Genomic DNA, 72089 nt, shown 5'->3' with positions numbered 1-72089 from the left:
AAGACCCTGCCTTTACTTTCTGCTTCTTGCTTAGGTGTCTTGTGGTGATAACAGAAGTCAGAATATGGCCGAGTCAATGCAAATCCTTCTCCAGAAATAGAAAGGAATTCTAAATCCCTCACTTCTGGATGGTGAATTTTTATATAGATTTCCCATGGATAAAACACTGGGCATTAATTAATCAAAACAGGATCTGACTTTTATTTCTATTAAAAAACAACTATTTGTTGATTTGAACTAACAGCCTCCCTTCATTAAAACCACTGGTATCTATGAATATATTTTGCATTTTTTTTTGTTAAAGGACAGGTCAGTTCTCTGAGAGCCTTCACAGCTGTGGATCATAGCATCTGAAGGAGTTGCAAGGCAGCTTTTGCTGACATAGGTGTTGTGGACTGGGAATAAGATAAATTGGAGGCAGAGGGAAGAGGAGAGAGGTCAGACAATGCAATGGACTTTCAGTGTCCTTGTATCATCCTCTCACAAGAGGAGACCCATTCTGGGTTGGATCTCCAGCAGCCACTGTCAGGTGGCTCCCGTGTATTCCAACATTTTTTTATAAAATATTTTGCAGTTTTCAGAAGGTTTTCACATTTATTATGTCATTTAAGAGATAATATTGCATAATATCTAGATCACCAAACTTGGAGTAAGAAGATCTGGGTTCAAGAGCTGTCTCAGACACTGTAGCAGGATGATCCAGAGCAAGTCCCTCAATCTCATTGAGAAATCTCATATTTCTCATCTCTGTAATGAAGGCATCTGACTTGATGACCTCTGAAGTCCCTTCCAGTTCCCCCTCTATGATCCTATGATCTCCTTCTTCATAAAGAACAGCACATAATAAGCGTAGCAATTCTTTCCTGTGTCAAAAGATCAATCTCTGATTTCACCCATCAGTGCAAATTGCAATTCCCTCTGGGGTTTGGGAAATGGTCTTTGGGAGTTGCTCTGTCCCATCCCACCTGATCCCCTGGGGCTAACTTTCTCCTACTGAGTTGGTCTCTCTTGAATAGCTGGTCTGGCCCTCAGATGACAGACATAGAGTCCGTGACTGTTCCCTTAGAAGCCTTTCCAATTTGGAAGAAACTGCCAGAGCTCGTATTTCACTGGAATCATTTAGAAGCTCTCAGGCTCAGCTCCACACCATGGTGGAACATGGAAGGAAGAACTTTGGTGGAGGAAGCAAAATAGAAATTCAACATAATGTTCAAGTTATTATTTTGGAACTGGCAGAACCCACATAAAAACACACGACCATAATCCAATCTATATGGGATCTCTGATTTCCTCTGGCAAAGCAATCCGCGTGTTTCCTTGATATGGGGGCCCATAAAATCCATGCAGCACACGGACAGACAATGTGAGCAGGAACATTGACTGCAGCTGTTATTTTCAAGTCGATGCTATTTGTGTCTCCGACTCACATACAATGGGCAATCTCACCCTCTGACTACAGCTCAAAGGAAACCCCTTGTTTCCCAACGGACTTTAGCATGGAATACCATTTAATTCAGAGTATCCCAAGGCCCCTGGACCTTTCCTTCTATCCATCATTATTCTTTTAGTTGCCCTGTTTTAGAGCTGTTTAAAGCAGTTGTTTGACCCACTAGTTGTCAAGCAACCTTTGCAAAGATCTAGTTCCATGCAACAAACTAATTTGATGCTGATTGAAATGCAGCATCAAGATCTCCCAGGATGGTGAATCTTTCTTTTTATGTATGTAAGGTAGGGGCTGATAGGTGATTCTGATGAACTGTGCGAACAGCTGGGTAGGTTATACTGTGACTCATGCATTTGCAAGATTTCCAAAGGATAGACTGGATTTTTTTTTGTTGTTGTTCCTTTTAATTTTTTTTTAAATTTTTTGCTCATTTAGGGCCACATCAGATAAAAATGCAGCCCAATTGAATGGATTCAAGTACAATTTTGTAAAAACCAATACGTCCTATCTCTGGACTTATGGAGGGTTCACTTGGTATTCAGCTATGCAATCTTGAACAATGCTTTTCATATTTACTATATAAAAGCATAGGAATAAAGTAGACAACTTGGTATTTGTTCCCAGTACATAGTAACCTTTAAAAAGAATCAGCTAGGTCCCTAACTTGTGACAGTTATTTTGTTTTTATTTCTGTCTTCCAAAAATACAAGTTCCTTTACCCAACATCGGCCAAGTCTATATGTTCAGGGCATTCTTGAACACAATAAGAAGATGTAATTGGTTAACTTCACCATGACCTATCTAATGTGGCAGAGATCCAGAAATATGGATTCTATTCACAAGGCCATTGTCATTAGTCACAGTGAATCAGATTCTGGCCATATATTTTAGTCATATCCAATTTGGTCATGGTGGTATAGACTTGGCATTTGTGTCATCCAAGTACTTGCTGAGTTCAATTCTTTTACTGGGGAAAAGGGACATAAATTCAGTAGTTTCTGAGGGTGAAGATTTAATAAATATTCACATATCATCATTCTTTTCCAACTTATGACATGTTTGCCCTGTGCAACCTGATATAAGTAACCTTATGTGCATTTTACACAACATGAGAATTGGCTTCAATAAGCAACTACCACTCCATCCTGTAGATTCAGGACAGACACTGCAGGATGTATGGTTAGTGTTTATATAGCACTCGGAAGTTTGCAAAATGTTGTCTTGGCAACAACCTTAGGGAGGGAGATTTTTTAGGTATGATGATGGTGATGATGATGCTGATAAAAATAATGACCACCATCACCACCATCATCATCAAAATCATCATCATCATCATCATCGTTCTGTTAGAGACTAGTATACTCTTGAAGATTCTTTTGAAGAGCTTTCAGAAGATGAACCCTCTCTATACATTTATTCAATTGAAAAGAGTAATCATTTTATACAACTGAGCAATAGTTCTTAAGACATTGAATATAATAGAATAATCATAAGATTAGGTTGTACAGTGGATAGACTTGGCTTGGAGTTAGGAAGACCTGAATTCAATTTCTGCCTTAAACATTTATTAGCTAGGTGACTCTGGGAAAATCATGTATTCCCTCTCATATTCCATTTCCTCTTGTTTAAATTAAGGAAGGGAACTGGACTCACTGGAGTCTAAGGACCCTCCTAGTTCTGAATCGACAATTTGGACCATTTCTATCTGAACTACTATTGAGTAGGATGAATAGAATGAGACAAAATTAAAAACAAGTGTTTGTAAAGTGGCTCAGTGGATAGAGTGCCAGTCAGGAAAACTTTTTCCTGAGTTCAAATCTGGCTTTATGCACCTATTAGCTGTGCAACCCAGAATAAGTCACTTAACCCTGTTTGTCTCAGTTTCCTCATCTGTCATATTAACTAAAAAAGGAAATAAAAAAACACTCCAATATTTTTGCCAAGAAAATCCCAAAAGGGGGACATGAAAATTTGGACATTACTAAAAATAATTGAATAACAAATGTTCACTACTCTAGGCACTGGGAATACAAAAAAAAGTAAAAAAATCATCTAAAAATATTGGGGAGACAATGTTGAAATAATTTTTATTTATTTTTTATTTTTATTTTTTTTTAATTTAATAGCCTTTTATTTACAGGTTATATGTATGGGTAACTTTACAGCATTAACAATTGCCAAACCTCTTGTTCCAATTTTTCACCTCTTACCCCCTCCCCCCTCCCCCAGATGGCAGGATGACCAGTAGATGTTAAATAAATTAAAATATAAATTAGATACACAATAAGTATACATGACCAAACCGTTATTTTGCTGTACAAAAAGAATCAGACTCTGAAATATTGTACAATTAACCTGTAAAGGAAATCCAAAATGCAGGTGGGCATAAATATAGGGACTGGGAATTCAATGTAATGGTTTTTAGTCATCACCCAGAGTTCTTTCTCTGGGTGTAGCTGGTACAATTCATTACTGCTCCATTGGAAATGATTTGGTTGATCTCATTGCTGAGGATGGCCAGGTCCATCAGAACTGGTCATCATATAGTATTGTTGTTGAAGTATATAATGATCTCCTGGTCCTGCTCATTTCACTCAGCATCAGTTCGTGTAAGTCTCTCCAAGCCTCTCTGTATTCATCCTGCTGGTCATTTCTTACAGAACAGTAATATTCCATAATATTCATATACCACAATTTATTCAGCCATTCTCCAACTGATGGACATCCATTCAGTTTCCAGTTTCTAGCCACTACAAAGAGGGCTGCCAATGTTGAAATAATTATGTACAAACTAGATATATAAATGATAAAATTGGAAATAATCAATAGAGGGAAGGCATTAGCATAAGGAAACTTCAAGACAAAACAAAGATTCCAAGTTATTCATATGGGACTTCAGGTTTTATGAGTCATTTCTTTTTCCAGCTTCAATTTAGCTCATCAGTTTCATTTCTAGATAGTCATACTTTTCCTTCCCCCCACCTTGTACAATTCAACAGCTTTAGCCAAATCAATTTGCTTCTCATCCCTCACACATGCCTTGTTTAATGTTGTCTTGATATCTTTGGATATTCTGATCTTCATGAGGAAGATCCCCCAATATTTTCTCTTACCACTTGAAAAAAGCCTCTTCCAGAAAGTCTTTAATGATTAACTTCATCTGCCTATTCACTTCTTTAACTCTTCTCCTTCTTCTGTTCCCCTCTCCAAACAAAAACAAAAACAAAACCTTCCCTGCTTATTTAATCAATTTGTATTACTTTCCACTTTTTGCTCTGTAAAAGTGTTCTTCATTTCTAGCATGGCCCTGCTCTTTTTGCATTTCTCCACGGCAACAAGTGTAATGTTCTACACACAGTGGGAGCTCAGAAAGGTGTCTCAATAGCTTGACTGACCAGAGGAGCATGGACATTTCCATTCAGGCAAGCTCTTGTATATTTACTGAAGGAGTTTAATGGACCTGAGAACCAGTAGGAGGTTGGGTTTCTGAGACAGGTGTCTGGAAAAGAAAATAGTTGCAAGTAAAATCAAACCTCCATATCCTCCAGCTCTTGGAAGGGCTTGAGATAAGGCACAATGGAAAAATGTCCTATTGGAAATAATTGAAGCAGGTGTCTGAAAAAGCCTTAAGAGCTTAAAATGCTTCTTACTTTCTTCACTCTGCCCTAACTCTTTTCAAATCTACCAAAGGCACTTAACCCTCCCCAAGCACTAAGTGCTAGGCTACTTTGATGCTACAAACAGTGACCATTTGGGAGCATAAGATGATAAAGTGTGGGTTGAATTTATTTTTAAATCCAGGAGCTTGGAAGTATTATATGCTAGGAGTTTGCCTCGAGAAATAGTGAAATTTGGCCTGAATCAGTCTCTCTTTCTTCTCATCCTGCTAAATTCAGACTTGTAACTAGGAATTCTGACACCAAATCTGAATAGAACTGGGGTGTGCATGTAAACTCTGGGATAAAATAGCCAGGGAGAGAAAAGCCAGGATTCCACCCTTTTTGTAGGGACAGGAGGAAAGACAGAGGTTCTCAGCTTATTTTCTATGAGCCAGAAGTCTGTGTGAAATGTGTGGTATGGGTTTTTGGTATTTTGGCCTTAGACAGGAATAATCATCCAATGAAAAGGTATGGCTTAACCTTCAGAGAATCTGTCCTTCACCACTATAGCATGGTCAACCCCTGGAAGGAGGGGAGAAGGGGAGAAGGAAGGAGACATGATAGTGGCCTGGAAGGTGGGCCAGAGGACAGGGATAGCAGTAATGGGAACCTGGGTCTCATGGTCTGATGGCCCAGAGCCAATCTACCCACCCCAGTTTTCTCTTTCTTTCTTCCTCATCATATGTCTTACCTCTAATGAACATATTGGCTTTGTGTTGCATGCAGGCTCTAAGGAGTAATCTATTGTCAATCAAGCAATCAGCAGTACAGGCCACATCTCTCGTGTGTAAATAGGTTTTGTTTTGGAGGTTAATTTGTAAATCTGTTGTTTAGGAATCAGAACACATTTCATCATAGAAACGATATTATAAAATGTGGATAGGGTTATTGTCCCAAATTGGCTCATGGAAACCTATTGAACTCCTTTTGTACCTAGAATATATTTCTATTTCATTGAAACCTAAAGATGTTTTGTAATACTGCATTTATGGGAAAATCTATCCTTAGTTCATTTTTGGGACACTAGCTCCACATTTCCCTTTGCCTTGGCAATGATAGCTCTCTTAAAAGCAGCAGAGGGAATTAAGGAGGTTGATCAGTAACTTTCTGGGTAACATTAGCTTGCTATACCTTTATAGCATAAAATGTCAACTTCATTAACTAATTAGCAAACAAGATGCATATCATAAAATGCTAAGTGTGTGGAATGTCCTGTCAGAGTAGTAGAAATTTGAAGAAAAGGAAGAATAATCAGGTGGATTATTTAGGAAAAATTGGGAAAATCCTTCCTATCCATTTACCGTTCTTTCAAAGAAAGTGATGTTCCCTCTATTTGAAAGTAAACTCTTTGCTTTCTTGCATTTATATCTCCAGTGTTTAGTATAATTCCTGGAATATAGTAAACTCTTAAATGTTCTCCTCTTCTCTTCTCTTCTCTTCTCTCTCTTTCTCTCTCTCTCTTATCTCCCATCTTTCTTTGTCTCTCTTTTTCTCCTAACCTCTTTCTTTTCTATCTTTCCTATCTCTGTTTTTTCTCCAATCCCTTCTTCTTCTTCTTCTTCTTGTTCTTGTTCTTGTTCTTCTTTTCTTCTCTCTCTCTTTCTCTCTCTCCTCTCTATTCTCCTTTAGCAGAGAAGGAGAAACCATTACCTCTTAAGGTAGTCCATTTTACTTTTTTACTTAAAAAAAAAAAACCAAGGTTCTACAACTTCTACCTCTTTCCCCATGTTATTTTTTTCTAGAACCAAGTAGAATACATCTACCAGATAATATCCCTTCAAACGCGTGGGAGTGGCTAGCATGTCTCGCCTATCTTCCTTTTCAAAACATTGCATTTTCCTTCACAGACACTAGCAGAGTATGATCACCAAGATCTATCTGTACATCCTCATTAGCCTGTCTTTCCTGAAATGTACTGCTTTCTTCAATCTTTCCTTCCTTTCAAAGTCCCTCCTTTCTCAGACTTCTGATCTCTATCCTTAAAAAACAAACAAAACTCAAAAATATTTTGCAATTGGCTTCCCTCCCTGTAAGGACTTTAAAGAGATCTTTACTGAAGTTATAGTACTTATGTGTGATGTAGCCATATAAGTATTATCTTTAAGACTACTGCTTCTTTCAGGAATGGTTAATAGTAACCATTGGATTCTATCTAGGATCACCACCAAATCATATTTTTTCCCCATGATTCTCCTAGGGTTAAGGTGTATAGAGAACAGTTTAGCTAGTTCCTTAATTATCTGGTATTTACACTTCAAACAATCTAATTATTTACTTAACCTTACTCTCCTTTGAATCTATGAGATAGTAAAATAAGATGGTATGATTGCCTTAGTGACCATTCATAGGATAAATTATGTTTAAAGTTGCATATCTCATTTTTCTCACAAGAGCCATGTCAGGTCAACACTTTCAAATCTCTACTTCTCTCTTCTCACTGATTAAAAATCGAATGCAATCTTATTCTGACCTCTTCATTCCTCTGAAACTGCTCTCTCTAAAGTTGCTGATTGTCTTTTAATGGTCAAATCCAATGACCTTTTCTCAATCCTGATCCCTCTTGATTTCTGCAAATTTTGGCATTGTTGATCACCTTCTTCTGGCTACTTTATCCTCTCTAGATCTTTGTGACATGGTTCTCTCCTCATTCTTTTATATGGATCCTACCATTCCTTTGTCTTCTTTGCTAGATCTTCATCTAGTTTACATCCATCAATCTTGTGAGTGCTCATTTCTCTTCTCTTCTCCCTCTCTACTATCTCATCAACTCCCTTGTGTTGAATTACATGCAATTTATGCAAATGATTCCCAGATCTACATAACTATTCTTAATTTCTCTTGAGCTGTAGTATATCTTGAAATGGATATTCCATTGCCATCTCTAACTAAATGTGTACAAAACAGAACTCAATATCTTTTCCCCAACACGTTCCTCTCTTTCCAACTTCCTCATTACTGTTAAGGGCACCACCATTCTCCCAGGCATCCAGGGTCACAATGATAGTATCATCCTCAACTTCTAACTTACTCACTCTGCATATTCATATCCAACCTGTTATCATCTTGTTGTTTCTACATTTTTCACATGTCATATGTACACATATATATATATATATTTATATACATATACACATATACATACCCACATTTTATATGTATATACATCTAATGCAATATTTGCATTATTATCTAATATTATGCAATAATGCAATATATATGTATATATACACACATTTTATATAAAAATGCACATATAATGCACACACACTATATATACACACATACATACATACATATAATGTGTGTATATACACATTCCCTTCTCTCTTCTCCAAGACTATCACCCAGGTTAAGCCTCTAATTTCTGAAATATTGCAAAAACCTGATGATTCATCTCTACCTCAGTTCTTCCCCATTACAATTCATCCTTTACTCACCTATTAAAGTGAATTTCCTCAAGTACAAATCTAACCAAGTCACCCATTACTCAATAAATATCAGTGGCTCCCTGTTAACTTCAGGATACAATATAAAAGTTTCTGTTTGACATTCAAAGTCCTTCACAACTTTGTCCCTTCTTTCTACCTTTCTATTCTTATATTTTATCCCCCTTCAAGTATTTTGTGATCCAACACAAGTGTTCTTGTTCTATGCACAAAACATCTGCATCTCTTCACTAACTTTCTCCTGTTCCTGGGATGCTCTTCCTTCTTTTTGCTGTCTGCTAGCTTCTCTAACTTTTTTCAAGATTCAGATCAAATTTCACTTTTTATTAGGAGGCCTTTCCTAGTCCTCTCCAACCCCATCTCTCAGCTACTAATACCTTTCTTCTAGGATTAGCTTCCATCTACTCTTGTATGTATTTTGTATATAAATAGTTGTTTTTATGTTGTTGTTTCCATGAAAATATAAATTCTTTGGTGGCAAGAATTGTATTTTTGCTTTATCTTGTATCCTAAGAACTTAGCACAATGTCCAGCACATAATAAATGCTTAATAAATGTTTATTGATTATTGACTGAGTTTCCCATAAAATGCTCTGTAATCACAACAAAAAATGGTATTTATATAAAACACTCTAACGTTTAACCACAGGGAAGCTAAGTGGCACAGTGAACAGAGCACCGGAACTGGATTCATTAACATCTGAGTTCAAATCCCAAGTCAGATGCTTCCTATATGTTTCACCATGGGCAAGCCACTTCATCACTGTCTGTTTCAGTTTTCTTCTTTGGAATAATACCACTCATCTCCCAGAGTTGTTGTAAAAAACACAACAAGGCAATATTTACAAAGTGCTTAGCAGTGCTTGACACATGGTAGGTACTTAATAAATTTTAGTTATTCCCATAATTATTAGGATTGAAAGATATTAGAAGAGTAATTAACAGATTTGCAAACTAGATCATGTGTGAATATCTATGTGGGTTGCAAAATAGAAAAAAATTAAGAGTTTTAGAAGTAGAAGCTATTTAGTAGCTGTTCTTATTATCTTATAGTCATATAAGTGATTTTGTTGCTGGGGTGGGGTAAAAGAAAAAAGTGTCAATAATACTTTCCTGACTTTCCGGTCTTGAAGATCCAGTATAGGGATTTGCATTGGCTCTGATTGATATTATGGAAATAGAAAGAAGGAGAGCATAACTTTCTAATTCTTGAATCAAATAAGTATTTGAATTCATAAAGTGGCAGCTCATATGGAATCAAAATATTTCAACAAGCATTTTAAATTACTAAGACTCTTTTTCTAACCAGCTGGTTGGGTTCAGGTGGCTGAAGGTCTGCATCAGCAAAGAGCTAAAAACAGCTCTTGTGATTATAAACTAAAAAAGGTGATAGAAGCTTTCTCCTACATCACAAATGAAGACTAATCACAGGTGAGAGGATTAGGAACTCAAAAAAGTGGCAGCATAAAGGACACAGAAACAACTTGGAGGGGGAAAATTTGTGTTGAAGTTGAAGATCAGCATATATCTCAGTGTAGATGTCCATCAGAGATGGTTCCTAGAAGTCAAGAGCTCAGCAGAGATACTCATCAAGCATTAACTAAGAGTAGCACAATCACATCAGATGACTAACTCTCTCTATAGCATTAGAAGTGAGAATTGCTTTAGTTATACAGGTTTCTTGGACTCTTGTATTTTTACATGTATGTCTCTTCATGTATTTTCCTGATTATAGAGGTTCTCTGCAGTTATACTCTCCATATTTTCTTCCCATGTGATACTTCTCTTCCATGAATGGTATATATAGTAACCCCTGAGAGAACCAATTTCTACATGCATGATCTTTGGAGGGATTTTTTTTTGGCCATTTTATTTACTATTCTCTTTAATTAAATGTATTTTACTTAGAAACAATGTGTCCTCAAGTTTGTCTAAAAAAAAGGAAATAAATATGGACAAGGAGGATTTTTGACTGTGTATGGTGACCTACAAAGTACTTTGAATTTGAATTTAGGTTAGTTTTGAGGAGTTAGATGAAAAGCTATATAACACAACTAAAATCTAAATTATAAAAATTATTGAATGATATTATCAAAATCTATAAATTATCAAATATTTATGAGTGATTACTTCTGTTCTTAAAATGAAAATCTACTAAAGCACACAATTATTAACTTCTTGATAAGATTATATATTTTTTGAAAGTAATGCTTCTATCTATCTAATCAAATATCTTTGTATTCCTGGCACCTAGTATGGTGCCTGGCACACAATATCTGTTTAATAAATATTTGTTGAATAAAATTACATGCCCATTTCCTCAGTAGTTTATTAAACATATTACATTACACATAGTAGGTACACTACTATGCAAAACAAAGATACTACATCAGAACACTAAAGGTCAAAATTCCATTTTACAAGAACTTTAATGTGGCTTTTTATAGCTATAAACCATAACTAGTCATCAATCTACCTATACAACGAAAGTATGAGCTTGGAAAATTTTTCCACCATCTAAAGTCATAGGTCATACCAATTTGATGAAATGCCTGGTACTAAAAATGGTAGTTCCACTGTTTTCTTGTCATCTCAACAACAAAGATTGATGACATGCCTAATTGGATTGATTGTGCAGAAAATGGTCAGTTAAAAGACCAAAAAAAATCAGCCAATAAGTTGGCCATTTTTCAGTGGAATGCTTTAGATATTTAGAAAGTAATTCATTAAAAATGAAATAGAACCTGGATTTATTTATAACAGTAATAACAGTTCTTTGTGCAATAATGGCTTATATGTATACAACAGTTTATAGTTACAAAGCATTTTCTATATATAATTCATAGATTTAGAGTTACAAAGAACTTTAGAAGTCATCTCATTAAATCATCTTATTTTGCAGGTGAAGACACAAGCTCAGTTATATCACAACTAGGTGTTATCATATTAATAATAATGATTAACATTTATATATCACCTCCCATATATCTTTTATATGTTCCAGGCACTATGCTTTATAAATATTATTTCATTTGATCTTTACCACAATCCTGGAAAGTAGGTCCCCATTTTAGAGAGGAGGAAATTGAGGCAAATAGGGGTGAAGTGTCTTGTCTTGTGTCATTCAAGGTACTAGACTTGAATCCAAGAAGATTTGAATTTGAAATCTGAGATTTCACTAGCTAAATGATTCTTGGCAAGTTTCCTAAATTGTCCAGCCTCAGTTTTCTCATATGTAAAACAAAATTATAATAATAATACCTACTTTTAGTGTTATTGTGAGTGTAAAAAAACTATATAAAACAAAGATATATATTATATGTAAAGTGTTTTGCAAACCTTATGGCATTATATAAATATTTGCTTCTCCTGCTCTTACGGCTCCTCCTCCTCCTCCTCCTCTCCCTGCTCTTCTTCTTCCTCCTCCTCCTCTTCTTCCTCCTTCTCTTTCTCTTCCTTCTCCTTCTCTTCCTCCTCTTCCTCCTCCACCACTCCAACTCCCATTAGGATTGTTATTGTGGTTGGTTTTTTGTTGTTGTTGTCAGTAAGTAACTTAACTAACCTTTTATATATATATTGAGCAGCAAAGCTGGATTCAGCATAGCTCTTGTGAGGTCAAATCTAGGATCTTTTCTAGCATCTTTGATACTCACAATAGTCTTGAATGATGAGTAGGGGAGGGCATTCTCCTTACTATATTGATGAGACAACTGAAGCTTCATGGACAGTTAATGACTCTAAATTCATACAGTTAATAAGGAGACAAGCTCAGTCTCCAAAACAGCATCTCTGGCTTTAAATCCAGGGCCCTTTCAATTACACTGTCTCTTGGCAAAGATACTATGAATTTACCATTCAAAAATTTAATGCAATAGACATTTTTCAAGTTACTATATTCATGGTACAGTTCTATGCCCTAGAAATAGAAAAATACAAACAAAATAACTATTTGTTCCCTACTCCCTTCTTTCTCTAATATTTTATGTGGTCATATTGAACTCATTAAAAAATCTTAGCCATCTATATATGACCTCTGTTTGACAGGTGAGTGACCAGCATCAGGTGGATTCTGTGTTCATGAAAAGCAATGTATATAACTTATATAAAATTAAGTGATCTATCTGAGTGAACCCCATATTAGCTGCATATGCAAATCCCCTTAGTAAGCTGCCTACATTGTTAAGAAATTACAAAATTGTTTTTTAAACAGATAATAGTATTTTATTTTTCTAAAAACATGCATAGTTTTAATCATTCATCTTTGCAAAATGTTGTGTTCCAAATTCTTTTCCCTCTTCTCCTCCCTTCCTCTACCCAATACAACAAGCAATCTGATAAAGGTTAAACATGTGCAATTCTTATAAATATATGTCCATATTCATCATGCTACACAAAAATAAATAATTAAATAAAACACATCAAGAGGGGAAAAAACAGGAAAAAGGCAAGGAAAAAAAAAAACAATACAACAACCCCTAAGCAAATACACAACAAAAAAGGCGAAAAAAGCTTTGAACCATATTTAGTTTCCATAGATCTCTTTCTGGATGTAAGTGGCACTTTCCCTCAAAAGTCTATTGAAATAGCCTTGAATCACCTCATTGTTGAAAAGAGCCAAGTCAAACACGGATTATCATTACACAATCTTGTTGTTTTTGGTTCTGTTCACTCAGCATCAGTTCATGCATCTTTCCAGGATTTTCTAAAATTAGCTTGCTCATTATTTCTTATAGAGCAATAATATTCTGTTATATTTATATATCATATCTTATTTAGCCATTTCTTCACTGATGGGTATCCACTCAATTTCTAGTTCCTTGCCACTATAAAAAGAGCTGCTGCAAACATTTTTGCACATGTGGGTCCTTTTCCCTTTTTATGACACAGATCCAGTAGAGACATTGCTAGGTCAAAGAGTATGCACAGTTTTATAGCCCTCTGAGCATATTCCAAATTGCCCTCAAAAATGGTTGGCTCTTTTACAATTCTACCAACAATGCATTAATGCCACAATTTTCCCATGTTCCCTACAACACTCATCATTATCCTTTTCTGTGATCTTAGCTAATCGAGAGGCATAAAATGATACCTCAGAATTGTCTTAATTTGCCTCTCTAATCAATAGTGATTTAGAGCATTTTTTCATATGACTAGAAATGGTCTTAATTTCTTCATCTTAAAATTATCTGTTCATATCTTTTGATCATTTATCAACTGGGAAATGGCTTGTATTCTTATAAATATTAGTCAATTCCCTATACATTTTAGAAAGTAGGCCTTTATTAGAAATGCTGGCTGTAAAAAAAAAAAAATTCTTCCAGTTTTCTGCTTCCCTTCTAATAGTGGCTACATTAGTTTAGTTTGTGCAAAACCATTTTAATTTAATGTAATAAAAATTATCTATTTTGCACTCCATAATATTCTTTAATTATCCTTTGGCCACAAATCCTTCCCTTCTCCACAGATCTAAGAGGTAGACTATCCCTTGTACTCTTGATTTGCTTATACTGTCACCTTTCATGTCTAAATAAATGATCTGGTTATATAATATATATATAATTTATACATATTGGGTATATATAAATTAATTATCTGGGTATAGGTTGTTAAATGTTGGTCATTGCCTAGTTTCTGCCATTTTATTTTTTGTTAAATAGTGAATTTCATCCCAGAAGCTGGAGTCTTTGGGTTTAACAAACACTATATTACTATAGTCATTGACTGTTGATACAAAATTGTTTAAAGAATCTTTTCTTACTAGAAGATGAGCTGGTCCTCTAGTGAGGAGGAGCTGGATTATAATATTGTTTCAGAAGTCCTATGGCTGTGTGATCCTAGGTGTGTCAGTTAACTTTTGAGTTTTCCCCAACAATTCTCTAACTCTTCCCCCTCCCTTGTTCTCTTTCTCTCTCTCTCTCCCCCCCCATCTATTTTTTCTATTCTCAAGATCATGTGCCATTGTGGAAAAAAAATTGGAAAAAATTTCAATTTCAAGTTTTAGTACAAAAAATTTATTTTCCTGAAAATTTTTGAAAAATATAACTAATTCATTTCAAGTTACAATAGAAGAATAAGTAAAACTCTTGGAGATATAGCATGGCATTATTTCATTGTAGTATTGTACCTGGAACCAGGAAGATAAGGATTCATTTTCTTCCTTTGCCACTTATTAGCAAATCACCTAAACTCAGTGGGCTTCAGTTTCCTTTTTTGTATACATCTTACGTTTTTTTTTTTTTCCCTGAGACCCAAATAACATGTCAAAAAAAAAGTGGTATATAGGGTGTTTCCAAAGTCTTACTACAGTTTAAAACTGTTCAAGATTAAAACTGCACAAGACTTTTAGGACATGCTATGTATAAATATCGACTGTTAATGTCTTTTCCATTACCAAACTGTTTTCTGATTTGTATACAGATCATTCCCCTTTCAAATCTCTCTCCCTTAAGCATGAAATGTTTGCAAATCAGATTCTGCTACCACTTTTAGCATCATATTTTTTTTTTGAATATCTGAAGATCCATCTGGACTGGCAGAAAAAACACTGATCTACAAGCAGAAGACCACATTTTGTCTATGTGGGCCTTTGGGAAAGCCACTTTACAGTTTCTGGGCCTCATTTTTCTTGTCTGAAAAATGAAAGGGTCAAACTAAATGATGTCTAAATTCCCTTTCAGTTTAAAAAAAATAAAACCCCCATTCTATTTTCTTTAAGTCATAATATAAAGGAAACTCCAATTTTAACAGGTCCAAGAAAGTGGAAAAGACGAACCTAAAAGATGCAGTTGGAAGAACACAGGAGAATTGCATCAAGTGGATTTGTGAGACAACTATAATACCAAAAAGGGACTAAATCCAACAGAATGTTTGTGATATCAGCAATATTTTGTCCATGTGCTCTTTGCTCTACAGCATGAGGAGATTATTTATATACCCACCAGTGCCTGGTAAAGTTTCTATTCATAAAAACTCTTTTGCAAATGTTGATTTGATAAAAGAAGGTCAATATATCCTAATTTTTTTTTGTATTAATGGGAGAAGATATGAGGAGTCATACTGGCTCTAGAGAACTGATTGTTAAATTTTTAGTGTTCACACTTTTTTTCTGGAGACCTGGTTGTAAAAAGTTTTCCAGTATGTTTGGATGGAGGACAACCTGGAATGACAGAATGATATTATAGAAAGTATGCTGGACCTGGATTTGGAGGCTCTGAGTTTGAATTCTACTTTCCCTACCCAATGACAAAATGACCATGTTAAAGCACTCAAGCTCTCTGAAACTCAGTTTCTTCAATGCAAATGGTAATATGTGCCTCAAGAGGCAAGAGAGAGAAGATGGTAAAATAGACAGAAGACTGATCATGGAATCAGGAAGATCTGAAAGTCCTCCCTCTGTTATGTGCTAAATGTGTGATTTTTAGTAGCTAGGGCCTTAAAGAGATGGAGATGAGGGAGAGAGTCCCAGGCATGGGGAACATTCAGGGAAAGTACTCAGGGTGGAGATAACATGTCTTGTATGAAGGAGGCTGATGGAGTAGTTTCATATGTAATTAAATCATAATTCTGGATCCCCCTCCAATGCTATATTTACAAATAAGCCTCAGTAAAAGGCAGGCTCCTTGAGGTCAAGGATTGTTTCCATCTTTGTCTTAATTTCTTGAGACTTAGCACAGTGCCTAGAACACAGTAGGTACTTTATAAATGTCTAAATAAATGCATTTACTTAAATTAATGAATAGAATTGTTAACATATGATAGCTGCTCAATAAATACTTACTTGATGAAATGAATTGATTGTCCTCTAGACTAAGGCAGCCTTGATTAGAAGAAACCAAATTAAAGTATTCTCTGACCAAAGCACATAATTGGTCTAGAAAAAACATATCCACATTTGTTGATGCACTTGATCTAAATGAATAGGAGAGAAACCTTGACATGGTTTAGCCTCAGGGAAATGACTTTTTATTTTCATAACCAGAAAAATCTATAAAGTCCCCTCTGCCCCAACTATACCATGAGCAGCTATAGTTCTAAAGTTCTAGTTGAATCTAAATGTTAATTGTACAGATGGAAAAGTATTTTGGAATATACTTAAAAGACTGTTCTTTCTGTTGAAGTTTTGAGTTATAGAGAGGAATAAATGTAAGATTGAGTTACCCAAAATGAGAATCTGATCCTGAGAGTGCAGCTGTTTACAGGCTTATGAGGGGGAGGAAAATCCGATCAGAATTTTACCAGGCTTTGTTTTAAACAGAAAGACTGTACTTCCTACCTCCACCCCACAGCTGTTTTATCCTTTGCTAAAACAGGTTTTCATGGTCTTCAATTGAGTAAGGAATTCAGTACCCCCAGGCAACTCTCTCAGACTATAAATTACAGATGAATTACTGATCTGCACCATGGAGGGATGGAGACAGTTCCCATACTAGTAGTTTGGTTCACATATGAAAGCACAGGTTGCTTTGTCCCCCCAAACGTATGCAGGGATATATTCATATATACATACATAGACAAATATTCAATATACATATAAACAAATATGTATGTATATATACATTTATGTATATATATATATATATATATATATATATATATATATATATACCTTTTCAGGGATGTTGTAAGGCACATACACACAAATGTATATGTATACAACATATATACATATACACACACATACATATAAACAAATATGCGCATACACACATACAAACATACCCATTCAGAAGTATTGTAACACAAATTTTATGCATATATATATATACACACATACATATAAATAAATATATGTATAGTTATATATATATATATATATGTGTGTGTGTGTGTGTGTGTGTGTATCACTTTGTAAACCTAAAAGTACTATTAAAGTAAGTTCTAATATTACAGTTACTTCAATAAAAATCATTTTAGGATTTGGTTTTGTTGCACTGTAATTTTGAATAGTGGTTCATTTTGAGGGAGAAATTCATTTAAAAAATGAAGGCACATTGTAAAGATATGATTCAGGCAAAAAATAGAGTTGTCTATTTCCTCCCATTTGAAGCATGCTTAATTTTTCATTTTAATCTACCGGCTGCAAGAAACAGAGGCTCATCTCTCAGGTTAATGCAAAGCACCATCCTAAATAGAACTGTTTCCTCACAACCGCTTCCTGGAAAGCTTTGGGTTTCAAATGATTTGCTTCCCCGTTTGTCTTCAGGTTGCTTACAAGAACTGAGTAAAGAGTGCAGTTTGACGCGCCAACAATGCAAATAATGAAAAGGAGGACTGGCTGTCAACAAACTTCAAAGTAAGAGTTACCTTGCTATGTCTTACTGTAGGCATGTTTTTTCTTTCAATAAGTGAGAGTTGATTATACATTTACTAGATGGCTTGTCTAAAACAGGCACTCATTAAAGTCACACTACATGTATATATGAATATTTCCTTCAAGGTACACAGGGTCCCTTTTCAAATTTAAAATATTATTCATTTCAACCAACTTAAAAAAAAGCATACAGTGCCTATTGTAAAAAAAAAAAAAAGAAAAGAAAAGAAATCAAAACTTAAATTTAAGACCTAATGCCATTTATCCTTAGGTAAGACTGCAGAGGGGAGGTTTGCTAAGCTTTGAAATGCAAATCTTTGCACTTTGAGTCTATAGTTATTTCCTGAAAGGGAAAAAATGAAACACAAAATAGCAAAAAAATAAAATTCCACAAATAATAGCGCCTTTGCACATACCCTAATTCCTCATCTATTTTCTTTGAAATGAGAAAGGCACTGGGCAACAAGACTCTGACCCCAGTAGAGCCAGCCAGAACCAGTCTGAGACCAGCCTTTCCCTACTGCTCAGTTGCCAGCCTGTCGCTTGTAGTCCATCACCCATCTTCCTGCCTAAGTTAACTAAGGAAGCCCATAAGCAAGCTGACAATCTGACAGGAACTAAACCTTATTTTTTGGCCTCCTGCTCCACTTTCCAAGCCAAAGGGAATAGAGCCCACCTTCCAGAGGACCTGCCAGCTGGGAATTGAACCGCCTCCTCGCCTCTCCTATTTCCCTCACCAGACGGCTCGTAGACAGCCTTGCCAGGCTTCCGGCTCCACTGGCCAGCTGGGAATGGGAAGGCCTTCCCAGACCCCTGTCTGGTTGCCAGCAGGGCTGCTTTCCTTACTTGATAGTCAGGGCTGAAGAGATTACAAATCCAGTGACACAAGTGATGGCTAATAGAGGTTTTAAGGGAAGGCTAAAAAAAATCTAGGTTAGAAAAAAGAGAACTATCATGTTCCAGAAGTTTAATCATGATGGTCCCTTGTTTGTTGATAGTTGGAGCAAACTCTTCTTTCCTAGAAAAGAGTCTGAGAAGCATTTTGTATAGACTGGGAAACCATTTTGCTGCAATAGGTCCAAAGACGCATCTCATTAGAGTTCTTTTATGGAAAGTTTTCTTTTTTTCAGAGTATTAATTGCCATTCATTGAGGCATGGACCTTGTAAGTGGGTGTTTTCCAAAGTGCTAGAAATGCTGGTATCAATCACTATTCCATTTACAATCTGCTTAAGGATTTGGTGGGAAGGAAGCTATGTATGTCAATCCTTCCTATTGTTCTGATTTGGGTGGTTTCAGGCCTAGACCATAAATCTAAAACTATTCCCACATTAACATAAAGTTCATTTGGTTCAGATTCTTATCTTTAAAATGAACTTATTTTACAAGTTAGCCTCTTTGAAAGAAGTAGTCAAAAGCTTGCCATCTGCTGTGAAGCAAGTTGTCCTTCAGTGAGAATTTAGGCTTTTATCATTGAGATGCCATGAAAGTCACTTCCACAGTGACCCAAATAAAATTTCTTTGCCTAAAAGTCGATTAAACACACACACACACACACTCACCAAGGCTTGAATTAGGAAAGCAATGATCAAATAAGAACCATTTAACAAGCATCTACTATGTGCCAGATACTATTCTAGGGGCTGTGGATAAAAAGACAGAAGTGAAATAGAACCTTTCCTAAAGGAGCTTAATCTTATCAAGGAAGACTGCACATCTACCAGCTATATTATTAATCTTAGTTCTTATCATATGAAGAAAAAGAAAACTATAGGAAACATGAGACATGTTAATTAATCATCAAGTTAATTATTCTAAAGATAAAGGGATGATGATATATGAGTCCACATATAATGTGGTGACTGATCTTGCTTCTGAGTTTTTAATTTTAGAGAAGGGGAAAAAAACCATCAATAAATATTTGTGGAACTGAATTGAATTCTACTTGCTCAGCTGGACAATAATAGTTGTTGTGTGGTTAGTGACTATCACTTTAGAGATTAAAGTCCATAGCATCTAAGTTACTAACACTCACTACTAAATAGAAAGCCTGCTAGCAACATCAGAGGAATTCAAACTCAAGCAGCAACAATGGATTCTGACTGATTAACCTACAAGCTTCAAGCCAACTGCTGAATAAGTTGAAAATTTTAAGCTAGCAATGTACCTAAACTTGATTTTGAACATTAGTCATCAGGAAAAAAAGGAATAAGATAGAAAATCATAAATGTGTTTAGAGTTTCCTTTCTGTTTTAAATCTTGCTCTGTATTGCATTATTTGTAGCTTTTGTCATGTCATAAAAATATAAACATTAGTTAACATATAGATTTATGTTCAATAATACACAATACATTCAATAATATATAATATTCAATGACATATACAATTTTTGTCTGCACATATATGTACTATACATATGCATATAAAGTAAATATGTATAAATATGTTCTTGTGAATTAATATCTTAAGCTTAGTACTAAACTTATTGTAACTTATCTTTTTGTTATATAACTTATTTCTATCTAGACATTACAAACTTCAATGGCAGATGGAAACACCCTAGTGTTACTAGAGTCCTTGGAGAAATTAATCTTGTTAGTCAAAATGTATACTGAGTGACAGTAATTGCTTTGCCAGGTATATTGTTCTTGAGACAAATTCACACCCCACTGTTATAAGTCTGGAACTCCTACAGAAGAGTCCAGATGATGAATGTCAGACATAGGGATCTTAGGCTTATCTCTTTAAGCCAAATCCAAAATCAGCTCTAGGAACCAAGTTGTTGCTTACAAATGTCATGACAGCTGCCTTGCCTTCAGATTCCTGACCATCTTGTGAAGAATAGGAATCAAAGACTGAAAGGCAGTAATTTAAAGCTGAACTTGTGATTCTGTCTGACCCAAGTAATCCCAAAGCTTTGAGTCGCTCATTGTTCTTGTTTTTCACAAAAATCCAGGATTTTAAAAAATCAGAGGCTCACACAACAACTTAGGGTAAACATCTATAGAATGATTATTTTTTGAGTGATTGAAGGATCTTTTAATGTCTCAGATATAATTCAGGCCTTTGACAGATGCCTTAGAAGGTCTCCTTCAAAGAATGGAGAAGAAGTATAAGCATCCGACTGATGATACCAGAACTTAAAGTACTTTTAATTCTAGTTTAAAATGTCAACCCTCTCATGAAGAATTTGGACATATCAATTACTGCTATTTACATTAGCCAAATGCTGTTGCCATGGGAAAAAACCAGTGATAGAGATGATTGTCAGCAGTGACATTTTCAAAAATGAAGGACAACATGGACATCAATATGACAAACATATACCATATTATGATTGAATTAAAATCATCAAAAGGTGCAATGAGGGTAAGTTGAAATTGCTAGCATAAGCAACTTTATTGATTGTATTATACAACAGGGAAGACAGCAAGTTCAGGTTCAAAAGTTGGCAATATATGCTACATGCCAGGGGTGGATATGTCCCCAAATTTTCTCAAGTATGAATATAAAGTTTGGGGGGTTTGGGAACATACAAGTTATACAGGGATGAGGATAAGGATTGAATCTATGATTTCACTGCTCAAATCATATTTGAAATATGTTTTTCTTCATATATATATATATATATATATATATATATATATATATCTTTACATATACACACACACACAAGTACACTTTTTGATTAAAATAGTTTCCCTACTTTTAGTTATCAAAATGTTTATCTGCTACAATAGTGATTTCTTATTTCATTTGTTAACCAACATATTTTCGTTTACGTGAAAATAATTTTTGCCTTTTTTTTTACATCTCTAAGTTGCTTCATATTTAAAGGACATTAATGATACAGGTGCAATGTGCTTTACATAGCAGATTCCTAGGTGAGGAAATTCCTTATACCAATGTAGTATGACACTTTCTCTACAACTTTATAATCATTAATAGTTACCCAGAGCATTGAAATGTTAATTAACTTGTTCAGTATCATGCAATCAGAAGCAAGACTTGAAGACAGCTTTACCTTATTCTCACCAGAGAGCTAGATGGCTCAGTATCTGCAGTTCTGGCCCTGGAGTAAGAGAGACTTGCATTCAAATTTGTCTTCAGACACTCTCTAAGTGGGTGATTCTGGCCTGGTCACTTAACCTCTATTTGTTTTAATACACTGGAGAAGGACATAGCAAATCATTGCAGTATCTTTGTCAAGAAAACCCCAAATTGGATCATAAGAGTCAGATATTATTTACAACAATAACTATTTTTAAAATAAATTGTGTTTTTCCTCAATTACATGTAAAGATAGTTTTCTTTTTTAAAAAATAGGTTTTATTTTTTTTAATTTTTATTTTTTAAAATTAAATTTAAATTTTTAAAATTTTTTAAAATTAAATTTTTAAATTAAATTTATTCATTATTTAAATTATTAATTAATTAATTAATAATAAAGAATAATTAAAATAATAAATATTTAAAAATAATAAAATAATAAAAATTATTTATTATTAAAAATTAAAATATATTAATTTTTAATTAAAATTAAATTTTTTAAAATTAAATTTAAAATTAAATATTTAACTTTTAAAAATATATATTTTAAAATATATATAAAGATAGTTTTCAGCATTTATTTTAGTAAGGAATGTTTCCCTCCTTTTTATGTAAGACTATGTTTTCTCCCTCCTTCTCTCTCCTCTCCAAGATAGCAAGTAATTTGATATGGATTAAATATATGCAATTATTTTACACACATTTCCATATTAGTCATGTTATTCAAGAAAAATAGGATTAAAAAGAGAAAAAACATGAGAAAGAAAAAGGCAAAGTGAAAATACCGTGCTTCGATTTGATGAGGACAATACAGCCTCATCCAGAAGAGCATCTGCATTCCCTGGGAAAGACTCTCTTCCCACACATTATGCACTTTTGGATGCAAAAACTGCATTCCCTGGGAAAGACTTTTCCCACACCCTATCTCAAGTATGTTCCTTTTGGATGCAAAACCCAAATTGTTTTGTTTCTGTATATAAGTAAGCCCTGAGAAAATGTCTCTTTGCAATCTTTGACATTGCCCACTAAGAGAATATCTTGGTCTCTTTCTCTTTAATAAAGTACCTTTTCTTATCTCAGCCTTTTGTGTAGTTTCTCCCTGAGAATCCGCCCTAACTTGGTGTTTTGGAGAATTAGGAGACCTACCCATATTCCTGCCCGATCCATACTTCATCAGATTCAATTCAGTCTCCATAATTCTCTTTCTGAATGTAGATGGTATTTTCCATCCCATGTCTAATGGAATTGTCTTGAATTGCAGCATTACTAAAAAGAGTCAAGTATATTGCAGTTGTTCATGGCATAATTTTGTTGAAACCATGTACAATATTCTCCTGGTTCGGCTCAGTTCACTCAGAATCAGTTCATGTAAGTCTTTCCAGGCTTTTCTGAAATCCACCTGCTCAACATTTTTCATCACAGAATAATATTCCATTTCATTCATATACCATAACTTATTTAGTCATTCCCCAACTGATATGCATCCATTCAGTTTCTATTCCCCACTATTACAAAAAGGGCTATTGCAAATATTTTTGCATATGTGAGTCCTTTTTTCTCTTTTATGATGCTTTGAGATGTAGACCCAGTAAAGAAACTGCTGGATCAAAGGGTAGGCCTAATCTTATAGCCCTTTGGGCATATTTCCAAATTGCTTTCCAGAATGGTTGGATTGTTTCACAACTCCATCAATAATCCAGTAACATTCCATTTTACCACATCCCCTCTAACATTTATCATTATTTTTTCCTGTCATCTTAGTCAATTTGAGAGGTGTGAGGTGCTACCTCAGAGTTGTTTTAATTTGTATGTCTCTAATTAATAGTGATTTAGAGCATTTTTTGTATGACTAGAAATGGTTTTAATTTCTTGGTCTGAAAATTGTTCATATTCTTTGAGCACTTATCAATTGAGAAATGACTTGTATTCTTATAAATTTAAGTCAGTTCTCTATTTTAGAAAGGAAATTTTTATCAGAAACCCTGACTATAAATTTTCCTCCTCAGCTTTCTGCTTCCCTTTTAATTTTGGCTGCATTGGCTTTGTTAGTTCAAAAAGTTTTTAATGTAATATAACCCAAATTATCCATTTTGCCTTTTATAACATTCTCTAAGGGTTTTTTGTTCATAAATTTCTTCCTTTTCAACATTTTTGACAGGTACAACATCTCTTGTTCTTTTACTTATAGTATCACTCTTCTTGTCAAAATCATGAATCCATTTCAATTTTTTCTTGGTATAGGGTGTTAGATTTAGGTCAATGCCTATATTTTTTCCATCTATGTCAAATAATGAGCTTTTATTCCAGAATAAATTTATCAAACACTAAATTACTATAGTCATATATTTTTTCTAAGATCCACTACTTTGTTTCTTAGCCAGTACCAAGGATAATTTTCAACATTCATTTTTTATAAGATTTTGAGTTAAAAATTTGTTTTCTCATCCCTCTCTCCCATCTCTCTTCTCAAGACAGCAAACAATATAATGTCCACGTGCAATCATGTAAACATATTTTCACATTCCATATAGTGAAAGAAGAAACAAACCAAAAAATAAAAACTACAAAAAATAAACACAAAAATGATAATCGCATGCTTCCATTTACATTCAGACTTCATAGTTCTTTCTCTTGAGGTGCAGAACCTTTTCCATCAAAAGTCTTTTGGAATTGTCAGTATTTTCCTGGTTCTGTTCATTTCATTCAACATTAGCTCATGTGAATCTTTCCAGTTTTTCTGAAATCCACCTGCTCTTCATTTCTTATCATACAACAATATTTCATTACATTCATATACCACTACTTGTTCAGCCCTTCCTCAATTAATGAACATTCATTCTCAATACCCAATTCTTTGCTACCACAAAAAGAGCTGCTGTAAAATTTTTGTATGTGTAGGTACTTTCCCCTTTTCATTTCTTTCTTTGGGAAACAGAACCAGCAATGTATTGCTGTATCAAAGAGGGTATGCACAGTTTTATAGCTTTTTGGGCATAGTTCCAAATTGTTCTCCAGAATGGTTAGATCAGTTCACAACACTACCAACAATACATTAGTGTACCAATTTTCCATATCTTTTCTAATATATATCATTTTCCTTTTCTGTCATATTGGCCAATCTGATGTGAGATCATACTGCAGAGTTGTTTTAATATACATTTCTCTAACTAATAGTGATTTGGATCATTTTTTTTTTTTCATATGACGATCAATAGCTTTAATTTCTTCATCTAAAAACTGCATGTTCATATCTTTTAACCATTTTTAAGTTGGGGGAATGACTTCTTATCAATTTGGCTCAGTTTTCTATTTGAGAAATGAGAACTTTATTAGAAACGACACACTGTAAAAATTGTTTCCCATCTTTCTGCTTTCCTTATTTTGGTTGCATTGATTTTATTTGCATAAAAAACTTTGGAATATAATGTAATGAAAAGTATCCATTTTGCATTTCATAATGTTCTCTATTTCTTTTGTAGGGAAAAATATCTTCACAATTCTTTTTCACAAATCTGACAGGTAAATTATTATTTGCTCTCCTTATTTGCTTATGGTATCAGCCTTTATGTCTCAATCATGTACCCATTTTTACCTTATTTTGGGATATGGTATGAGATTCTGGTCTATACCTAGGTTCTGCCATATTATTATTCAGTTTTCCCAGCAGTTTTTGTGAAATAGTGAGTTCTTATTCCAGAAATTGGAGTCTTTAGGTTCATCAAACAGTAGATTACTATAGGCAGTGACTAATGTGTCTTGCGTACCTAATCTATTCCACTGATCCACTACTTATTTTTTAGCCAATGCAAAATACAAGCAAAAAAAAAAAAAAAAACTATCTTACTCCAATTCTGATACTGTTTCCATTATATCACATTGCTTTGAATTATAACTATAGATGAAAAAATCTGTTTATTAGCTTATAATTTAAATTATAAGCTTTCTTTCTTTCATAGAGCACTGTACACTATGAACACAGCTGAACTGCAGTAGCTCAAAAGAAATATGAGATGCACAAATGTTCAAGTGAACTATTTGACTGGTGGTAGAGCCTTTGGAGTTCTTATTGGTGTGATTTTATTCCCATTCAAGGATGAAGGACAACAACCAACCAACCAGTTTTAATTGTTGACAGGGATTTTCTTTCTACTACAACTAGATGACCTCTTAAGTCCTTCCAATTCTCAAATTCTATGATTATCAATCAGCTAGCACTTATTAAGCACCTACTATGTGCCAGACACTAAAGATGCAAATAAAACAAATGAAACAAATCCTACTTGCAAGAAACTTATATTCTAATGAAGGAGACATAAATTACAGATATAAAGAATAAATATGAAATAAATAAATAAAAAGTTAAATAATGAGCAGTTTGGGAAGAAGGGCACTAGTATGTGGGAGGCAGATAAGGAAAGACTTATCATAGAAATGACACTTAAGGTGCATCTTGAAAGAGTAGGAGCATTCTAGGAGCCAGAGGTGAAGAGGGAATGAGCACCTTCCACGTGTGGAGAATGGTCAGTATATATGTATATATTTTGGAGGTGGAGTGTGCTGTGTGAGATTCAGCCTAGTTGGAGCATGGAGTGCAAACTTGGGGTGTGAGAAAGGAGTATATGGATATAGTAATATACAATGAAGCTGGAAAAATGAAACCAGACCAGGCTGTGAAGTTCTTTAAAAGTTTATATTTCATCCTAGATGCAATAGTGAGCTGCTAGTTTTGGGGGTAGAAGAGTACAGTCATCTTTGTGCTTAAATAAAATAATATAGTAGCTATGTGCTGAATGAACAAGAGTGGGAAGAGCTGAGCCTGCCTTAAGACCAATTAAGGAGCTGTTGCAATAATTTAAGCTGGAGGCAATGTGTCTGAACTGAGGTGGTGGCTGTGAATAGAAAGGAGTCAGACATGATTATGAGAGGCATTCATGTTGTTAATCGAAGTTCATTTGGGAACAGCAAAAGGAACAATGGTCTGAAAGTCTGAAAGGGAAAGTAGCATTAGGGAAGCACTGAATACACTGGCCTGGTAGTAGAAAGTTCATTACTAATTTTACTTAGCCTGTGGGTTTCATTGATAATTCTGGAATGACCTTGTTCAGTGTGTTTGTGCCTTATTTAGGTAGCGTGATCCATTTCTGTGAGTGAAAGAAAGCAGTCCTTCTTAACTTGAAGCTCATTTCCCGCTGGCCTTCCAGTCACATCTTGTAGTTGGACATTTTCTTTCTATTCAAGTGTTTTTTTACTTTTTAATGCCATTTTTTCCTAGCCAAGAGAATTAGTGAACAAGCTCAATCATGAACACTAAGTGCTACAAAGGCAGCATTATTAAGAACATTTTTCAGCTTTATTCTAACCCCAAAGGTGAATTAAATAATGTTCTATAGAAGAGATAAAATTACCTGTGCTTGCTCCTACCCTCAGTAATGGAAAAGAGAAGACATTTAGTCTATTTATTGTAAACAAAGTAATCACATGGCTCACAGAAATTGAAAAAACAAAACAAAACAAAACAAAACAAAACCAAACCAACATCCCATCAAACACAATCCACCACAACAAATGTGTTCTTCATTTTGTCAGGGGCCCTAAAGAACTCACAGCTTTTTGGAATAGTTCATTAAGGCCATTGATTTAATCTCAGAAGCCTGAGAAAGAAGAAATATGTTGATGGCCATGGAAACTACAGCCTTCATGTGAATCAATGCCTGCTGTGTCTGTAAAAGGAGTTTGTTTTCATTCCACACACCGATAGATTACACACCTGAGAAGTGATAGAGGCATAGATGCAGGAGGTAGTCCCTAGGTACACACTGCTGTGGGAAATATGTTAACTTTTTTGGACCACAAAGAGAAATCAAATAAAATCAGTACATATTTATTGAGCATCTCTCATTTTATTCTCTCTATAACAATTCCTAGCAAGGCATCCTGCAAGGTACAATGTCAGGATACAAACATGTTAAAGATAGTACCTCCATCTTGAAGACCTCATGGGCTGGCTGGTAAGATAAGATATCATCTTAAAAAAAAAAGAAAAATGACCTATCTTTACAAATATTTAGCAACTCTTCCAAAAAATTGGAAATTCAAGGATGCCCATCAATTAGAGAATGACTGAATGAGTTGTGGTATATGATTGTAATGGAATATTACTGTTCTAAGAAATGATGAGCAGGATGATTTTAGGAAAAACCTGAAAAGATCTGCATGAAGGAATGAAAAATTAAGTGAGCAAAACCAGGAAAATATTACACATAAGTAACATCAAATATTGTACAACAATCAACTGTGATTGACTTAAACATTCTCAGCAATACAATGATCCAAGATAATTCCAAAAGAATTATGATGAAAAATCCTATCCACCTCCAGAGAAAGAACTGATGGAGTATAAATACAGATCAAAGCATACAATATTTCATCTCCTATTTTTTTTGTTTTTTTTTTCCTTTAGGTCTCTGTCTTCTTTTACAACATGACTAATATGGAAATGTTTTGCATAATTGAACATATATAACCCATATCAAATTGCTTACTGTCTCAGGGAAGGGAAAATAAGGAAGCGAGAGAGAAAATTTGGAATTCAATTTTTAAAAAAAAGAATGTTAAAAATTGACTTCACATGCAACTTGAGGTAAATGAAATATTATTTAAAAAAAACAAGATATCACAAAAATCACATAATTTCAGAGTTGGAAGGGCACTCTAATTAGTCTAACTGATATCTTAATAAGATTCATTTCTACAATATCTCCCAAGTATGATGGCTTTGCTTGAAAACTATGAGGGAGAACCCGTCATCTTCTGAAGTAGCCCAATCCACTTTTGTTTAGTTCTCATTGTCAAGAAGATCTCCTCTGACATGCAATCTAAATTTGTTCTCTCTAACTTCTACCCCTTATTCTAGTCCTGCCTTCTAAGGCCAGATGGCCAATCCCAAACTGTCTTTCTTATGATGACCCTTGAAATAGTGGAATATTGTATATATAATTATATATGCTATATATATAGCTATAAAGTAATTATGTCCCAGTTAAGTATCCTTCCTCTTCTTCATTCTATACATGTCCTTAGTTGCTTAAAATGATCCTTAAATGGCATGAACTCAAGGACCTTTGTCATTGTGGTTGATTTCTTTCATCTGCTCTACCTTTTACCAGTGCCCTACCTAAAATGTGCTCAGAAACAAAAACAATTTTAACATGGCCTACCTAGGTCAGAATAAAGTGAGATTGTCACTCCTTATTCCTCAATGTCATGTCTCTCAGAATATTGCAGTAGGTTTCTTCCCTTCCATACCACACTAGTGATTCCAGTAGAATTTCTTGTCCCCCCAAAAATCCTTGCACAGTGTTTTGATTTTTCTACATGAACTTCTATTTAGTGTTTTCTGCCACTGAACATGATTTTTGAACCTAAGTGTAAGAATTTATACTTATCCTTGTTTTTTTCTTTAGATCATGCTCGGTATTACAGTCTGTCAAGATCCCCTTGTATCTTGATTCAGTTCTCCACTATGTTGTCTATCAAGATACAAGGGGATCTTGACTTAATCAAGATCACCAATAAAAATAATAAACAACCTAAAACCAAGCACAGACCTTTGGGGAACTCAACTGAAGACCAATCTACAGGCTGATATCAAATCATTCATGGGCTTCTTTGAGTCCAGTCATTCAACTACCTTCCTGTATTAATATCTAACTCACATTTGTTATGTCTTCCAAAAGACTAGAATGAAACACTTTATTGAATATTTTCCAAAAGATTAGGTAAACTATGTCTGTAGTATTTCCCTTATCTAACTGTTGAAAGCATATCAACAAAAGAAAAAAAAGGATCATTTGTCCTCAAATGTTCTTGATGAAGCTAATCTGGCTCTTTTAACATTATCCTTTTAACAAATTCATCAATAACTCTTCCCTCTTTAAAAATATATTTAGAATTTTGTCAGAGATTGTTGTCAAACTTAATGGTTTCTTATTTGTAGATTGCTCTCTTACCTTTTTTAAAATTAGGGCATTTTTCCAATCTTTTGATATTCCTCTAATTCTCTACCAGGTTTCAAAGATCACTAGAGTTGGTTTAGCATTTATAGCTGGCAATTCTTTCATTAACTTAGGATGCAGGTCATCTGGTTCAGGTGGAACTGAACTCATCTAGAGTAATTCATTGTTCATTTATTATCTTCTTACTTTGGCTTCAACTCTCTATTAGTCATTTTGTGTTATCCTGTCCCATCAAAAGTTCATTCTCTATAAGAGAGTGTACATATTGTATGAGCTTAGACAAGTGACAATTTCTCAGGGACTTGATTTTTTTTCATTTTGGGACATGGAAATGTTATTTATACCACTTTAAGCTCCAGAATCTGTGATATTATATTAATAATATTAGGGTACTGTCTAGACAATCTCTAAAATCTAACTGTAATCTTCTACCTCTAGTTAAGTTAAAACAACAAAATATTTAAGTTATAATACAAAGCAACAATAGAACAGATAAAAAAATAGCATGTGATTCATTGCCAATTAAATTGCACAGAAAATAATTGCCACAGGGATCCTACAACCAAGCATGTATTAAGATCTTCCTGATCAGGTACTCTATTAAGCACTGAGGAAATAGACAAAAACAAATCAACCCCTGCCTTAAGAAACTAAGTTAAAAATAGTTCTCACTATCTGACCCAGATTCAAAGGACAGAAGTTGCTCATATACCTAGTCCCATTCTGACAAACCCAGGACTTTTTACCCAGTTCTGTTAATGTACTGGACCAGATTTCCCTTCCTTAGACAATCTAATGGTTCTCTTTCTTGGGGGCTCACCAAACTTATAATGGATAACCAACTGGCTTAGCCCACTGCAGCTTGGAACTTCTTAACTCCAGATCTACCAGTTTAAGCATCCCTAGTAACTGAGATTATAGGTCTGAGCTATCATGCTTACCTGCTAATATAACCATTACATTGGGGCATTTCAGAGAAGAAGAAATCATTTTTGGCTAGAATGATCAGGAAAATAATCTTTGAAGATGAAGCCTGAACAAAGTTTTCAAGAATGGGTAGTATTTGTATAGCCATAAGAATAAATTTAACATCTAACATATACTGAGAATTTATGTTATTTAAACACTTCTTAATTGACTCTACATTTCCTATAGTGATTGTTCCAGACCTTCTCTTTTCCTTTTCCTTTTCTACCTCTTTTACTAAGTGAAGAACCTAGCCATGTACTTTAAGAAAACTGGAGTCATTCATTGTGAGTTCCCTCTTTTCTTCTTCTCTACCTCTCAAAATTGTTCAACATTACCTCCCATTCCCTCTTCTCTATTCTGGTCTCCTATAAACAGGAAGCTAACCTTTCTAGTGTATCTGTACCACTGATGACCAAAAGTCAATAAACATTTGCTCTATGTTCCAAGCACTGTGCTAAGGACTACACTTAAGAAAAAGACAGTTTCTGCCCTTAAGTAACTTCCAATCTAGTGGAGGAAGACAATAATAAAAAGAAGCTGAAAGGGAAGAGCTGGGAGGTGCCAGGAGAATAGCTGGTAAGAAATGGAGACTTAGCAATTCTAAACCCTCTATAAAGAGAGGTTTTGAGAGGAGTCTTTTGTTCTTTCCTCCAATTATAGGGAAGAAGCACCTCATGGTACCAAGGAAGTATTGAATCCTAAAGCTAAAGCCACCACCATAGTGGTGGGATTTTTGGTGATGTCCTTATGATGGGGGAAGCATGATGTTCTGGAAGAAGTTGAGTTCTCCCCTTTTTCCTCCAGTTGCTTATTGCTACAATCACCACCCTCAGCTCTTTAATTTTCACTCTTTTCCTATTGGTTTCTTTTCTGCTGCCTATAAACATCTTTGACTTAAAACAACAAAGCAAAACAAAACTAAACAAAACAAAAAACCCAACTACAAAAGTCTTACTTAAGCTTATCATCCCCTTAAGATATTGATTATCTTCATCTTTTCCATTTTAATGTCAAACTCATAAAAAATGATTTCTGTACTTGTTACCTTCCTTTCCCCTTTACCCACTCCTTCTCAATAGCTTGAATATATGTTTCAACATTATTATTCAATTGGAACTTCCCTCTCTAAAGTTTCCAAAAATCTTTTAAAACTACCAAATCCTAGGAGCAGTGAAGGGGCATAGTAGATTGGACACCAGGGTTTGAGTTAGGAAGACCTGTTTAAATCCAAGTTCAGACAAAGACTAGTTGTGTGATCTTGGGCAAGTCACTTAATCTCTGTCTTCCTCAGTTTCCTCAAGTGCAAAATAGGAATAATAATAGCATTTAACTCTAGAATTATTTTGAGGATCAAATGCGATAATGGTTGCAAAGTGCTTAGCACAGTGCTGGGCACATAGTAAGCTCTATATAAATGTTAACTTATGGTTTTTTTCAAGACATACTTCCCAGTCTCTTGAAACTATTGAACAAGCCCTCTTTCTTCAATACATTGAGTTTTCATGATATTGTTCTTTCTTAGATCTTAGATTTCTTATTCAGCTGAAATTACATTGTTTTTTTCCCAAGAAAACGCCAAATGAGGAACCAAAAAGTCAGTCATGACAAAAGCAGCAACAAGAATTTTTTTTTATTTTTATGTATATATGTTAATTCTACTTAGAATATAAATTCCTTGAAGACTGAGAGTCATTTTTGTTTTGGTGTCTTCAGGGCCTAGCACTATGCCTGGCACATTTACAAATGTTTTTTGATTGATTGATTGATTGATGAACAAAGTATGCCTTGGGGAGCTGTCCTATTTCCCCATATTTCCCAGGAAGCAGCATGTGCATCTGACAGTATCAGAGCTAATATTTTGTAAAACCCATGTGTGTCTATTGCCCTCCCTTTCCACTGAAAAGTAATAGTCAAGAATTTATTTCAGATTTAGATAATATTGTTGCAAAAGTTTACATTTTCCTTCATTTTATCATAAAGTATGGTATTTATTTTATGTCCTACCCTTCAAATCATATATAGCAGACATTAGGGGGTCACTTTCTATCCTGGAAGATACGGTCATTTGAAAAAGGGCTTCTTAGGCAACAGTGTGAATCAGCCTGCCTACCCTGGTCTCATTGATCACAGCTTGCAACGATTTTTTCCTCTAGCTGACTCAAATCTTTATAGTTTATCAGAAATGGCCTTAGAGAAGGGAGGAGGAAGAGGTCTTAAGGGAAAAAAGAAGCAATTTCTGATAAGTACCTTTAAGTCTTGCCCTTTCTTAGTGGGTACCTTGGGTATAAAACTTAGATTCTAAGAAATTTCCTGGTTTTCACTGTGGGAAAATTTTTCCTTTTTTTTGTTGGATGCTTATGAGTAAAGGATAAAATTGTGGGACAGCTAATCAGGAAAATTTAAATTAAGCTAATTCAGAAGAATTTTTAAAAACTGATAGGGCTAAGAAGAAAAAAAATCACCATTTGATAGATGTCCCAGTATGAGGGTTTTAGATACTGGGATTCATAGGGCTTAAGAAATGGATAGGGACATTGAAAGTTCAAGGCATTGGATTTTGGAAGTACTCTCCAATCCAGCAATCCTTCCATTTTAAGGAGGAACCCTGTGCCACCAGTGTCCAAATTCTTCTTGGACTTTCTTTTTAATATCTCTCTCAATATCTCCAGCTTCCTTGTATGTGTTGTCTTACTCCTTTAGAATGTAAGCTTCTGGGGGGTAGGCACTGTCTTTCTTTCTATTTATATTGTAGTCTTAAAGTTTAGCAAATAAATATTCATTGACTGACATTAAATATAAATATGTGCTGATGTACAGTTATGAATGGATTCTAGTATATGTATGTTTTATTTAGAACCATGCTGAAGAAGTTGGAGAAAATGTCAGTCATTAAAATTATTTGTGTATCTCTTACACATAAACACATACACATGTACACATGTACACATGTACACACACACAGTGAGCTTTTTCTACCAAGGTACTCTCTGGTATTGCATTTTATGGAATATCATATTTATTTCACTATTTTAAAACTATATGTCTGTGTAATGTTATTTTTTAGACTTCAGATGGAGTGGCATTTTTATATTGTTAGCTTATTTTCTTCTTTATTCCCTTCCTTCTTTCCTTTCTTTCCTCTCATTCTCCCTCTGTCCCTTCTTCCTTATCCCCTTCATGCCTCTTTTCTTTCTTTCTCTTCTTCCTTCCTTCCTTCCTTCCTTCCTTCCTTCCTTCCTTCCTTCCTTCCTTCCTTCCTTCCTTCCTTCCTTCCTTCCTTCCTTCCTTCCTTCCTTCCTTCCTTTTTTCCTTCCTTCCTTCCTTCCTTCTTTCCTTTCCTAGAGCAAACCAAACTTCACCTTGGGTAAATGACAGGAAGCATGCATGGGATAACAGGGAGCACACTCTCGCCTACCATCTGTTAGCTTCCAATTTTAAGTGATTATTCTTGCTAATTAGATACTATGCTCTATTGTTTCTACATTACTGAAGAACTAAAAATGTTGTCAGTAGCTGTTAAATTTGGTGTCCTGGGGAAAAGCCCCATTTGCCATTTCCTTGTTATGGCTCTACTCAGTCTGCTTACTGGTTAAGCATGTGTTAAATTTTTGACTTCCTGTGCTGAAATTTTCTCTTGGAAGACAGAAGAACAAGGGGAATTGCTACTGTGGACTTAATTCTGACCAGCTACCAAGAATGTGCTAGTAACTTGAAAGCAATGGTATCTTGGCAAAAAAAAGAATGGGTTGCTTTGGATATTTTGTTGGGCAAGGAAAGGGACATTAAAAATAGTTTAATTTAGGGGTATTTGGGGGGAATTTAGAAAAATTAGATATGATACTGTAAAGTCAATGTTCTTAACCTTTTTATGTGTGCCATTGATTCCTTTGGCAGTCTAATGAAGCCTAGGGATCTTTCTTAGAACAATGTTTTTAAATGCATAAAGTAAAATACATAGGATTACTAAGGAAATTAATCTTATTGAAATATAGTTATCAAATTACTAAGAAGAGATAAGAAATTGCAAGAATATAAAAAAAAACAAAATATTGATAATATTAATGTTATCCCAAAGAGGAAAAAAAGGTGAGACATCTAAAAGAATTAGGGTGGACTGCTTAGGTATCTTCTTTGAACTCAGATGTTATAGCTACAAATCATAGCTAAGGTTTATGTAGTACTTTAAGGTTTGCGAAGTGCTCTTCGTTCCTATTGTAAAATGTGGGAAAGGATGGTGGGTGGCGTGGGAAGCAGAGAAAGAGAACATAATCCCATAAATGAAGTTCTTATAAAAAATAGTATGATGAAAGCTAGAGCATGGAAAGGCACATAAAAAGTTCCAGGAATAATAAAAAGCCATTTCTATGCTATATTTAATACAAAGAGCTCAAATAACAACAAGCAAAACCTATTACTTGGGGCTGATGGTACAGTGGTAATACACATTAAAAAAGAATTATTTTGTTTTGTTTCTGTTTTGTCAGTCAAGGTGATTTGTTTTCAGATTAGAGGAGGACAGAAGTTCTTAATGTGTGGTCTGTGACACCCTTTCTAGGGTCTGTGAGGCCAAAATTGTACTAAGATGTTACTTGCTTAAAATACTCTTTGCTTTTCCAATCACTTATCTGTGAGGTCTTCTTCATATATTTCATCTAAAATAGCATTATCTCAACAGATTGAATGCAGAAGGAGATAGGAGAATCCAGCTGTCTTCTATTAAAGCATACTTTGAAAGAGATTTGCAAAAAACATCTGAAGCAATGTCATGCTTCTCACAACTTTGTTTTTTTCTTTTGGAAAATATAGCTGTCATTTAAATCTTATTTTTCTTAAAGTGTAGTTGGTTTATTATTGTTATATGGTAAATATTGACTGACATAAAGCAAAACTCTTTGGAATCCTTGATAATTTTTCAAAGTGTAAAAGGGTCCTAAGAAAGTTTGAAGGGTAGAGCAAACATTTGAAGTAGTTCAGTGCTTTCTTATTCTCTTCACTTATTTTGAGTTTCAATTCCTTCTTACTGATGAGGTCAGTATTGAATATTTCCCCAAAATGATACTTTAAGATTGGAAAGAATTTATGGACTGAATTGCAGTATCACCATCAGTAATCTTGGGAAGGACTTTTGGAGAGTGAAAGAGATTCCAGAAGACCAAATAGGAAATTTTCAAAAGGAGAAAATTAAATTCTACAGTTAATGTACCTGTAGGTCAGTAAATCTTGTTCTGCTTTCTAGTAATTTACTAGAACCAATTATTAAACATATACTTATGAACACTCCAAAAAAGAAAGTAAGACCATTAAGAACCAGCATCATGTAACTTATTCACTAAGAATAAGTCATATGGCATTAATCTGGTTTCATTTTTAAGTTTTTCATTTTTCATTTTAAGTTTTTCCAGACAACAAAAATGACTCCTCTTTCTTCCCCTCCTTTTACTATTTACTTTCCTATCTAGCTTGCTAGCTAGCATTTATATAATTCTCTAAGGTTTTCTAAACCATTTAAAAATATTTTCTTATTTGATCCTTACAACAATCCTGGAGATGGGTGCCATTATAATTTTCATTTTACATGTGAGGAAACTGAGTCAAACAGGGATGGAATCCAGGGAATAGTGCACCTAAGTTTCAGAAAAGGATTAGGTAAAACATTTTGTGGATCCTCATGAATATGATGGGAAAAAATACAGTTAGGAGATTCTTGGCTATCTATAGAGGCCAAAGAATATTTATTAATGGACTGACATCAAATAAGACATGTCATGTACCATAAGGTTCAATACAATTCAATAATTTGTTGAAGATGTAAAGTGAAAGTTCATCCAGTGTGATAAGTCATATAGTGTGATAAAACTGAATTAAGACCTTCAAAAGTTAGAACTCTAAACCCAAACAAAAAAGATGAAAGAAGATGGGGATCAATGTAAGACAGACCTAGTTTTTTAAATAATCAATAGCACTGGATGGAGGAGACCTAAATTAGCAATATTAAGTATAGAAGAGAGCTAGATTAACAGCAGTTGAAGTAGAAAAAGTCCTGGGGGTTTAAATTGACCTCAAACTCAAAATGAGCCAAAAGAATAATGTGGTTACCTCTGAAAGCTAATAAAATGTTAAACTGTAGAAATATAGTATTTGGAATAAGGGAAATAATAGTCCCACTGTACTTTGTACCAATTAGGTCAAACTGAGAGTACTATATTCAGTTTTGGACTATTTATGACAGTCAATGACAAGTCCTAAGCAAGGGTGGAAACCAGCTTTGTGAAGGTTTTTAAAATCATATAAAAAGAAGTGTTTTAAGGAATACAGGGATTTTTAGCTTAGAGAAAATTAGATTTTTTTTGTAGAGATAGGGTAGCTGTCTTCAGAAAATTGGGTAACTAGACATGAGAAACAGTGAAATGATGTGATTTTTTGTGTAGAACTGAATTGAATAATCCCCCTTTCATCTCTTTTCTCCCTACCCCCATGCTGCAGAAAGGATTCCTACCTTGAGTGGAAGGCTGGAGTAGAATATTTCTATGCAAGTTTTTATTCTTTGATTCTTGAAACTGCTCATTAAATTCAAGAAAACATGGCTATCTTATAAGCTCAGGCATGTTTCTTGGTCTCAACTTCCTTATTTGCTAAATGAGGGGGGTTGGACTGGATTATTTTTAAAGATATTTCTAGCTCTCCATTTCAGAGTAGAAAACCAGAGTACATACTCAGATTCATTACATATTCTTTCAAATATAGCATTGATTCTTTTCTTGCTATCTTGACTCATGTTTGGGGATATTAAAACAGGAAGTGAATAATCTTGGAGGGTGGCTGTGATAGAAAGGGATGAATCATCAATAACCCCAATAACCCCAATCTCTGTTTTCATAAGAAGAACATGAGGAAAAAGCTCTTCACTGAGGTGGCAGCACTTCTTGGGTGAAAGTGTTATTGTGTTCATCACGTAGTATACATATGGGACAGAAAAAAGAGAGAAAAAAGAGGGAGCAAAGAGAAACTAATACCCTTCCTTTCTAGACATTATTACAGAGCTGTAGCAACAAAAAGGAAAAGAGAAACAAGAAAGGATTTAAAATTATTGGAAATTTTGACTTTATTTAATATTATTATATTTCCATATGAATATAGCTGATTCCAGAAAAAGCAGTGAGGAAAGTTGATTTTGTATTTATGTTGTTTCACTCTTTTTTACTTTTTTCCCCCTCTGAATTCCAGGTGCTCCCTCCAACTTCCATCCTGAGACCTTTTCCTTTTAATCCTTAATTTCACATAGAGTATATCCCTCCAGAGGCATTTGCATCTGAGTTGGAGACATCCTCAAAACTCAAAAAAATGGTGAAACAGTGGCAAGTTGGAGGGTTGGTTTTTTAAAGATGGAAGGCTCAGCTGTACAACCTCAAAACACTTTAGTTCATTCTTTGGTGTATATATTCTCTCTCTCTCTCCCTCCCTATATATATATATATATATATATATATATATATATATATATACACACACACACACACACACATATATATGTGTGTGTGTGTGTGTGTGTGTGTGTGTGTGTGTCTCAAAGCCAGATGTGAACCAGAGTATGAGCTAATGACCATGCAATTTTTTTCCAGCCAGAAAGCTGTCTTCAAGGGCACAGATGGTAGATGCTAGGAAGCCCAGCAGGTTACTTAACCCCCTGCCTTTGCTAACTCCCTATAGTGGAAACTGTTTCTCTTCTAGTCCCTTCTCTCTGTTTTCCCCAAATTCTTGTTCTTCCTCAATCCCATTCTTGCAACCTTTATTATAGACAAATAGCTGGATGTGGGGCACATCTGTAATTCTTAATACTGGGGAGGCTATTGAGCTCAGAACTTCTGAGTTACAGTAGGCTAAGTCTATCAGTTGTCTTTACTAAGTCCAGCACCAATATGGTAAACTCCTGAAAGTTGGGAGGCTCTTATATAAGGTTTCTCATTTGATCCTCCCAATAACCCTGAGAAGTATGTTATTATTATGTTATCATGAGATGTATGCTATTTTACTCATTTTATAAAGGGTTTAAGTGACTTTCCTATAATCACTAGGAGAGTGTGGATCAGTTCAAGACTAAAACAGCAGATAAAAACTCCCATGTCAATCAGTAGTGGGATTAGACCAGTGAATGACTGCTATATTTCTAGCTTTAGTGAGCTAGGAAGTTTCGGGGTTTTTTGTGTTCGTTGTTGTGTTTTTTGTTTGTTTTTCTTTTGACTGAGATAGATAAATTCATCACTTATATAAGCACTTTTAACAGAATTCACTCTGTATCAACAATTCAGTGTTACTATGGGTTGTCACTGCGACTTTGAAATGCATTCATAATAGAGAACTGCATGAACATTTTTTGGAGACATCGCGGCTACCTCCCAGGAATATTATGAGGAAAATGCTTTATAAACCATAAATGTTATTATGTTTAATCTAGAGATCCTTTGCCTAGGATACTGGGGACTTCCATTATTCAAAGAAATAGTAATATAACACTGTCCAAAAATTTCACTTTAATCATTAACTTCTGGCTTCTTTCTCGCTTCATAACCAATATTAGATTTATTTTGCTTCTCTTTACCTGCCCATGTTCTATTATAAAATCCCAAAGTGAAGATGAGGAATAATAAATAAACAAGCATTAGGTAGAAAGAAGAGAAGCCACCAGTAATACAGATATTGTAAAAATTGCCTCTGAGCTGGACATGGTGGGTTTCCTGTTTCTGGGGAGGCTGAAGCTGGTGGACCACTAGAGTTCAGTTGCTCTGGATTGTTATAAGCTATTGTTAATTAAATGTATAATTAAATTAAATTAAATATAAATTAAATTAAATTAAATATAACAACCTGGGCAGCTAGAGTGCTAGACTTCACATCAATAATAACCGAGTTCAAATTTAGTCTCAGTTATTTACCTACAATGTGACTTTAGGAAAGTCATTTGAGCCTTTTATAAAAAGGACATAATACAGCGTCTACCTCTCAGAATTGTTGGGAGAATGAAATAAAGTACCGCATGTACAATGCTTTACTAATCTAAAAATAAATGATGGCTATTATGAAAATAAGGCCTTCTTCATCTACATCTGTGGCCCCTTCTCCCATTAGCATAGATTTCTTAGAATTTCCCCTTTATGAAAGAACCCAGATCTTCCATTCTTCATTGTCTGTTCTTTTTGACTAACACACCTGCCTTCTTCCTCCACTCCTGAAGAGCCCTTGCTGAGTTCTTCTGGGAGCCTTCATTTTGGAAAAAGGCACCCGACTAGTAATCCCTCATATCTCTGTAAGTTCTTTTGAGGCAGATATCATCTTTCTTTTTGCTAGAATTTATACCCCTGACTCTTAGCACGTGCCTGGCTTTTAAGCTTGTTGACTGACTATTAATGCCTAATGAGAAAGAGATGCTCAGTGACATGAAGAATAGAGAGAGATAAGATAGGAAGAGACTTGCAAAAAGATTTTCTTAGCTAGTACCAACCTCAAACCCTATGAGAATCACAGTTGTCTGCTGTCTGTTTCTAATCTCCCAAGAAACCATCCTACAGCCTCACATATTCATGAATTCATCTGGCGTATTAGAAATGCCGGCTAAGAAAAGGAAGTCATTCATTTTGCAGACCCTGATTCTATGTTTTTTGTGATCTTTCTGAAGTGGGACTATGTAGCATTTCCCACAAAACTTTGCTGGCTGTGATAAATCAGGACCCTTTGGAAAAGATTTTTTACCTCTGATTATTTGTGGACCAGAGTTACTTTAGTTCTTTTAACAAAATTTGCTTCCATTGGAAGTTTAAATGTCTTTGAATAAGTAGCCCAAACTTATCCCAAGAATAGTGCTCATCCAGACATGTAATTTTCTATTTCTTCTTCTTCAGTAAGACTGAACTTCTGTTCACTGGGCCAATAATTATTTTATTTTATTTTATCATGTAAGCCTCTGTTGTTATATCCTCCTCAGAGACCATGAGGGACTCGGAAAATAGGATTTGTTTTGTTCATATCTACTTTCAAATACATAGTTTGTCACTTGCTTATAAAATGCATTAGTAGAACTGATGACGTCTTCCCAAAGGACGTTGAAGTCATTTTGATTTAAATGAAATTGATTAGATGTGCCCTCTTCATTTGCTTCAGAATGACCTCTTGGATATTTGGAAATACAATTTTCTTCTTCTAATATTTTATCTTCTAGTTGGCAAACATTGACTTTCCCTCATATCCTGAATAATGGTAAAATTGAGAAGGTATTTTTTTTTTCTTCTTAAAAAGCTTGAATAACTTCAAAAACTTTAGAGACCTTACAGATCCTAAAAGTATCTAATTTTTCTTTAATATTTAAAGGTAAATAATCAAAGCTTTTTTTCATGTAGATATCTCTTCTCTTCCCCCTACCTAGTCCTCTGAGCAACAATTGTGATTCAGGCCCAGTACTGTTAAGAAATAGTAGCTTATAAATGTGAATGCTTAAATAAAGATTATTATTTGATTAAAGTAATAATGAAGAAAACAAGGGCTATATGAACATCCAGGCACTGTTGATATTTTCCATCTTTTCTTATACATTGAGTTGAAGCTTATATCTATTGATAATGGCCCTAAATGAAGAATTCCTAGGATACTTCAAATATAAAACCAGTTCAAGGGAACATTCAGTGAGAAGGAGGCTCAGACAGCATATAAACCAACCCCCTCATTTTATAGATGATGAAATTGAGAGTCAGAGAGACCAAAAAATGTGTCTGATGTTATGATTCAGAGTCATAATTCAAATCCAGGACTCATGAAAGGTAGTTCATTGCTTTATTTACTACAATTCATGCAACTTCAAAATCTCTTAGCAGGTTTGAAATAACAAAGCTTTGCAAAGAAGCCATTATTAAGGCTCCAGGGAGTACCTGACCCTCTCTACATTTGGATATTTTGACATTTCTATGCCTTGGTATGTCACTATGATTCTATGCAGAAATAAGGTTTACAATTTAGTGCCTTGAGGAAAGGGATTATTTTTCATTATTTTTCTTTTTTTTTTTTTTATCTTCCACTTAAAGCAGAGACTTGTACATAGCAATTACCAAGAAAGCGTTTGTTAGGTTGGTTTAGATGTTTTATGTACATATATAGATATACATATATCTATATATGTATACACACATGTCCATATGAATTATATACAATATATTTCATTTTGATATATAATATTCAACATAATATGACCATATAATAAATATAGATCTATGACATATTAAATATATTATATGAAATATATTTAATGCTATGTTTATTTTAGTATATTCAAAAACATGAGTATAATAAATTTAATATATAATTTTCACAATAAATAACATGTAACCCAACCCAATAAGTATTTCTTTAGTAGCTACTACATTTTATAGCTAATCTCTCTCTTTCTCTTTCTCTTTTTCTCTCTCTCTCTTGCTATTTACCTATCTATCTATGCTTATATAAATAAAATGCTAAAAGAGAAACAAGGATACATTGGGACCAGATTTCTGCTGACATTGAATATCATGCTAAGAAACAGGGATTTTATCTTAGAAGTCACTGAAGAGATCTGAGCAGATCTCTCAAAGGACATTATCAAGGATAAGGAAAGGTTTCCTTAGCCACAGATTTTTCTCCTCCTTGAGTCTTGATTATTTTCAATATTTATGGAATTTGGGACTTAATGTGCATAGATTCTTTGCTAGCAGAAGCAGGGAACCTGTTGAACCCCATTTCTCATGGAGATGTACATTGAAATTACTTTGTATGAATGAAAAATTCTTAGGAAGTGCATATCATAAGCTTAAAGTGATAAGTACCTGTTCTCTGTATTAATAGTTTTTTCTCTATCACTTTCTTAATGGTAGAAAATCAACAAACCAATAAATTAATCCCTGACTTGTAGTTTGCCAATTTCTGAAGTAAAAAATGCTCAGATTGAAAATTGAATGCTCTCAGGAGCTATTAGGATACAGATCCAGTACATCATTGAGTGGGTCTTATCCCACAAGGACTAGCCTAATGCATGGCAGAGTGCTGAGAAGTTTGGTTCCTAACATGAGGTCTATGTATATTCAAGGCAGCAGTGAGATTGTGAACATAGATTGGGAAAATATATGTTAATTTACACTGATCTCTAACTAAAATTTAGAATTTTCTTAAATTATGAATATAGGTCATGAAGATAAAGTCCATAGACTTTACCACTTGCCTAAGGGGTTCACAATATTATGGTGATTAAGAATTCTTGATTTCCAACAGCATCTTCAAATTTTTGGTCTCAGGACCTCTTTACACTCTTGAAATTATTGAGGACCCCTCCCCCCAAAGAGTCTTTGTTAATGTGGGTTATATCTGTGAATACCATATTAAAATCAAAACATATTTGTATTATTATGAAAGTAATTTCTATTTTATAAACCATTTGAAAGGAAAAAAGAAGTAGTGAAAGTTTTTAACAAGGTTTGAATTATTATCCAAGAAAATGTGGGTCATGGCTCCACTAGATGTTTGCGTCTTATCACCTGATAACACTTAGTTATTGAGGACATCTCAAACTCTCTTTCTTTCCTTTCTTTCTTCCTTTCTTTCCTTTCTTTCCTTCCCTTCTTCCTTCCTTCCTTCCTTCCTTCCTTCCTTCATTCCTTCCTTCCGTCTTTTCTTTTCTTTCCTTTCTTTTTTTCCTCTCTCTCTCTTTCTGGTTGTAGAAGTGCATAGATGTATCTGGAGAAAAGTGAGTGCCTATTTTGTTTTCAGGCAACCATCAGCTATTACCTACTAAGGCTTTAGCTGATAAGGACATCTACAGCATATTACCCTTCTTTGGGATGCTTTATTTCAAATAGGGACTCAAAGATTAAAGATGCTTCAGTCCATCATGGTGGAAATTTGGAACCAGAGTATACCCTTATTGTGATCCAGCAATCAGATCACATAGTCAGATGCCTACTCTGCTTACCTGTTAAGGCTTAGGTGGAAGAATCATCAGGAAATAACATTCTGTGCTTATCTCTGCTATTTCTAACCATTCCATTCTCCTTTGGCTTTGGTTAAGCCACTTCTCTGGGCCTTAGCATCTTATTGGTAAAAATAAGGAGACTATTTGGGTAGATAGTCACCAATATCCCTTCCAGATGTACCAAGAAATGTGTAATGAAAAAAAAAACATTCAGTTTGGAGTCAAAAGACCAGTTGAAATTCTGGTCCTGACACTATCTCTGTGGAAAAGCCACTTTATATTAGATCAAACCTTAAAGTGTGACACACATGTTATATGTATGTCTTATATACATATGTGTGATACAAACATATATATATATATATATATATATATATATATATATATATGATTTCATGTAGAAGGTGTCCCAAAACTCTTAATGCAGTTATCAGCATGGGCCATAATATATGTACATAAATATAGAGGAGGCATAGTGAAACTATAGAAAGAAAATTAAGTTTGGAATCAGGAAACTTGAGTTACATTCTGTCTCTATCATGCACCTGTGTGTGACATTGGGCAAATCACAACCTCTCTGGATCTCAATTTTCTCATCCGTACAATCAATAACCATTCATTCAATGCCTATTATATAACAGGCACTGCACTAAGTGCTAGGAGGTTGAATTAGAAATGATCTCCAGGGTCTCTTCTAGTTCTAAATATATGATCTTATCAATCTTTAGTGCCTTTGGAAAAATAATCTAACCTCTCTGGTCTCATCTGAAAATGAGGGTGTTGAGATAGATGGCCTCCAAGTCCCTTCCATCTCTGAATCTTTGATCCTCCTCCCTCTATTTAATTCTCTCCTTTGGATATCATCTCTACAAGATATGTACAAGGGAGATCGGTGTGCTTCTTCCAAGGTTCTGTTTACCCTCCTCTTCCACATCTGGAGGAGCAGTACAGATCCAGACATTCAGGAGAAGTGGCTAGTCTTTCTTGTGGCACAGTTCCAGGTTAGGAGCAGGCAATTTTTGAAGATGATATAAAAACAACTAGAGGATAAAAGCAGAGGTGACTCCTGTTTTATTTGAAGCTGTATACAGTACTTTTCTCTTCCATGCTCCCATAATACCCCCTGCCCATATATAAACACCCCATTCTCTCTATTCCCAAAATTGTCCTTGGGCAAAAATATGATGTGAAAGTTTAGTTTTGTCCCTTTCTCATTCTGGGGCTTCAATGATCAAGGTTCTCAAGATGTTCATACTCAGGCCCAGCCTCCTAATGGTCTAACTAATGATAATTAACTAATGATTTAAAATCTCTCATCTTTTTCCACTTCTCTATTCCCCCAAAATACAAATTTTCATTTCTTCAGAGCTGCTGTCTCATCTGAGTTTTGAGGAAGCATGAAATAGCAGGAAAGATCCAAGATAAGAAATCCAAGGAATTTGCCTCAGATCCTGCCTCTGTTATTTTCTGTTAATGTGACCTAGAGAGCATCTCTTGGGCCTCAGTTTCCTTATCTGTAAAATAAATAGATTAGAAACAGATGACCTTTAAGGATCCTTCCAGTTCAAAGCATATAATCTTGTGATCCTAAAACAGCATCTTGATGAATAAATTGGTGGTTTTTACCCTTCCCGGGGTATTTGCTTTTACAGAGAGGTTTTGGCTGAAATGAATCTCTAATGGGTAGATTTTTAGATTGTGAATAAGTGATATGTAGACTTTTATACACGGCTGGGGAGAAATTGGGGTGCTGGATAGAGGTTTGTTCTGAACACTTTTTAAAACAGTGTACATAGAAGATTATCATACCATACTGACAAACCCACTTAAAAATTTGTCTACTTAAAAATGGATATTTAGTTTTCTTTTCCTAAATTCTCATTCTGTCTCTGTCTCACTGTCTCTCCTTTTTTCTTTCTTTTCTTTTCTCTTTAAGTTTCTCTTTTCTCTTCTTTAACTTTTTCTCTGTCTCTGTCTCTATCTTTACCTCTCTTTCTCTCTCTCTCTCTCTTTCTCTTTCACACACACACACACACACACACACACACACACACACACACTTTCCTCTTCTCTCTTGCCTACAGATACACCTTGACCTGATAGTTTTGATGGATATTCACAGATAGAATTAAAGTCATATTCTAATATTGTCCAATGCATCCCATATCCATATATCCACCCAAGTCTACTGGGAATATCACATTATGTGAGAAGACTCAAGAAGGCTTTTAAGAATTACATTAGCACCCTGTCTGCAAAGTGCTTTACAGTTTCTCAACACATTGCAGCTTCCTTGTGATGTGGGTGGATGCTTCTTACCATTTTACACAGGGGAAAATTTGGGTTCTGAGAATGGAGTGATGTGCGTGCAGAAGGTCATAGCTCAACTGAGAAGGAGACCTTGGGTAGCAGATAGAGGACTTTCGTGTTAGGACAACGTATCACCACAGATTGGGGCTCATGGCTGAGTAGAAAACATTGGTTCCTTGCGTCCTATTAAATCTACTGAGATTTCCTAAAAAGGAAGCAACATTAGAAGAACAACAAAAATGGGATATGATTTAGAAAAATGATTGATTAAAAGAAATACTAAGTGCTTACGCTGCAAGGCACAATGGTAGGTGCTGGGGGGGGGCGGGGTACAAATATGAAGAAGGGAACAATCCTTACTCTCAAGGAGCTTACATTTTGTCAGGAAGATAACAAATGTCACAGGCAAACAGATAGATACATGCATACATATGATATACCTAGATGAATGGGCAGATAGATAAATGAATAGATGGGCAGTTAACTAGAGACAGTAAATGGATAAATGGATAGATACATACATGTATACATACATACTACATACATTAATGGAGAAACAGGGAAATGGATAGATAAATAGAGAGGTAGATAAATTGAAATAGATATGTAGATGAATAAATAGAGAAATGGATGGATGGATAGAAGGAAAGCTGGAGCTAGATAGACAAATAAGATAGATATAGGTAAAAGAAAAAATATTGTAGTTGTGGTTCAGGCACTAGTAGTTAGGGGGGAATTAGGAAAGGCTTTGTGTAGACGATGATATTTAAACTCTTCCTTGAAAGAAATGGGGATGTCTATGGCACAAAATAGAAGAGAAAGTGCACTCCAGATTTGGGAGAGGACCAATGAAAATGCAGAGATGGAAGATAAAAACTTTGTGTGAGGAATGGAGAAAGGATCGCTTAAGCTAGATCAGAGAATGTGGAAAGAGTAGCAACATGTAATGAGGCTAGAAATAAAGGTTAAGACCAGGTTGTTTAGGGCTTTAAAAGATAAACAGAGAAATCTATATTTTCTCTTAGTAGCAATAAGGAAGCATTGGATGAAGGGAGTGACACAATTAGATCTGCCATTAAGGAAAACCATTGGCAGCTCTATGATAGAATAGACGAAGAAGGGAGAGACCTGAGGTCTTCTGAAACAAATTGCTCTTTTAAGAGAGACTGAGCAAGCAAATGGTCCTATGCTTTTTAAAATTAATTGACCCCAAACAGGCTTTTTTCCTCTTATTCCCAGGAAGATTGCCAAAAGCACAGGTGCCCTGTGTATTTTACTATACTACTGGTGCATGTTGCAGAACCATTACTAGGTTGGGGCAGAGAGCAGTTCATTTACACAACTTGGGCATCTAGGGAAAGCAAAGGATGGCAGATTCTGTTTGAATAGGATTTTCTGGTTTATTAGAAATGTATTTAAGGCAAGTTAGTCTCTGAGTTCCTTTGACTGAGTCTTGGGTATTGAATATAAATTCTATTCAGTTTATTTCTAATTTTATTAAAAAAACAATTAGATTAATCCCTCATGTAAAAGAAAGGTGAGACTCTTCTCAAAACAATACCTATCTATTTCATTAGTCTAGAAAAATATGATATTTCTCAGGGAGTTTTCCTAATTCTTTGTGACATTTCAAATAAGTACTTTGGGACAGGTAAACACATACTTTATCATCTCAATATGTATTTAGAGACTTCTAATATGTATTATAAATAGGTATTGAGGGATTATCTTACAAGACATGAAGAACTCTGTAATCGCTTCTGTGGAAGGGTTATGGTCTGTTGTGTAATATGTGTTCAGTATTCTTCAAAAATTCATGCTATTTACCTGATAGACTTTGATGTCTGATAAGAAGCTGTAATAAGAAACTATGTCACTGAGGCATGTGGTAGCTCAAATTCCATGTATTATCCAAGGCCCTATTCTCCTGGTTGACATAGTCTGTATAGTGAGGATCCCAGGATTCCTTGGTTTTTCCCATAAATAATGCAATGCAAATGCTCAGATTTCATCTCAGTAAATGTGCAAACACAATCACCATGAGTCCAATTGTCTAGGCTTATGATAGCCTTTAATAGGAAGCCTACACAACTTGACAAGGCAGGGATGGTATCACGTATGAGTCCAATTCATGAGAAGGAGATGGTTCTCCATGTGTCTCCCTTCTGTCTTTACCACAGCTCCTCACTCAGCCTTAGCTCCCATTCTGGGGACAGTTTCTTCATGTTTCTCCACAGTAATTCCTCTATGCTTGTGGGAAATTAGCAGAATCTGAAACTGCCTAGGCCATGCACGAGACCAATTCTGTTCACAGACTCATCTAAAACTCTCAGAGAGAAGGCAGAGCAATGCTACCCTGGCCTTGCCCAGAGATCAGAACAGAGACATTCTTTGGGCTCTTTTTCTGAGAGGCTAACGCAGTTCATCTTCCCCCAGGGATTCAGAAAATGACTAGTATGAGCTCCCTACCTTTTCCAACAACAGGAGCCTACCTGAATATAAATGAAGTATATATGGGCAGGGGGTATTATGGGAGCATGGAAGAGAAAAGTACTGTATACAGCTTCAAATAAAACAGGAGTCACCTCTGCTTTTATCCTCTAGTTGTTTTTATATCATCTTCAAAAACCAAGTCTACAGTATAGAACAGTAGTATTAAACTCAATAAAAATTGGGGGGCAGTGATCCAAATATAAGATCCTTATGGACTGCATATTAACTTAATTTTAAAATGTAATATTTATTTTATGGGCAGTTAAGTGGCTTAGTGGCTACAGTGCCAGATCTGGAGTTAGGAAGACTCATCTTCTTGAATTCAGATCTGTCCTCAGTTACTTACTAGTTATGTGACCCTGCCTAAGTCACTTAAGCTTGTTTGCCTCAGTTCCTCATCTGTAAAATGAACTGGAAAAGTAATGACAAATCACTTCAGTATCTTAGCCAAGAAAAGCCCAAATGGGTTCACAAGGAGTTGGATGTGACTCAACAACAATAAATCTGTTTTATTTCTTTTTACTGTATTTTGTTAAATATTTTCCCATTGTTTATGGTTGCACTCAGGAGTTTTGGGGACCTCACCAAAGAGGTATTGTGAGCAACACTTTTGATACTTCTGATATTAAACACCAAAGAAAGAAGAGAACTGGTAACTGTTTTCTTTTTTTTTTTTTTTTAAATTGTAGCAGAGCAGGTATTCTTAACACGGTTCAAAGAGTCTATGGACTTGGATAGGGAAAAATTACATCTTAACTACATCTTAATTTTTTTCTAACCTCTTCCTAAAACTTGGCATTTCTTTCTATAAATAATGTAGACAACAATTGTGATTCTGATAACGGGCCCAGGATTTCACCAAACTATGCAAAGGTTGCATGATCCACACCCACGAAAATGGTTTAAGAGTCACCAAAGCTGAAGCCCAGTGGTTTTAGATAATGCTGATACAGCGTTTGGCTCCAAACTCTGGCCACTTGGGCTCAAAGCAAAATCAAAAGAGCAGGGAAGAGATTTAGGGTGGGGGTCTCAGAGATCCTCTAGTCCAGTCCTGTTATTTTATACATGGCCAAGAGAGACAAGATGAGGCGGGGGAATGCCCCTGGTTACCTGGGCAGTAATAAGTGCAGAGCTGGGTTGTGAAGCCAGAACCCAGTGTTCTCCCCACTACCCTTCCTGCTTCTCAAGCTGGCTGGCGTCGCCACAGATTGAGGTAAGCAATTGGTATGAGTCACAGTGGTGAAAAAAGATGAAGCAGAATGCAAGGTCACAGAGCTTGCGGGATCCAAAGTTAGGAAAAACCAGGGTCAGCAAGGATCTGTGCAGGAAGAGAACTTTTATATCTGATCACTGCCTCAAAGAGGACTCCAGGGGGGCTGCTCTCCTGGGGAAGCGCAAGTCTTTAATCCCCGAAGTTCAGAAGCCAGTCAACTTCATTCCCGGGGAAGGACTTTCTAGGCTTAAAGGATCGCAGCCTTTTAGAGTGGGACCTTAGGGAATATCTAGTTCAGCTCTTATTTATTCCTCCCTTCCTAGCGCTCAGTACTATTGTCCAGAACACAGTAGGTGCTTAATAAATGTCTCTGGTTTAATAAATACAACAGAGGAAGATAGAAGACTAGGTTAGGAGAGCATGAATAATAAGCAGCTAGATCTCACAATGAATAGAGCACTGGGAGGAGTTAGGAAGACCCGGTTCAAATTTGACTCAGATACTAGCTGCCTCATTTAACCTTGGTTGTCTAGAGTCTAGTGGTTCTTTTAATGAGCTAAGGATTTGAATATGAAATGAATTATATCTGGGTCACTATTGAGAACAGTACTAATATTATATTTTATTGACTAATGTGAAGAAATTTATATGTCATCTGTTAGGATATAACTTAATATGAGGATATTTTTGTGTTCACACAAACACTCATTTTTCTCGTTGAGAGCTTTTTGAGGAGCAAAGCATGACACATATGAATACAATGATTCACGCCAATGTCACCCATCAACATATTGACTATTCAGGGGGCTTGCCTAGAAACAGAATCAGAGGGGAATCAATCACCCAACTTTCCAAGATGTGATTCAGACCTCCCTGGTCCCATTTGGTAGGAGTGCGGACAGAGAAAAGGGGCAAAGGGTTGGGAAAAAAAAGTCAGGCATTGTGCCAGTAAGGCAGATCACAGGGAAACAGATGGAGATTGTGAAGAGCAGAGAGTGGGGTAAGGAACTGATGAAATTTAAATGTAGGAAGGAAAACAGATGTGCAAAGTTATTTATTTCCTCCTCCACAAGGATCAGACATTTCCCTTTGGAAAAAAAAAAAAAAAAGAAAGGAAGGTAGCTGATCAGTATGTACTCTTACTGAGGCAGAACTTCTTTTAGATTAAAATTCTAGATTCTATCTATCTTGATCTGGGGCTGCTGCTGCTGAGGTGAGTAGACTAGTTCCAAATGTAAAAACATAAGACATCTTACCCTTTGAAAATGGTGACCTTCATAACTCCTAAATATCTCATATGGAGCTTGTTTTTGAGAATTTGGGGTGGGGGATGAACTGGGGAAAAGAAAATGTGACTTGATTTTAATCATTTATCATATGCATGCATATATGTTTGTATCTATGCATCTATCAGTCCATATTTTACTATTGCATATTGAATATTACATATTGTTAGACTACCCAGCAAGCAATTAGCATCCCTCTAAAGTAGCTTGTCTTCTCTTTCCTCCCATTTTTCCAGGAGGTTCAGAAGCAAAAATGGCTTAGTATTCCTGGATACTTCGCCTGCAATCATGGGAACCTGTCCATCCTAATAAGTGTAGGTCATCTGATCCAACAACCAAACATGCTCTTGAGGCTCTCAGATACATCTTCTCATATTGGCACTTGGGGGAAAAAACAAAGTGCCAAGACTCTATTCTTTGCTTAGAAAGCAAAGTACAAATTTCTCAGCCTGGTATTTAATAACCTTTATAATCTGATTCTAACCTACATTTCCTGTTTTTTCTCCCTCACCCCCCAACCTTCTCTGTGAATTGTATGCTTCACCTCAAGTAGTGCTCTGAGCAAGAGGGGGCTCCCTACCTTCCAATCTCAGAAACTTTGATTAAAATATCTATCTCTTGTTAACACCATAAAGTCTATGAGAATGGGCCCCATTCCTTAAACTTTTTTGTATCTCTCCATGGTGCTCAGAGACTCTAGTCTTGTCCTGTACATCCTCTCATACTTCAAGCTCAGTATATCTCAAATGGAGCATATTAATTTTTTTCTGTTACCTCTGTTTGTCCTCTGAAATTTCCCTTTTTTTGGTGGAGGACACCATCAAATTCATTTATTCCAGTTTGTAATCTAGATATCATCCCTTCCTCATCTGCCTTCCCCTCCACTTCCCATATATAATCAAACGTCAAGTTCTTCTGATTCTAACATCTCTTGTATCTTTTCACTTCTCTTCACTCACAAGACCATTATCTTATTTTAGTATTTCATAATCTCTCACTTAGACTATGGTTACATACTTTTAATAGGTCTCTTTGCCAAGGTTGGTCATCCATTAATGAAGACTTTGGATCACAGAAACTCTAGAAGAGTTCCCAGTGAAAGAAAAAAAGGGCTATAATATTGGAAATGTTGGGAAAGACCAGCAAAACTACAGATATTTTGAAGTGTGGAAGACATAATTTACTCTTTCCTAAAGCTGTCTATTGAGAATGAGTTATAGTTCAAAGGTCACTTCCTTATATTTTCAGAGGACAGAGAATATATATGTCTACATACAAATGTAGAAAATCTCTGCAGCTTCTACTAAAAATATTTTAGGTTGAAAATATGCAGAAAGACTGACTACTGAACTCACTAATAGTTGGCAATTATATCTTGGTAGAATTCTTTTCAGAGGAATTGCACTTAAAGATTTATACTAATATCCTTTGCAGATGACATATCATTGCATTCCTCTTAATATCCAGAAATGTGGGCAAATTAACTTGCTGGCTAAGAAATAATTTTTTTCTGGAAAAGTAGAAAAGCATTACATGTTAAAAAGGACTGATTTTCTATTCCATGTCCTACTTTTAAATAAACAATCTATAACTTCTCTTGATGACAATGAGCATTCTGGTTCAGGAGGGTATCACTATATAAAATACCCCATATTTTATGGGCTTTAAGGGGGAGAATGTAGAAAAGGCTTCTTTTTTATTCCTTTATTCCCTATATTCTCACTCAAAGATTATTGGAAATAAATTGGGTTCCATCTTTCTTTTGGATGTTTTTGGGAAATATGTGTGTGTGTGTGCATGCATGTATAAGTGTTTTGATAGGACATATAATTTTATTGCTATGGGAAGTGAAACAATTCAGACAATAATCACACCTACCTCACAAGATTGTTGTGAGGATCAAATGAAATAATATCTGAAAAGCTATAACACAATGCCTGAAACATAGTAGGCCCTTAATAAATGCTTGCTTCCTTCCTTTTGCTTATTCCCTTCTCTGAAATTTACAAACTTGGGGAGTTGTCTAAGACTATAGTAATACTAGGTACTAATACTAATACTAACATTAAATTCTAATACTAAGAGTTTAAATAACATACCCAAGGTGACAGCCTTTTTTCATAAAAATAGCTTTTTATTTTCAAATACATGCAAAGATAGTTTTCAATATTCACCTTTATAAAACCTTGTGTTCCACACTTTTCTCCCTCCCTTATCAAACCTCCTTCCCTAGATAACAAGTATCCATTATAGGTTAAACATGTGCAATTCTTCTAAACATATTTCTACATTTATCATGTTGTATAAGAAAAATCAGATCAAAAAGGGAAAAAAATGAGAAAGATAAAAAAAAGCAAGGAAACAACAACAAAAAAGTGAAAATATTATGTTGTGATCCACATTCTGTCCTCATAGTCCTCTCTCTGGATGTAATTGGCTCTCTTCATTCCAAGTCTATTGAAACAGCCAATATATTTTGAAGGAAGCATTTTGAACCCTGATCTTCCTGCCTCTGAGACCAGCTCCCTTCTGGCTGCATTATAGTCTTCCCAATGCAAATTAAAATGCAATTGAGAAATTTTTGAATATATGATAGAATATAGATAATGTTAGTCAATATGTTGCAGGCAGGGTTTCTTATGGATGGTTTACTGATTAGTTTTCCAATTGATTCTGAGGCCACTGAACTATATCATAGTCCTTTTCACCTGAGAACAACAGCTGGATGTCAACTTGGCTCCTGTTGCCCAGAGAAGAATTTTTCATTCTGAGAGGCAATATCCAGAGAAATTTTATGATTCTGTGGGTTAAGAGGAGCAATATTGGTAGAATGAATGAACTTATTTGGGTTTGAACTCTTTATTTAACTAATAACGTGCATTGATCTACCAATTGCTACTATCAAAGTGCTTTCATAATCATTATCTCATTTTATCCTCACAAATAATTTGTCCATTATGTAGAGCAGAAACTCATATCCCCATTTCATGGATGAGGAAGCTGAGGAATGAAGGAATACATTGACTTTCTCAGGTCACATTGATGACTAGTGGTCAACTCAAAATTGGAACACAATTTTCTTATTCCTGGTTCAGTTCTCTATCCATGAAAACAGCCTGAATAGACAGGTGGAGTGTTCATGGACAATGAATATTCCCTTCCAAAGTACTGATGCTCTTTGACTTATCTTTAGCAAATTTTCTCTTGTAAGCTCATTTTTCCTTCTGTGAAAATGAACAGCAACTTAGACACCCCCACAGTTAAATGAGGAGTGTAAAATCAACAATTACTTAGGCTAAAAAAGAATATTTCTATGCCTGTTTCCTTGACTTGAAAAGTTTCAATCTAAGAAATATTCATAGTACATTGTGGCTTGGAATGTAGACAACATCAACTCCCTCTAAAAAGATATTGGCTCTGATTCCACAAATACATTTCAGGATATGGATTCTTTGAAGGCTAGTTATTTTCAGTCATCTGGGGATCAGATGTTGCCAGAAAGTGTGTAATTCATATGGTCAAAAGGACAGCTGTGTATTTTTCAAAAAATCCTGCCCATAAACATTGAAATGATAAGCAGTATGTTAAAATGCTCATATAAATAATATTGAGCCTGTAATATGCATGCATTTGTCCTACCTGTTGGAACATAGATATTCTACTTTGTTTTTGTGTGACTCATATCTCATCTGGACTCACTCCTTGTTTCCAGCCTCTTTCCTTCCATCATAAATCTCTTTCTATATCTGACCTCTTTTTTCTTTAGTTTATTCCAAAATATTATTGGCTAAAGTCAGTTGCTCTATTCTCTGCCATTTAGAACAAATATTTTGCCTCCCTATATTACTGGCCTTTTACCTTACATAATATTCATTAATTTATTTGTTTAAAAAACTATATTAATTTGATCAATAACACAAATGATCTATGCTGCATTTTTCTGGACACAAGGAAAATTGCTAAAAACAGAAATATTCTTTCTTAAAGACCATATAACATAGTTTGATAAAATAGAAACCCATAAAAGGCAAAAGACTGAAAATAACAAATTACAAATGAGTAATCTACAGGACTTAAAACTGGAAGAGGTCATAGGGGATATTTCGTCATTTATAGGGAAGAAGGAAAAAGCCAGAGAAGCTGTCATTGAACTTACTCAATGCAACTGATCTAGGATTCAAATTTTGGTAGTCAATTTTTGTTATTGTTCAGTCATCTTCTATGTCCTACTCCTCAAGATTTCATTTGGGATTTTCTTGGCAAAATCACTGGAGTGGTTAGCCATTTCCTCCTCCAGCTCCTTTAATAGATGAGGAAACTGAGGCAAACAAGATGAAATGATATGGCCATGGTCACGCAGCGAGTAAGTGTCTGAGACTGGATTTGAACTCAGGTATTCCTGACTCTAGTCCACACTCTATCCATTGCACTATCTAGCTGCCCATAATCAGTCAACAGACAGGCATTTATAAAGTTCTTATGATGTACCATATTCAGTAAATGGTTCTTATGGCTTTGAATTCCCTATGCTTTGATTAAATATAAAACATGCTGATTAGAGTGATCGTCCTAGGATCAAAAAGACCTATGTTCTGACTCTGTTTTTAATACTTTAATACTTAATAAGGGAGAGGTCACAGGTGAACTATTTAAACTCAATAAGCCCCAGTTGTGAATTTAGAAGGGAACAATAATGCCTATAGTAGCTACTTTACAGAGCTGTTGTGAGGCTTAAGTAAGCTAATATATGAACAATTCTGTTTACATTTTAAATTGTTACTTAAATAAGCTATCGTTATTACTTAGAGAAGACAGAGTGAAAGAGGTATTTATCAGGGTTTTGTAAAACAAGATATTGTATCTTGGACAGGGTGGAAGAAGAGATGGAAATGCAGTTATTCAGAAGCTTCCTTCCTTCATCTCTCATTTTCCTATCTTGTACAAGCTAGAAATGTAGGAGCTCATATTAGTTGATTCCCATTGCTGTTTAGCTGGGAGCTTTGTTTTAACTTTTACTGAAAATAAAACAATACAACGACAAACTAAAAATAGTCCCTGATCTCAAGGAGTTTGCATTCTACTAGGAAGATTCAATGAGAACATTCCCAAAATTGAATGTGTCCCTTATAAATCAGTTTCCTATCATTGGATGTGTATTAGAAGTCAGATGTGTGGCTTCTAGAAAGGGAATTCACACATTAAGTAAAAGGTAAGATTAGAAGATTTCAAAGCCAATTTCCAACTTGTAGATGATTTCTATAATAATATAAAACCCAACCATATTTTTGTGGGTGAAAAAAAATCAAATGTCAGTCCTAGCAGGTGTTATATATAAATTGTTAGCAAGTAATGACTACAGCTCAGATAATTAAGATTTATGTAACAGAAAGCTTTGCTGTGTTTTCATTGTATATACATATATAATTATTATAAAAATGTAAACTGGCTTTTTAAAATGGCTAATTATTATTATTACTGTAGTACTGCTTATCATGCCCCTACTGTTTTTATAATTTAAATACTATGAACAAATTAAATATCATTTTAGAAATCTTAACAGTACATACTAATGGTGGGATTTTCAGATGTTTCAGAATGTCCGTGGATAATATTCAGAACAAAAAAAATATTAGATGGTGTTAAATCCTGGGGATTTGTTGTTCAATCATTTTAGTTGTGTCTAAATCTCCTACAACGATTTAAAAATAGCAGTAGAAGTATAGGATGGTTTAAGAGAGGACTAGTCTAAGAATCAGAAAAAACTGTATTTGAATCCTGACACCAATAAATGACCTTAGCTAAGCAAGTTGCTTCTCTGCTTTTTCTCTTGAGTTATATAATCTGATAGTAAAATATTGAATTTATATATAATTATAGAGTTGAAATTTCCCTATCCATAATCTATTGTTGTTCAGTCATGTCTGACTCTTTGTGACCTCACTTGGAGTATCTTAGTAAAGATAGTAATGTGGTTTACCATTTCCTTCTCTAACTCATTCTATACATAAGTAACTGAAACAAGCAAGGTGAAGTGACTTGTGCAGAGTCACATAGCTAGTGTCTGAGGTCAGATTTGAACAAAGGAAGATGAGTATCCTTCTAAACCTGGCACTTTAGTCACTGTGCCACTTAATCACCCACTTCTTAAGTAAGAGGAAGAGGTTGAATGCTTAACTCAGAGCTGAAGATATTCACCTTACAGGCAGTCTATCCACTGAACCCCGTAGCCCTCATTGTTTCATATAGAGAGAAATTATTTGGGGATGTACTGGTAAAAAGGAAAAATTTCATTACCTCTAGGACACTATTGGGTTAAACCATATATATATATATATATATAAATTAATACAAACTAATTTCTGGGGGAAAGAGAAAAGAGCATCAGCAAATATAGAATCAGAAAAGATGGCCATTGGGAATGGCACACATAATACTGAAAATGAGATTAAGTGATCCCTAATCTGTATGCATAAAGTCATAAACAAACTACCATCAGGAACCTGAGATCTCAATGTTGGAAGAGATAATCTCAAGAAAACACACACACACACACACACACACACACACACACACACACACACCCTATCCATCTTTTTTTTATAATATCTCACGATACCTTTTCCATCACTGTGCTTGTAACAGTTGCTTCAGGGATGCAGAGCTTCCTCAATCCTAGCTCTTTGCCTTATCTCAGTTTCCTTTGCTGACTCTTCTTCTCTTTCCAGTCACTGAGGACCAATTGTCCCTTCTAAAGGTGAATTTGGAGCATTTATTCTTTTTCTCTAATGTTCACTCCCTTGGTTACTTCAACTCCCCCACATGCCTTTGCTTATTCCATGTCTGCATCTGCTTCTCACATCTACAGCTCCAGCTCCATATTTCTTGCTGTCTGCAGCCCATTGTCACTTGACTGTCCTGCCAACACCTAAAGCTAAACATACATGAAAGCCAAGATCTTTGTTATTGCCTGCTGGACTCCAGCCCCGAGATAAAAAAAGCAGATTATAAAATTCTAGTGAGAATACCTTCAGTCTTGAGTTAAGCATTGAACCTCTTCCCTTAGCTTTCCCTTAGAAGCTGGGCAACTAGCTGGCACAGTGGCTAGAATGCTGGGTCTGGAGTCAGGAAAACTCAGCTTTCTGAGTTAGACACTTTCTTGTTGTTTGACCTTCACCAAGTCACTTCATCCTGTTTGCCTCAGTTTCCTCATCTGTAAAATGAGTTGAAGAAGGAAATGACCAACCACTTCTGTGTTTTTGCCAAGAAAACCCCAAATGGAATCATGAAGAGGAGGACATGACTGAAAATGACTGAACAACAACAAAATTTGACTGACTAAATTTGAATTAGCTGCAGTATAAATGACTAAGTGTTCTCTATGATCTCTTCCAGTGCCAACTCATATATATATATATATATATATATATATATATATATATATATATATATATATACACTCATTGGCACTTGTCTACATGTAATTTTCAATCTTTTGCCCTGGTATGAATTTCGAATTTCTACTCTATCAAATTATATTATATGCTCTTTAAGAAAACATATTTCTGTTTGCCTCAGTTTATTTATTTATAAAATGAGCTGGCAAAGAAAATGGCCAATCACTCTAGTGTCTTTGCCAAGAAAACCCAAAATGGGGTCATGAAAAGACATACATGATGGACAGGTTGAACAATGACAAGGTTAGGAAATGGGAAGGAAATCACCTTGAAAAAGCCCATAATGGAAACATTCCTCGTGGTCCCATAGGGTCACAAGATAAAAGATGTCTATAAAAGGAGTGTTCACACTGCTCCACATCCCAGAAACAGTGCTGTTGAATACAAGCTCTATTTCATCAATTGTTTCTAGTAACCATATAAACAGAGGCAGGGAAGCTTTGAGTAGCTTATAATTAAGGCTTCCTAGTGATCTGATCTGTATAAATACACCGCCTTTTAAGGATGGAGTTTATGTAGATGCTCATTTTATAGCCATGCACTAACTTCTCAATGTTATTAAATTGTGTACACAAACCACTCATTACATGGTGCATCACTATTGTTTGAAGGTTTTTTTTAAGTAATGCAGTGCTAACAAATTGTTCTCTTGAGTTTACTCTGAATTAATTGCCTTATTGCTCTAATTCTAGTGTGGCATTGAAGTCAAGGCGATTAACGTCCTCTTAATTCTTCAAAATACAGATATCAGAAATGGCAAGTCTAGAGTGATATAGCCAGGTGTTAGAATGAATAGGGCATTGGGTTTGGAGTCTGAAAAAGTAGTTACAATTCTGCCTTACTAACTTGTCAAATTCTCCAGACTCTCTCAAAATGGGGATAGGAACACCTATGTCTGGAGGCAGGAAGACCTGAGTTCAAATGTGACCTCAGATTCTTAGCTCTGTGAACTTGAGTAAATCACTTGCCCTCCTAATTAGTTTCCACTATTATGAAAAAGGGAATGATAATAAGAAGAATCACACAAGGTTGTTGTGAGGACTAAATAATATTTGTAGAACTCTCAGCACATTACTGGGCCCATAGTAGGTGCTATGCAAATGCTTATGCCTTCTCCCTCCACATGTCTCAGGTTTATTGTGAGATCATATAAGTTAAATGCTCTGTTAATTGTATGATAAAAATGTTAGCTGTTAGTATAAAGATTGCTGCAAGGTAGTGCATAGAGTGTTAGACGAGGAATCAGGAAGATGTGTTCAAAGCTGGTCTTCAATACTTACTAGTTGTGTGATCCTGGGTGAGTTCTTTAACACCTGACTGCCTCAATTTCCTTAGCTGTAAAGCACCTACTTTCCAGAGTTGATGGGAAGATATAGTAAGACAATATTTGTAAACTGCTTTGTAAACCTCAAAGTATTATATAAGTGCTAGATAATGATGATGATGATGAGGATGAGGATGAGGATGATGATATGATCTACAATCTTCAAGATAGCTTCCTGGTCTTCTTTCCAAGCTTCTTTGCATTCATCTCTACTTGAAGAATCAGTGCCATTTTCTAATATGAAAAAAAAGAAAATGATGAATGTTGGAAGGGATGTGAAAAAAACTGGGACACTAATGCACTTTTGGTGGTTTCTGAACTGATTCAATCATTTTGAAGAGCAATTTGGAGTATGCCCAAAGGTCTGTAAAACTGTGCATACCCTTTGATCCAGGAATACTATTGCCAGGTCTATATTCCAAATATATCAAAAAAGGGCAGAAAGACGTATTTGTACAAAAATATTTATAACAGATCTTTTTGTGGTGGCTAAGAATTGGAAATCAAAGGGATGCCCACCAATTGGGGAATTGTTAGACAATCTTTGGTATATGATTGTAATGGAATATTGTTGTGCTATAAAAATGACATGCAGAATGATTTCAGAAAAACTTGGAAGACATACATAAACTGATGCAAAGTGAACAGAAACAGGAGAACATTATACATAGTAATAATAATATTGTTGTATGAAGAACAGTGATGATTTACTATTCTCAGCAATACAAATGATTGAAGAAAATCCCAAAATACTAATGATGAAGCATACTATATTCCTCCAGAGAATGAATGGATATTTTTTGAATATAGACTGAAGCATGCTACTTTTACTTTCTTTCTTTTTTCTTTTATTTGATTCTTCTTGAAAAAAATGGTGTTATGAAAATGTTTTATATGATTTATATGTATAACTTATATCTGATTACCATTCAGGGAGATGTAAAAGGAGGGGAGGGAAGAAGGGAGAGATAGAATTTGGAATTCAAAACTTAAAAAAAAAAACAAATTTTAAAAATTATTTTAAGCTATAATTGGAAAAATAATATATTTGTATATTCATACACATATACATAAATGAGTTAAAATATATTTATATCTACATATATATATGTATACACACATATCTACATAAACATGTATATACACATATATATGTATGTATGTGTGTGTATGTATATGTGTATATATCAGTATCATTTTTTCTTCTCAAGTTCTTGCCTATTTGTATGTACCAGTTGCCCGTAGTTAAGAGATCAATGACATCAGCTACTGCTCCTATACTCCAAGATATTCCTTTGCTGTAATTATACCATCAAGCTCCTGGGGAGTGGGACTCCTAAATGTTCCACATTTTCTAGGAAAATAAAGCTCAGATGGGAAAGAAATAATAAGAATTTGCTTTTATATGATACATTATGGTTTATGATCCTTGATTTGGAACTGATGAGGAACTCAGTATTCATCAAATTCCTCCTCATTCATTTTATAGGTAAGGAAACAGAGAGCAAAGAGTAGTAAAGAGCTTTGCCTGAGGTCACACTGGTAATAAACAATGGAGAAGGGATGTCAATCCAGGTCTCCAGACTCCAAACAGTCTTTCTACTCTTTGTATCTTTGTTACATTAACCTGGGAGATAGATATTGCAAGATATTCCATTTTTCAAATGAGGAAACTGAGGCTCACTTTGAACTCGGGTATTCTCGTTTAGAGGCTAGTGATCATTGCACCAAAGTTATCCTTTCCATATTGTGGGGGTTAGTTGTACAGCAAACAGCTCCCCTTCCCCACTCTTGAAAATCTGTGTAAAATTTTTTTGACCTTGCTGAAGCAAGAGAAGAATTCTAAATTATTATAGTATTAAAAATAAAATATGTTGATATGTCATATTAAACATATTTTATAGCACTTCCAAGTTTCTATGCTTCTATGTCTTCTGCTGGCATGCAAAGGCATTTCATCTGCAGCTTCTGTAAAACTTTCCCAAATTCCCATTTAATTTCTTATGCGGACTCGTGATAGGTTGAAATCCCAATGGGGAAGTCATGATGTAGAAGGGATAACTGTATACCCTAACTACCAGACTTTTTTATATCAGGTCTGTAAATTAAAAGCAAAAGGCTTTTCTAGATTAATTTTCAGTTTTTTGAGGGCAAGAAATAGGAAAACCAGTATGTTGCTCATGAGGAAGAGGATTTGGAGCTCTAGGCTGTATTATCTGTAAATTTTAGGAGAAGGAAAATTGTAATTACAGCAAATTAGATGAATCATCAGCACCAGGGGTATGACTCAGTCAAATCAATGCAATACAGGTCTCCTGCTCTCCTGGAGGAAGTTTGCTTTAATTCAAATTAAATGAAATTGATTATCAGTCAGCCAGTGAGGTTTGTCTCTCAGGTGAGAGATCACTTCTTTTATCAACTGAGCTAACTACCACCCACTCCGTTTCTCTAAGGGTAATTTCAGACTAGTGTGGGTGTATGGAGTAACTCAGAATAGAGAAGGAGGACTAATATCAGCAGGCAAATCTTCTGAAAGTTAACTATCACTTGGATATGTAGTGGTCTGTTTCTGCCAGAACTTAATGTTAAGTAACTTCACTTTTGGTGTTCCTGGTTTGGAAAAACAAAACAAAATCAATACCACCCCTCCCCCAAAATAAACTACCCTAAATTATCTTCCTTCTATTCCTATCTGCAGCTGGTCACTCAGTGGATAGTGCACTAGATTTGGAAAGAAAAAGAATTGAGTTCAAATTTAACCATACATACTTACTAACTGAGTAAGTCATTTAAATTGTTTACATCAATTTTTTAAACTGTAAAATGGGGATAATAATAGCATTCACCTCGGAGTTGTGAGAATCAAATGACATAATAATTGTAAAACCCTTAGTATAGGGCCTGGAACTATATAAATGCTTATTCTTTATCCCTTTTCAATGGCTTCTGCCTTTATTTTCATTATGCTGCTCTTTTAGTAAAGTTGGTGATAGAATAGGTAGAGTGCTAAGATTGGAATTAGCAAATCCTGAGTTCATATATTGCCTCAGGCATTTATTAGCTGTGAGAATCTAAGATAGTCTCTTAATTTATGTTTTAACTTCTATATGAAGCATAGTGTTGATAGTTCTTAAGGTCTCTTCCAGTTGAGCTAAAGTCTATGATCCCTTGAATCAACCATCATGGGACCTCAAGAAAACTAATGGATAAAGGAACTATAGGAATTAAACAGATGTTCAACAAAAGATCTATCTATTTCCAATAGAATCCCTTCTAGAAAGAGTGGAAGGTAGAGTTGAGACTTGTACATAGTCTGAACCATTCATAAGTAAACCATAGTGTCAAGGATTCCCTCCCATTCCAAGATAGGAATTCTAAATGTCAGCCATAGATGCTGTTTGATATAAGCATGTGTGAGTCATTCTAAACTTGTCAAATAATTTCTATCCTTCAATTATTGACCCACAATCTCTTGGGCCCATCATTAACTCATCAGCACCTACTAAAATGAAAGGGTTTGAACAGAAACTGGTTCAAACCATGAATTCAGGGAGCCAAGGACCATCAGATTTACCCTACTGACTTCTACTTTGTTCACTAGAGCAAAAACTACCATCTGAAATGCAAACTACAAAACCAACAAGAAATGTGACCAAAAGTAGTTTCTACCAGTCTATAATAAAATTATGCTTTTAGGAAGTATGGGTGGAATGTGGCGATGGAGCAAGATAATGCATATCCTGGAGTGTCTGTGACAGGTTTTCTTAAAATTGTCATCGGCCTTTTTGCAGTCTTATGGAGACTATGGATTCCTTCTCAGAATACTATTATTAAATACATAAAATTACAAATTACAAGTCACTAACCCTGTTTAACCTCAGTTTCCTGATCTGTGAAATGAACTAGAGAAGAAAATGGCTAATCATTCAAGAATCTTTGCCAAGAAAACCCCAAGTGGACATGACTGAAAATGATTAAACAACAATACAAAGAAAACCAATTAAAGTGAAATATAGTTATCAAAATTAGTAACAAACTAACAAAACAAGCTTACAGACCCCAAGTTAGGTATCTCTAGTTTACTGTGTTTAAGTTAAAGAATCAAACCTGTGGGTTTGACAAGTTTAGACTCTGAACTTTCATGAGAACAATGAAACTTCCATTGTTAGATGCCTCAAAGAAACACTGAAGTATTGACTCTACTATTTCCCTCTTAGTTCAGAAAAATGGTATTTTCAATTGTTATCAAGAATGGCCCAGCTTCCTACCTACCTGTGGTTATTTACAGAAATCTAGAATGAATGGGGGAAAAGGATTCCCCAAACATAAACCCAATGGGATATTTGCAACATGGCGAGGCAGTTGAATTTTGTCCTTTGTTTCCAATTCTAACATCCAAAAGTTGATGTTTAGAGAGGAAGAAGAGGACTACAAGAGGCAACAAGAAGGAAAGCTAAAGAGCAGAAGTGGAGAAAATGCTATTAGGTGAAGAATGCAAATAATCAGGCCCTCGAATCAGGGCTGAGGAAGACAAGAAGGAAAGTAAGACAGAAGGAGTGGTAGAGATATAGAGGGAGATTGGGGTAGCATCACAACCTTGCTAGATATAGAGTTATATTTCTAAAGAACTTGTTAACCCAAATAAATGTCAAACTTGTAGAATCGTAGGCAATGTAATGGGGTATGCTTTATAATTAAAGATTACCTTATCAATGACTTTTGAATCATAGCTGCTAGGTAGGAATAACCTTAAAAACATATCACTTGCTTTTGTATGATTTAAAAAACTATATATATAACAGGCTATTGATTATAAGTAAGAATTTCTCCCTTACTAAATAGGAAACTAAAACCAAACATTTGTTCATTTTATTGTGGGTAAAGAAACATTTATTTTCTCCATTTACTGGATCAATTGTTTACCTTGTTTAATAAGACAGAGAATACATTTGTCACCTTTAAACTTGGGGTTTTTTTTTTTGAAAAATAAAATTACCTCAATCAAAGTGGATAACATATCATATTTGCATATTACCTGAAGACTCTATGAGCACATTGCGCCATTAAATCCAATTACTTTTGCAGGTTAGTGTTACTATTGACAGTTTTTAGAGATGAAGAAATTAAGGTTTAGAGAAATTAAAAGATTTGCCTGAGGTCATATAACTCATTACTATTTCAGGTGGGATTTAGACCAATAACTTCTTGACCCAAGGTCCAGTAAGCTGGAGAGCTCCATGATGGTATGCATGATGACATATTATCTATTATAACCTCTTCAATGGCTCATCAGGTAGCATGAGGAGGGATCATAGTAGTAAACTACTTTATGGGGATTGGCTGGTCACTGGCTTGATTCTAGGTCTCAGATATGCCTTTTAGGCTAGGTCTAAGTAAATATTTCCTGAACATTCGAGCTATCCAAAAGAAAAATTGACTCTTTGTGGAGGCTGAGGCTCCCCCTCAGTAGAAGTCTACAAGTAAAAGCTACTTTTACTATATTTTATATATGCCGTATGAATACTTGTACATGTTTTAAAGGTGATTCTTGTCTGCATGTAAGTTGGAATAAATAGCCTCTTAGATCCCTTCTCAAATCTGAGATATTATTCTTCCTGTTATTCTTGAAAATTAAGTTGAAACTTCCATCTCTACATGAAACTTCTCTGGATTGACTAGAGATGAGTTTATGCTTCAATAAGAATGGGCACTGCAGGATGTGTGACTCCAGAATGGGAAAACTATATATAAATAAGACCCGTGTGTAAGAATGTACAAATCCATTTGTAAACAAGATCAAAGCATACTCTCCACATGCAGAAGACCATAAGATCATAACTGTAGTGCTAAAAGGGACAACAGAGGCTGATTCCCCCATTTTGTAGATCAGAAAATCTAGTCTTAGGGAACTTTACTGACTTGCCCAGAAACATAAAAGCTATAACTCTCTAAGATTTGGACCTAGGTCCTTTTCAGTGGAGCCTTTGAATTTTTCTTTCCTCAAGACAATACTGCTACTGATTCTCTGCCTTCTAGGCATTTACTTTGAACTATCTCCCCAGAATTGAGGATAAATATGCATTATCCTATATTCTCTCATAGTGGAGAACAAATTAAGATCAATGAAATCATTTGTCAGGCCTGGATGTTCAATCTATGGCTACTAGACAGTTTTTGATCTGTGAAAGACAACTGGCTAATATAGAATATGAATCTATGACTTGGTCTCTTTCTCCATATTCTAAGCAATTGAAGAATCAAACATTGAACACTGTTATTCAGAATCCTACAGGAGAATAACTACATTCAGGAAAACAAAAACATCTTTAATGAAGTTAAACATTACTAATGCAACAAATTCAATATAATGGAACACAAGAACACATTTATTAAGTTAAATATGATACCCCAATATTTTGAAGTAATGGATGCAAGCTTATTTTTGTTTCCATTTTTAGATAGCCTGAAACAGCTGTAGACAAATAGATGACTTATAGAACCCTAATTATCTATTACTCTGGCTGTCCATGGGGCTTAAAATGGAATAAATAGAGACTTTCTACCCAGATTTTTTGCTTAATCTGTAATGTCTTGGAAACAGAATAATAGCTATGGAAAGGGCTAAAGCCTGTGTTGTGTTTTTGTTTGGTTCTGTCAAAATAACCCTGTCTGTGCCTTGCTTTTCTAAGTTCAATGATTAATTCCACTTAAGACCTAATCAGCAAGTCCATGCTAACAAAAATCCAAGAAACAGAAAAGATTTAATAGGAAATGTTGGCATGAAATTTTCAAGGAGGACATATAATCAGAGGACATATAAAACACATGAGGAAATTAAACTTTCTATCTAACAATGAAAGTCATGTTTGAATTAAAGTCAAAATTCAATTTTTTTGGAAAAAATAAAAATGTAAATAAAATATATCTGGTTATAATGAATGCCATCTTGATTTTCACTCTTCATTTCATTAAAAATTATTGTCAGAAAGAATTTTTAATAAGATTCTTTGCCATGTTCTAAGAAATGATAAAATATTACAAAGAATATTCTGAAAATTAGAAATTTGTGATTATCTGAATATGACAGAATGAAGTGTATTTATTATTATTATTTATTTAGAGAGGGTTTTCTAATTAAATAATGTAAATTACAGGAGGGAGAAGATATATCTGTCACTTAAGAGAGCTAATTTTTTTAAATACTTGAGGAAAATTTCACAAATAAGTTATATGCTAATTATAAATCATTCTTATCTATTAACTTAGAGTCTTCTCTTCTAAAAGAAGATTTTCTCTATAGACTATAGACTGTGTGTTATTGAAAGTAATTAAGTTATAATCTTTTTTAAAATCACCAAAATTTAGCTTTCTCTGTAACTTAAAGTGAACATTCTTTTTATTAGTAAAAATTTATGTAGGATTCCTATACCCCTGTTTCTGCAATGTCACCCATTCTAAAGTGATAAATACCACAACTTTACCAGAGATGGCCCAAAGGATTAATTATATGAGGAGAGCACTGTTAAGCTAAGTGCCAGGGACTGTGCTAAGTGCTAAGGATACCAAAAAAAATGGGCTTTTCCCTTAAGAAGGTCATGTTCTATTGAGAGAGAAATGTGTAAATATGTGTGTACATGTATATACACACACATATGTAGTAAGTGGGAGGTAATCTCAGAGGGCAAGTACTGGTGGCTAGTGAGGGAAACTAATTCTCCTATGAAAGGCCTCTCATAGAAAACAATTTAATTTGGATTTAGAAAAAGCCAGGGAAGCCAAACATTCGGGATATGAGAGGCAGGTGGTATATGTTCTTTTCATAATATTCTTTTTATTTCAGTTACTTTGCAGATCACATCAAGCCCCTTTCCTCTTTTTTCCTGAGCTTATGCTAATATATATATATTGATGAATCAGAAAAAAAATTTTTTCTACTAGATGGGAAACCCATCCCCCGCCCCAGGACATCATAGAATCCAAATATAACTCCTTTTTTTTTTCATTTATCGCTATTGAGGTTTGTTTATTCAGGAAAATTTCTCTCTCTTCTTATCTCTATGTTGAAAAGGCAGCTAATGTAAGAATCGAATCTATGTTGTTTTATGGAATGAAAATTGGTTATCCTGCCAGTTGTTTTCAAGAAGGACCTTAACAGGTTTAAAATAGCTCTTGGTTCTTTTGTGCTCATTAATGATTTTGTGAACAAACAACTCTCCTCTTCTTAAGTGGGAGGTAGAAAAAACTCTTGGACATGAACAGCCAACATGAAATACACTCAACTCTGGGACATCACCCAGTGACACAGTGGGTCGTAGAGCAGGACATCTCATAAGAAAAAAAAGGACTCCATTCAAGGTTTTAATGTATTTCAAGTATGTCTTAATGAATACTAATTCATTATGTAGGCGCAAAAGAATAATGAAAAGAATGAAAGATTTATCTGCAACTATTCTGATTACTATAATAGATATGTTAAGACATCTTTTTCGCCTCAGAGAATGTCTTTGTGTGACAAGAACATCTGCAATTGTCACCATATTGGTACTTTGTTTGGTCTATACATATCCAAATGATCAGTTCATCAGTCTGGAGTAGTTTTTGTGCCTGGCTGGCGCTGGGCCAGTATGATTCACTCCTGTACAGATGCTAGTCCTTAAGAAAGAAAAAGTTTCCCCACTGCCTATCTTGAAATTATTTCTACTTGGCCCCATTCTCTTCCCCACCCAGAAGATGAGATTTGTTGAGCAAATAGGAGTCATGATGTGCTAGTAGTTTTTGAGTAGATAGAAAGTAAAGCTCTGTTAAGGAGTGGGGGGTAGTACAAAGCAAAGAGATTTTCAAGAAATATTGCTGTCAAATAGACCAGAAAAGCTCATTGATATTCCTTTCCTAAGTCGACATATAAATTCAATTAAACTCACCAAACATGGGAAAGTTTTACTATACAAGACATAAACCTAAGTGCTAAAGATACAAAGTAAAAAATAACATTGTTTCTGCCTTCATGGAGTTTACAATCTACTAGGAAGAATATGATTTTACACAGGTAAGTACAATAAAAGAAAAAGTGTGGAGAATAATGAAGAGATGCAGACAAACTGCTCTGGCAAAACTGACCAGAGAAGAAATACTTTAAGCTGTGGGGATTAAGGGAGGCTTCACAAAACAATTAGGGTGCATCTCAGAGAATTTATAAGTGTGCATGAGGAGACTGAGGTGTAATCAATTAAAAAAAACTTCTGTTGTGCTTATATCATTCTTTGGAACTTTTGAGAGAAAAATATGTACAGTTTCTTAAGCAAAAAAACAAAATGAGAAAAGAACTCTAACAATGAATTTTTAAAAGCATCTTAAGTTATTTCAGTTAAAAATAAAAGGACATAAATAGACAACTTCAAGATAGGAGTCTAAAATGAATTAGTTCAGGGAATGATATAAATGTTAGTTGTCAAAATTAATATCTTCTTTGTTGGAATGAGACTAAACTGGGAGAAATTAAAATTTATGCACATTTTTCTCACTTTTGATTGAAACATAAGATAAAGCACACAAAGATTTAAAACACTTGTACTATTTAAAAAAACCACTGTGGGAATAGTAAAGTAGGGGAATGTTGGGAGAAAAAAAAGAATAAGAAAACAATGGACACCTTTCATTGAAATTTTAAGTCGGGGTCACAGTAGCTTGATAGAAACTGAGCAACTGATCATGAAGCCCACCTCAGTTAATCCAGGTTGGCTACCAAGGCCAAAGCCCTTTCTTATGATTTATTTAACAATATCTCCAGCCCATGTTGTTGTTTCATTTGTCTTTGACTCTTTGTGACCCTGTTTTGGGGTTCGGGGAAATGATGCTGGTTGTTTTGCCATTTCCTTCTGTAATCTACCTTGTGGACTTTTCATTATTGACTTTCCTTATAATTAATCCAAATTTTTGTAGGATTTCCTGTAATCGTGTTGCATGTAGGAGGATGGTATGGACTGAACTTCTTGCTACTACCAACCCCTTCCCAACCAAAAGGCCTGCAGATGAATGACTAAAAGGTGTTATATTTGTCATATTCCTTGAATCTTATTGAATAGAGCACTGGAATTGTATAGAAAGGGAGAGTGGTAGCCTTCATTTTATCTCCCTTCTCCTCAATATCTTTATCTTCCAAACTGTGATTCAACATCTAACTTCAAGTGAGGAAGCATCCTCAGAAATGTTGGGAACATCTAATTCAAGGAGATTGTTAATGAGCTGATGTCATAACCAAAACAAACGAATACACAAAAACCAGAAAGTATCACTTCATGAGAAAGCTGTGAGCAGAAAATAGACATTCCGGTAGAAACTGAAGATAATTCTGTTAGTGATTTTTTTGGGTAGCATTTGGGGTTGTGTCTTGCCAAGGGTCACACAGCCAGTAGGGATCTGAGGCCAGATTTGAATTAAGCTCCTTCCAGGGCTAATGCTCTATCCACTGTACCATCTAGCTGCCCCAAAGGAAAGATAATTTTGGAAGAAAGAAAAAAAATAGAGTTAAATGTTGATTGACAGCATATAGAGTTTAACATAAGCAAGACACCTCTCAGTAATTGTGTGATATTTCTTTCCTAATTTGGGAGTTCTTAACTTGGCATTATTGTATTTCAATATAATCAGTTTTCTTTATAATTTTATTTTATGCATTAAAAACTTTCTTTCAAAAAAGGTTCAGTAGGCTTTATACAATTGCCGAAGGGGTCCAGACATCAAAGATCTTTAAAACTGGGGCAGCTAAGTGGCACAGTAAATAGATCACTGGCCCTGGAGTTAGGAATACCTGAATTTAACTCTTTCCTCAGACACTTCCTAGTTGTGTGACTCTGGACAAGTCACTTAACCCCCTAATTCCAGAGAAAGATAGAAAGCTAAATCTCCCCTAAATCTTTTTTTCTTAAGGATTCTTAAATGAACATAAAAATCACTGTTCACTACAACTTCACAAAACATAGATTAAGCATGTACTATATGCGAGGCCTCTACATGAATTTATGTTTTCACGTGTTTCTCTGCTGTGGTATTTTTATATTTTAAATTTGTTTTTATAAATGGATAATTTGTTGTTTCATCAATATAGAGAACTCCCTGGATAGGAACTCCCTCCAGTGGCTCAGATTGCGATCTTCTCCCTGGAGCAACTAAATTTATGGTGTTACAGGAGTCACAGAGGAGAGAAATGACTACCAATGCCACACAGGTAGTGTTAGAATCTGTAGCCAGACCTTCCTGACTCGGAGCCTAGCACTCTATTTTCAGTAAAAAGCTGCATCTTACTGTTTTTTATACAAAGGGTTATATTTTTTTATGGATAAAGGAATACTGTCTGGATTATGTGTGAAGCTTTCTTTGCTATTCACATTGGAATAAGCTTGCCATTAAGGCTATAAAATCAACCCCATTGTTTACCTGATGACAACTACTGGAATTGTAAACAGAATGCCTACTAGGAAAAAAATTAGCCTCTATAGGCCTAGATTTGTGTTTACAAGTCTATTATGTGGCCATGATGTCACAGAGGAGAAGGAAAGGGCTTTTTCCATATCTTAAAAGGAACTAATTAACCATTTTAACTGCTTAATAGCTTCTTAATAGGATATGACACAATGGGCTCAACTAGGCAATTAAATCAAACTTTTAATCAGAAGAGGATTTTGCTTATTAATAACATAGCACAGTGAGTCATACATAGCATTATCATCTTTTCCAAAAATGAATTTTCTATTATGTATTTTGTGTCTATCATTATTATTAACATGTCCTGTCTCCCTATATCATTTCTTTGTGTAGAATGGATGTTAAAACACAAAAGTAGTAAATATCTGCTGCTAGACTCATTGCAAATACAAAATCAAATAAGTTATATTTGGTAGCTTGCATTAGGATGGATAAAACTTGACGATCCACAGTGTCTAAGGGTTACCTGCTCTAATGTGGAGAAAACATCCTTTCTCTATCTTCTCAAAAATACTGAGCTTATTTCTCTCTAACATAACAAAAATTGGAGCTCATGGAAAGCCATGGAGGGAAACCCTCCATAAAATACCAAAGGAGGTAAATGATTCATTTTTCTTTTACTGCTGGAGCCTAGTTACTCTTCACATACTCTTTTT

This window comes from Sarcophilus harrisii, chromosome 2 (genome assembly GCF_902635505.1).
Source record: "Sarcophilus harrisii chromosome 2, mSarHar1.11, whole genome shotgun sequence".
In the NCBI taxonomy this organism is placed as follows: Eukaryota; Metazoa; Chordata; class Mammalia; order Dasyuromorphia; family Dasyuridae; genus Sarcophilus; species Sarcophilus harrisii.
The sequence above is the reverse complement of the archived record's forward strand: the minus strand, read 5'-3'. Positions refer to the sequence as shown.